Genomic DNA, 68,884 nt, shown 5'->3' on the forward strand with positions numbered 1-68,884 from the left:
CCGCCTCTCTGCACGGGAAGCACTAGACCGAACTAGTGTGCTTCGTGCATGCTCTCTCCTCGCTTTTATGGTCACTGCTCTGCTTTTTGCTTGGCAGCGTTCAAAGGGTCCACGGCATACCTCTTGCACAGCGAGAGGTGGCCGGCGAGGAATACTTGCTGGCTTAAGTCGTTCCATGCTCAAGGCATTCATCAGAGCAGCACAATGCGGGAAAAGAGGGGGGAACATTGCAGGACAAATTTCTATGCTGGATCATGATTGTCTGCGAGACAGCTCTTCGCAGCGCGAGTATTTGGCCAGGCTGAAATCAGCGCCACGGGAAGCCAATCTGACAAGCGGAGTGCAACGAGCGCGGCGATATGGGGCCACTTGGCAGGTGGCCGAAGAAAGACGGCTGCCCCGCGAATGTGGTGCCAGAAGGCAAGTTTCAGCAGGGCGTTCCGGGCGAGCTTAATGTGTAGCCGCAGTTGTTCTAGGCGAGATTGTAGCCGAGAAGCTTTCCGTCTCCATTCACGAGACAAGAAAAGCAGAAAGCAATGGTCTAGAGGGTTGAGAAGAAAAGTGCTCGTAGCGAGCTCGTTGCGGCAGAAGCGAAAGCCAGGAGCAGCGTGCTCACTGCGAGAAGTAGACGGCGCTTCGCCTCCTTGGGAAGGAAATCGCGTCTGGGCACGAACGCCAGCCAGCGAAGCTTCAGAACAGCAGGCTGTTCTGCTCAGCGTACGAGCCTGAAGTGAGTGGCAAGGGCTAAGGGGACAGTTCCAAGGCATCTAGCTTTCCTGCTAGCAATGCCATTTCTACCCTGCTGTGGAAAACATTGTCCTTTGCCCTTCTGCTCCGAGAGGCACAGAGCACCTCGGCAGACGCAGTGCAGAGGGAAAGGACACAGTATCCGAGGGAGCGTGGCGCCGCTTAGGCGGGCAAAGCAGAAAGGTGCCGCCCGGCACTGGCTTTGACTCCCTGAGCTTCCTTGCTAGGACAGCAGCTGCCGAAAGCTGGCAACTAGGCTGCCAGAGTGCAGAATGTCGGCGGTCTGGCACGCCTGCTTGCCGAAAGCCAGTATCAGCGAGACAGCGTGCTAGGCTCTGTTTCACAGCACCCTGGAGAACACGCACTTGAAGAATGCCGTCTCTGCTCCGCAAAAGCTCTGCCACAGTGAAGGTGGAAGAAGCAGCCTGTGGCCACGGGCAGAGCTGGTCAACAGCTGCGCCTAACTTTCCCAAGGTGCGAGAGCATTCTCAGCCGAGTTCTGCTTTGACAGAGCTATTGCTGAACTTTTGCAGTCCCGGAGGCTGCTGAAACCAAGGCTGTGTTCTGCCTCTTCATTCTTGCCTTCCTGTGCTCCAGCGAGAAGTGAAGCTCTGGCACGGCATTCAGCTTTGCCGCCTCTCTGCACGGGAAGCACTAGACAGAACTAGTGTGCTTCGTGCATGCTCTCTCCTCGCTTTTATGGTCACTGCTCTGCTTTTTGCTTGGCAGCGTTCAAAGGGTCCACGGCATACCTCTTGCACAGCGAGAGGTGGCCGGCGAGGAATACTTGCTGGCTTAAGTCGTTCCATGCTCAAGGCATTCATCAGAGCAGCACAATGCGGGAAAAGAGGGGGGAACATTGCAGGACAAATTTCTATGCTGGATCATGATTGTCTGCGAGACAGCTCTTCGCAGCGCGAGTATTTGGCCAGGCTGAAATCAGCGCCACGGGAAGCCAATCTGACAAGCGGAGTGCAACGAGCGCGGCGATATGGGGCCACTTGGCAGGTGGCCGAAGAAAGACGGCTGCCCCGCGAATGTGGTGCCAGAAGGCAAGTTTCAGCAGGGCGTTCCGGGCGAGCTTAATGTGTAGCCGCAGTTGTTCTAGGCGAGATTGTAGCCGAGAAGCTTTCCGTCTCCATTCACGAGACAAGAAAAGCAGAAAGCAATGGTCTAGAGGGTTGAGAAGAAAAGTGCTCGTAGCGAGCTCGTTGCGGCAGAAGCGACAGCCAGGAGCAGCGTGCTCGGTGCGAGAAGTAGACGGCGCTTCGCCTCCTTGGGAAGGAAATCGCGTCTGGGCACGAACGCCAGCCAGCGAAGCTTCAGAACAGCAGGCTGTTCTGCTCAGCGTACGAGCCTGAAGTGAGTGGCAAGGGCTAAGGGGACAGTTCCAAGGCATCTAGCTTTCCTGCTAGCAATGCCATTTCTACCCTGCTGTGGAAAACAATGTCCTTTGCCCTTCTGCTCCGAGAGGCAGAGAGCACCTCGGCAGACGCAGTGCAGAGGGAAAGGACACAGTATCCGAGGGAGCGTGGCGCCGCTTAGGCGGGCAAAGCAGAAAGGTGCCGCCCGGCACTGGCTTTGACTCCCTGAGCTGCCTTGCTAGGACAGCAGCTGCCGAAAGCTGGCAACTAGGCTGCCAGAGTGCAGAATGTAGGCGGTCTGGCACGCCTGCTTGCCGAAAGCCAGGATCAGCGAGACAGCGTGCTAGGCTCTGTTTCACAGCACCCTGGAGAACACGCACTTGAAGAATGCCGTCTCTGCTCCGCAAAAGCTCTGCCACAGTGAAGGTGGAAGAAGCAGCCTGTGGCCACGGGCAGAGCTGGTCAACAGCTGCGCCTAACTTTCCCAAGGTGCGAGAGCATTCTCAGCCGAGTTCTGCTTTGACAGAGCTATTGCTGAACTTTTGCAGTCCCGGAGGCTGCTGAAACCAAGGCTGTGTTCTGCCTCTTCATTCTTGCCTTCCTGTGCTCCAGCGAGAAGTGAAGCTCTGGCACGGCATTCAGCTTTGCCGCCTCTCTGCACGGGAAGCACTAGACCGAACTAGTGTGCTTCGTGCATGCTCTCTCCTCGCTTTTATGGTCACTGCTCTGCTTTTTGCTTGGCAGCGTTCAAAGGGTCCACGGCATACCTCTTGCACAGCGAGAGGTGGCCGGCGAGGAATACTTGCTGGCTTAAGTCGTTCCATGCTCAAGGCATTCATCAGAGCAGCACAATGCGGGAAAAGAGGGGGGAACATTGCAGGACAAATTTCTATGCTGGATCATGATTGTCTGCGAGACAGCTCTTCGCAGCGCGAGTATTTGGCCAGGCTGAAATCAGCGCCACGGGAAGCCAATCTGACAAGCGGAGTGCAACGAGCGCGGCGATATGGGGCCACTTGGCAGGTGGCCGAAGAAAGACGGCTGCCCCGCGAATGTGGTGCCAGAAGGCAAGTTTCAGCAGGGCGTTCCGGGCGAGCTTAATGTGTAGCCGCAGTTGTTCTAGGCGAGATTGTAGCCGAGAAGCTTTCCGTCTCCATTCACGAGACAAGAAAAGCAGAAAGCAATGGTCTAGAGGGTTGAGAAGAAAAGTGCTCGTAGCGAGCTCGTTGCGGCAGAAGCGAAAGCCAGGAGCAGCGTGCTCACTGCGAGAAGTAGACGGCGCTTCGCCTCCTTGGGAAGGAAATCGCGTCTGGGCACGAACGCCAGCCAGCGAAGCTTCAGAACAGCAGGCTGTTCTGCTCAGCGTACGAGCCTGAAGTGAGTGGCAAGGGCTAAGGGGACAGTTCCAAGGCATCTAGCTTTCCTGCTAGCAATGCCATTTCTACCCTGCTGTGGAAAACATTGTCCTTTGCCCTTCTGCTCCGAGAGGCACAGAGCACCTCGGCAGACGCAGTGCAGAGGGAAAGGACACAGTATCCGAGGGAGCGTGGCGCCGCTTAGGCGGGCAAAGCAGAAAGGTGCCGCCCGGCACTGGCTTTGACTCCCTGAGCTGCCTTGCTAGGACAGCAGCTGCCGAAAGCTGGCAACTAGGCTGCCAGAGTGCAGAATGTAGGCGGTCTGGCACGCCTGCTTGCCGAAAGCCAGTATCAGCGAGACAGCGTGCTAGGCTCTGTTTCACAGCACCCTGGAGAACACGCACTTGAAGAATGCCGTCTCTGCTCCGCAAAAGCTCTGCCACAGTGAAGGTGGAAGAAGCAGCCTGTGGCCACGGGCAGAGCTGGTCAACAGCTGCGCCTAACTTTCCCAAGGTGCGAGAGCATTCTCAGCCGAGTTCTGCTTTGACAGAGCTATTGCTGAACTTTTGCAGTCCCGGAGGCTGCTGAAACCAAGGCTGTGTTCTGCCTCTTCATTCTTGCCTTCCTGTGCTCCAGCGAGAAGTGAAGCTCTGGCACGGCATTCAGCTTTGCCGCCTCTCTGCACGGGAAGCACTAGACCGAACTAGTGTGCTTCGTGCATGCTCTCTCCTCGCTTTTATGGTCACTGCTCTGCTTTTTGCTTGGCAGCGTTCAAAGGGTCCACGGCATACCTCTTGCACAGCGAGAGGTGGCCGGCGAGGAATACTTGCTGGCTTAAGTCGTTCCATGCTCAAGGCATTCATCAGAGCAGCACAATGCGGGAAAAGAGGGGGGAACATTGCAGGACAAATTTCTATGCTGGATCATGATTGTCTGCGAGACAGCTCTTCGCAGCGCGAGTATTTGGCCAGGCTGAAATCAGCGCCACGGGAAGCCAATCTGACAAGCGGAGTGCAACGAGCGCGGCGATATGGGGCCACTTGGCAGGTGGCCGAAGAAAGACGGCTGCCCCGCGAATGTGGTGCCAGAAGGCAAGTTTCAGCAGGGCGTTCCGGGCGAGCTTAATGTGTAGCCGCAGTTGTTCTAGGCGAGATTGTAGCCGAGAAGCTTTCCGTCTCCATTCACGAGACAAGAAAAGCAGAAAGCAATGGTCTAGAGGGTTGAGAAGAAAAGTGCTCGTAGCGAGCTCGTTGCGGCAGAAGCGAAAGCCAGGAGCAGCGTGCTCACTGCGAGAAGTAGACGGCGCTTCGCCTCCTTGGGAAGGAAATCGCGTCTGGGCACGAACGGCAGCCAGCGAAGCTTCAGAACAGCAGGCTGTTCTGCTCAGCGTACGAGCCTGAAGTGAGTGGCAAGGGCTAAGGGGACAGTTCCAAGGCATCTAGCTTTCCTGCTAGCAATGCCATTTCTACCCTGCTGTGGAAAACATTGTCCTTTGCCCTTCTGCTCCGAGAGGCACAGAGCACCTCGGCAGACGCAGTGCAGAGGGAAAGGACACAGTATCCGAGGGAGCGTGGCGCCGCTTAGGTGGGCAAAGCAGAAAGGTGCCGCCCGGCACTGGCTTTGACTCCCTGAGCTTCCTTGCTAGGACAGCAGCTGCCGAAAGCTGGCAACTAGGCTGCCAGAGTGCAGAATGTAGGCGGTCTGGCACGCCTGCTTGCCGAAAGCCAGTATCAGCGAGACAGCGTGCTAGGCTCTGTTTCACAGCACCCTGGAGAACACGCACTTGAAGAATGCCGTCTCTGCTCCGCAAAAGCTCTGCCACAGTGAAGGTGGAAGAAGCAGCCTGTGGCCACGGGCAGAGCTGGTCAACAGCTGCGCCTAACTTTCCCAAGCTGCGAGAGCATTCTCAGCCGAGTTCTGCTTTGACAGAGCTATTGCTGAACTTTTGCAGTCCCGGAGGCTGCTGAAACCAAGGCTGTGTTCTGCCTCTTCATTCTTGCCTTCCTGTGCTCCAGCGAGAAGTGAAGCTCTGGCACGGCATTCAGCTTTGCCGCCTCTCTGCACGGGAAGCACTAGACAGAACTAGTGTGCTTCGTGCATGCTCTCTCCTCGCTTTTATGGTCACTGCTCTGCTTTTTGCTTGGCAGCGTTCAAAGGGTCCACGGCATACCTCTTGCACAGCGAGAGGTGGCCGGCGAGGAATACTTGCTGGCTTAAGTCGTTCCATGCTCAAGGCATTCATCAGAGCAGCACAATGCGGGAAAAGAGGGGGGAACATTGCAGGACAAATTTCTATGCTGGATCATGATTGTCTGCGAGACAGCTCTTCGCAGCGCGAGTATTTGGCCAGGCTGAAATCAGCGCCACGGGAAGCCAATCTGACAAGCGGAGTGCAACGAGCGCGGCGATATGGGGCCACTTGGCAGGTGGCCGAAGAAAGACGGCTGCCCCGCGAATGTGGTGCCAGAAGGCAAGTTTCAGCAGGGCGTTCCGGGCGAGCTTAATGTGTAGCCGCAGTTGTTCTAGGCGAGATTGTAGCCGAGAAGCTTTCCGTCTCCATTCACGAGACAAGAAAAGCAGAAAGCAATGGTCTAGAGGGTTGAGAAGAAAAGTGCTCGTAGCGAGCTCGTTGCGGCAGAAGCGACAGCCAGGAGCAGCGTGCTCGGTGCGAGAAGTAGACGGCGCTTCGCCTCCTTGGGAAGGAAATCGCGTCTGGGCACGAACGCCAGCCAGCGAAGCTTCAGAACAGCAGGCTGTTCTGCTCAGCGTACGAGCCTGAAGTGAGTGGCAAGGGCTAAGGGGACAGTTCCAAGGCATCTAGCTTTCCTGCTAGCAATGCCATTTCTACCCTGCTGTGGAAAACAATGTCCTTTGCCCTTCTGCTCCGAGAGGCAGAGAGCACCTCGGCAGACGCAGTGCAGAGGGAAAGGACACAGTATCCGAGGGAGCGTGGCGCCGCTTAGGCGGGCAAAGCAGAAAGGTGCCGCCCGGCACTGGCTTTGACTCCCTGAGCTGCCTTGCTAGGACAGCAGCTGCCGAAAGCTGGCAACTAGGCTGCCAGAGTGCAGAATGTAGGCGGTCTGGCACGCCTGCTTGCCGAAAGCCAGTATCAGCGAGACAGCGTGCTAGGCTCTGTTTCACAGCACCCTGGAGAACACGCACTTGAAGAATGCCGTCTCTGCTCCGCAAAAGCTCTGCCACAGTGAAGGTGGAAGAAGCAGCCTGTGGCCACGGGCAGAGCTGGTCAACAGCTGCGCCTAACTTTCCCAAGGTGCGAGAGCATTCTCAGCCGAGTTCTGCTTTGACAGAGCTATTGCTGAACTTTTGCAGTCCCGGAGGCTGCTGAAACCAAGGCTGTGTTCTGCCTCTTCATTCTTGCCTTCCTGTGCTCCAGCGAGAAGTGAAGCTCTGGCACGGCATTCAGCTTTGCCGCCTCTCTGCACGGGAAGCACTAGACCGAACTAGTGTGCTTCGTGCATGCTCTCTCCTCGCTTTTATGGTCACTGCTCTGCTTTTTGCTTGGCAGCGTTCAAAGGGTCCACGGCATACCTCTTGCACAGCGAGAGGTGGCCGGCGAGGAATACTTGCTGGCTTAAGTCGTTCCATGCTCAAGGCATTCATCAGAGCAGCACAATGCGGGAAAAGAGGGGGGAACATTGCAGGACAAATTTCTATGCTGGATCATGATTGTCTGCGAGACAGCTCTTCGCAGCGCGAGTATTTGGCCAGGCTGAAATCAGCGCCACGGGAAGCCAATCTGACAAGCGGAGTGCAACGAGCGCGGCGATATGGGGCCACTTGGCAGGTGGCCGAAGAAAGACGGCTGCCCCGCGAATGTGGTGCCAGAAGGCAAGTTTCAGCAGGGCGTTCCGGGCGAGCTTAATGTGTAGCCGCAGTTGTTCTAGGCGAGATTGTAGCCGAGAAGCTTTCCGTCTCCATTCACGAGACAAGAAAAGCAGAAAGCAATGGTCTAGAGGGTTGAGAAGAAAAGTGCTCGTAGCGAGCTCGTTGAGGCAGAAGCGAAAGCCAGGAGCAGCGTGCTCACTGCGAGAAGTAGACGGCGCTTCGCCTCCTTGGGAAGGAAATCGCGTCTGGGCACGAACGCCAGCCAGCGAAGCTTCAGAACAGCAGGCTGTTCTGCTCAGCGTACGAGCCTGAAGTGAGTGGCAAGGGCTAAGGGGACAGTTCCAAGGCATCTAGCTTTCCTGCTAGCAATGCCATTTCTACCCTGCTGTGGAAAACATTGTCCTTTGCCCTTCTGCTCCGAGAGGCACAGAGCACCTCGGCAGACGCAGTGCAGAGGGAAAGGACACAGTATCCGAGGGAGCGTGGCGCCGCTTAGGTGGGCAAAGCAGAAAGGTGCCGCCCGGCACTGGCTTTGACTCCCTGAGCTTCCTTGCTAGGACAGCAGCTGCCGAAAGCTGGCAACTAGGCTGCCAGAGTGCAGAATGTAGGCGGTCTGGCACGCCTGCTTGCCGAAAGCCAGTATCAGCGAGACAGCGTGCTAGGCTCTGTTTCACAGCACCCTGGAGAACACGCACTTGAAGAATGCCGTCTCTGCTCCGCAAAAGCTCTGCCACAGTGAAGGTGGAAGAAGCAGCCTGTGGCCACGGGCAGAGCTGGTCAACAGCTGCGCCTAACTTTCCCAAGCTGCGAGAGCATTCTCAGCCGAGTTCTGCTTTGACAGAGCTATTGCTGAACTTTTGCAGTCCCGGAGGCTGCTGAAACCAAGGCTGTGTTCTGCCTCTTCATTCTTGCCTTCCTGTGCTCCAGCGAGAAGTGAAGCTCTGGCACGGCATTCAGCTTTGCCGCCTCTCTGCACGGGAAGCACTAGACAGAACTAGTGTGCTTCGTGCATGCTCTCTCCTCGCTTTTATGGTCACTGCTCTGCTTTTTGCTTGGCAGCGTTCAAAGGGTCCACGGCATACCTCTTGCACAGCGAGAGGTGGCCGGCGAGGAATACTTGCTGGCTTAAGTCGTTCCATGCTCAAGGCATTCATCAGAGCAGCACAATGCGGGAAAAGAGGGGGGAACATTGCAGGACAAATTTCTATGCTGGATCATGATTGTCTGCGAGACAGCTCTTCGCAGCGCGAGTATTTGGCCAGGCTGAAATCAGCGCCACGGGAAGCCAATCTGACAAGCGGAGTGCAACGAGCGCGGCGATATGGGGCCACTTGGCAGGTGGCCGAAGAAAGACGGCTGCCCCGCGAATGTGGTGCCAGAAGGCAAGTTTCAGCAGGGCGTTCCGGGCGAGCTTAATGTGTAGCCGCAGTTGTTCTAGGCGAGATTGTAGCCGAGAAGCTTTCCGTCTCCATTCACGAGACAAGAAAAGCAGAAAGCAATGGTCTAGAGGGTTGAGAAGAAAAGTGCTCGTAGCGAGCTCGTTGCGGCAGAAGCGAAAGCCAGGAGCAGCGTGCTCGGTGCGAGAAGTAGACGGCGCTTCGCCTCCTTGGGAAGGAAATCGCGTCTGGGCACGAACGCCAGCCAGCGAAGCTTCAGAACAGCAGGCTGTTCTGCTCAGCGTACGAGCCTGAAGTGAGTGGCAAGGGCTAAGGGGACAGTTCCAAGGCATCTAGCTTTCCTGCTAGCAATGCCATTTCTACCCTGCTGTGGAAAACATTGTCCTTTGCCCTTCTGCTCCGAGAGGCAGAGAGCACCTCGGCAGACGCAGTGCAGAGGGAAAGGACACAGTAGCCGAGGGAGCGTGGCGCCGCTTAGGCGGGCAAAGCAGAAAGGTGCCGCCCGGCACTGGCTTTGACTCCCTGAGCTTCCTTGCTAGGACAGCAGCTGCCGAAAGCTGGCAACTAGGCTGCCAGAGTGCAGAATGTCGGCGGTCTGGCACGCCTGCTTGCCGAAAGCCAGGATCAGCGAGACAGCGTGCTAGGCTCTGTTTCACAGCACCCTGGAGAACACGCACTTGAAGAATGCCGTCTCTGCTCCGCAAAAGCTCTGCCACAGTGAAGGTGGAAGAAGCAGCCTGTGGCCACGGGCAGAGCTGGTCAACAGCTGCACCTAACTTTCCCAAGGTGCGAGAGCATTCTCAGCCGAGTTCAGCTTTGACAGAGCTATTGCTGAACTTTTGCAGTCCCGGAGGCTGCTGAAACCAAGGCTGTGTTCTGCCTCTTCATTCTTGCCTTCCTGTGCTCCAGCGAGAAGTGAAGCTCTGGCACGGCATTCAGCTTTGCCGCCTCTCTGCACGGGAAGCACTAGACAGAACTAGTGTGCTTCGTGCATGCTCTCTCCTCGCTTTTATGGTCACTGCTCTGCTTTTTGCTTGGCAGCGTTCAAAGGGTCCACGGCATACCTCTTGCACAGCGAGAGGTGGCCGGCGAGGAATACTTGCTGGCTTAAGTCGTTCCATGCTCAAGGCATTCATCAGAGCAGCACAATGCGGGAAAAGAGGGGGGAACATTGCAGGACAAATTTCTATGCTGGATCATGATTGTCTGCGAGACAGCTCTTCGCAGCGCGAGTATTTGGCCAGGCTGAAATCAGCGCCACGGGAAGCCAATCTGACAAGCGGAGTGCAACGAGCGCGGCGATATGGGGCCACTTGGCAGGTGGCCGAAGAAAGACGGCTGCCCCGCGAATGTGGTGCCAGAAGGCAAGTTTCAGCAGGGCGTTCCGGGCGAGCTTAATGTGTAGCCGCAGTTGTTCTAGGCGAGATTGTAGCCGAGAAGCTTTCCGTCTCCATTCACGAGACAAGAAAAGCAGAAAGCAATGGTCTAGAGGGTTGAGAAGAAAAGTGCTCGTAGCGAGCTCGTTGCGGCAGAAGCGACAGCCAGGAGCAGCGTGCTCGGTGCGAGAAGTAGACGGCGCTTCGCCTCCTTGGGAAGGAAATCGCGTCTGGGCACGAACGCCAGCCAGCGAAGCTTCAGAACAGCAGGCTGTTCTGCTCAGCGTACGAGCCTGAAGTGAGTGGCAAGGGCTAAGGGGATAGTTCCAAGGCATCTAGCTTTCCTGCTAGCAATGCCATTTCTACCCTGCTGTGGAAAACAATGTCCTTTGCCCTTCTGCTCCGAGAGGCAGAGAGCACCTCGGCAGACGCAGTGCAGAGGGAAAGGACACAGTATCCGAGGGAGCGTGGCGCCGCTTAGGCGGGCAAAGCAGAAAGGTGCCGCCCGGCACTGGCTTTGACTCCCTGAGCTGCCTTGCTAGGACAGCAGCTGCCGAAAGCTGGCAACTAGGCTGCCAGAGTGCAGAATGTAGGCGGTCTGGCACGCCTGCTTGCCGAAAGCCAGTATCAGCGAGACAGCGTGCTAGGCTCTGTTTCACAGCACCCTGGAGAACACGCACTTGAAGAATGCCGTCTCTGCTCCGCAAAAGCTCTGCCACAGTGAAGGTGGAAGAAGCAGCCTGTGGCCACGGGCAGAGCTGGTCAACAGCTGCGCCTAACTTTCCCAAGGTGCGAGAGCATTCTCAGCCGAGTTCTGCTTTGACAGAGCTATTGCTGAACTTTTGCAGTCCCGGAGGCTGCTGAAACCAAGGCTGTGTTCTGCCTCTTCATTCTTGCCTTCCTGTGCTCCAGCGAGAAGTGAAGCTCTGGCACGGCATTCAGCTTTGCCGCCTCTCTGCACGGGAAGCACTAGACCGAACTAGTGTGCTTCGTGCATGCTCTCTCCTCGCTTTTATGGTCACTGCTCTGCTTTTTGCTTGGCAGCGTTCAAAGGGTCCACGGCATACCTCTTGCACAGCGAGAGGTGGCCGGCGAGGAATACTTGCTGGCTTAAGTCGTTCCATGCTCAAGGCATTCATCAGAGCAGCACAATGCGGGAAAAGAGGGGGGAACATTGCAGGACAAATTTCTATGCTGGATCATGATTGTCTGCGAGACAGCTCTTCGCAGCGCGAGTATTTGGCCAGGCTGAAATCAGCGCCACGGGAAGCCAATCTGACAAGCGGAGTGCAACGAGCGCGGCGATATGGGGCCACTTGGCAGGTGGCCGAAGAAAGACGGCTGCCCCGCGAATGTGGTGCCAGAAGGCAAGTTTCAGCAGGGCGTTCCGGGCGAGCTTAATGTGTAGCCGCAGTTGTTCTAGGCGAGATTGTAGCCGAGAAGCTTTCCGTCTCCATTCACGAGACAAGAAAAGCAGAAAGCAATGGTCTAGAGGGTTGAGAAGAAAAGTGCTCGTAGCGAGCTCGTTGAGGCAGAAGCGAAAGCCAGGAGCAGCGTGCTCACTGCGAGAAGTAGACGGCGCTTCGCCTCCTTGGGAAGGAAATCGCGTCTGGGCACGAACGGCAGCCAGCGAAGCTTCAGAACAGCAGGCTGTTCTGCTCAGCGTACGAGCCTGAAGTGAGTGGCAAGGGCTAAGGGGACAGTTCCAAGGCATCTAGCTTTCCTGCTAGCAATGCCATTTCTACCCTGCTGTGGAAAACATTGTCCTTTGCCCTTCTGCTCCGAGAGGCACAGAGCACCTCGGCAGACGCAGTGCAGAGGGAAAGGACACAGTATCCGAGGGAGCGTGGCGCCGCTTAGGCGGGCAAAGCAGAAAGGTGCCGCCCGGCACTGGCTTTGACTCCCTGAGCTTCCTTGCTAGGACAGCAGCTGCCGAAAGCTGGCAACTAGGCTGCCAGAGTGCAGAATGTAGGCGGTCTGGCACGCCTGCTTGCCGAAAGCCAGGATCAGCGAGACAGCGTGCTAGGCTCTGTTTCACAGCACCTTGGAGAACACGCCCTTGAAGAATGCCGTCTCTGCTCCGCAAAAGCTCTGCCACAGCGAAGGTGGAAGAAGCAGCCTGTGGCCACGGGCAGAGCTGGTCAACAGCTGCGCCTAACTTGCCCAAGCTGCGAGAGCATTTTCAGCCGAGTTCTGCTTTGACAGAGCTATTGCTGAATTTTTGCAGTCCCGGAGGCTGCTGAAACCAAGGCTGTGTTCTGCCTCTTCATTCTTGCCTTCCTGTGCTCCAGCGAGAAGTGAAGCTCTGGCACGGCATTCAGCTTTGCCGCCTCTCTGCACGGGAAGCACTAGACAGAACTAGTGTGCTTCGTGCATGCTCTCTCCTCGCTTTTATGGTCACTGCTCTGCTTTTTGCTTGGCAGCGTTCAAAGGGTCCACGGCATACCTCTTGCACAGCGAGAGGTGGCCGGCGAGGAATACTTGCTGGCTTAAGTCGTTCCATGCTCAAGGCATTCATCAGAGCAGCACAATGCGGGAAAAGAGGGGGGAACATTGCAGGACAAATTTCTATGCTGGATCATGATTGTCTGCGAGACAGCTCTTCGCAGCGCGAGTATTTGGCCAGGCTGAAATCAGCGCCACGGGAAGCCAATCTGACAAGCGGAGTGCAACGAGCGCGGCGATATGGGGCCACTTGGCAGGTGGCCGAAGAAAGACGGCTGCCCCGCGAATGTGGTGCCAGAAGGCAAGTTTCAGCAGGGCGTTCCGGGCGAGCTTAATGTGTAGCCGCAGTTGTTCTAGGCGAGATTGTAGCCGAGAAGCTTTCCGTCTCCATTCACGAGACAAGAAAAGCAGAAAGCAATGGTCTAGAGGGTTGAGAAGAAAAGTGCTCGTAGCGAGCTCGTTGCGGCAGAAGCGAAAGCCAGGAGCAGCGTGCTCACTGCGAGAAGTAGACGGCGCTTCGCCTCCTTGGGAAGGAAATCGCGTCTGGGCACGAACGCCAGCCAGCGAAGCTTCAGAACAGCAGGCTGTTCTGCTCAGCGTACGAGCCTGAAGTGAGTGGCAAGGGCTAAGGGGACAGTTCCAAGGCATCTAGCTTTCCTGCTAGCAATGCCATTTCTACCCTGCTGTGGAAAACATTGTCCTTTGCCCTTCTGCTCCGAGAGGCACAGAGCACCTCGGCAGACGCAGTGCAGAGGGAAAGGACACAGTATCCGAGGGAGCGTGGCGCCGCTTAGGCGGGCAAAGCAGAAAGGTGCCGCCCGGCACTGGCTTTGACTCCCTGAGCTTCCTTGCTAGGACAGCAGCTGCCGAAAGCTGGCAACTAGGCTGCCAGAGTGCAGAATGTAGGCGGTCTGGCACGCCTGCTTGCCGAAAGCCAGTATCAGCGAGACAGCGTGCTAGGCTCTGTTTCACAGCACCCTGGAGAACACGCCCTTGAAGAATGCCGTCTCTGCTCCGCAAAAGCTCTGCCACAGCGAAGGTGGAAGAAGAAGCCTGTGGCCACGGGCAGAGCTGATCAACAGCTGCGCCTAACTTTCCCAAGCTGCGAGAGCATTCTCAGCCGAGTTCTGCTTTGACAGAGCTATTGCTGAACTTTTGCAGTCCCGGAGGCTGCTGAAACCAAGGCTGTGTTCTGCCTCTTCATTCTTGCCTTCCTGTGCTCCAGCGAGAAGTGAAGCTCTGGCACGGCATTCAGCTTTGCCGCCTCTCTGCACGGGAAGCACTAGACAGAACTAGTGTGCTTCGTGCATGCTCTCTCCTCGCTTTTATGGTCACTGCTCTGCTTTTTGCTTGGCAGCGTTCAAAGGGTCCACGGCATACCTCTTGCACAGCGAGAGGTGGCCGGCGAGGAATACTTGCTGGCTTAAGTCGTTCCATGCTCAAGGCATTCATCAGAGCAGCACAATGCGGGAAAAGAGGGGGGAACATTGCAGGACAAATTTCTATGCTGGATCATGATTGTCTGCGAGACAGCTCTTCGCAGCGCGAGTATTTGGCCAGGCTGAAATCAGCGCCACGGGAAGCCAATCTGACAAGCGGAGTGCAACGAGCGCGGCGATATGGGGCCACTTGGCAGGTGGCCGAAGAAAGACGGCTGCCCCGCGAATGTGGTGCCAGAAGGCAAGTTTCAGCAGGGCGTTCCGGGCGAGCTTAATGTGTAGCCGCAGTTGTTCTAGGCGAGATTGTAGCCGAGAAGCTTTCCGTCTCCATTCACGAGACAAGAAAAGCAGAAAGCAATGGTCTAGAGGGTTGAGAAGAAAAGTGCTCGTAGGGAGCTCGTTGCGGCAGAAGCGACAGCCAGGAGCAGCGTGCTCGGTGCGAGAAGTAGACGGCGCTTCGCCTCCTTGGGAAGGAAATCGCGTCTGGGCACGAACGCCAGCCAGCGAAGCTTCAGAACAGCAGGCTGTTCTGCTCAGCGTACGAGCCTGAAGTGAGTGGCAAGGGCTAAGGGGACAGTTCCAAGGCATCTAGCTTTCCTGCTAGCAATGCCATTTCTACCCTGCTGTGGAAAACATTGTCCTTTGCCCTTCTGCTCCGAGAGGCACAGAGCACCTCGGCAGACGCAGTGCAGAGGGAAAGGACACAGTATCCGAGGGAGCGTGGCGCCGCTTAGGCGGGCAAAGCAGAAAGGTGCCGCCCGGCACTGGCTTTGACTCCCTGAGCTGCCTTGCTAGGACAGCAGCTGCCGAAAGCTGGCAACTAGGCTGCCAGAGTGCAGAATGTAGGCGGTCTGGCACGCCTGCTTGCCGAAAGCCAGGATCAGCGAGACAGCGTGCTAGGCTCTGTTTCACAGCACCCTGGAGAACACGCCCTTGAAGAATGCCCTCTCTGCTCCGCAAAAGCTCTGCCACAGTGAAGGTGGAAGAAGCAGCCTGTGGCCACGGGCAGAGCTGGTCAACAGCTGCGCCTAACTTTCCCAAGCTGCGAGAGCATTTTCAGCCGAGTTCTGCTTTGACAGAGCTATTGCTGAATTTTTGCAGTCCAGGAGGCTGCTGAAACCAAGGCTGTGTTCTGCCTCTTCATTCTTGCCTTCCTGTGCTCCAGCGAGAAGTGAAGCTCTGGCACGGCATTCAGCTTTGCCGCCTCTCTGCACGGGAAGCACTAGACAGAACTAGTGTGCTTCGTGCATGCTCTCTCCTCGCTTTTATGGTCACTGCTCTGCTTTTTGCTTGGCAGCGTTCAAAGGGTCCACGGCATACCTCTTGCACAGCGAGAGGTGGCCGGCGAGGAATACTTGCTGGCTTAAGTCGTTCCATGCTCAAGGCATTCATCAGAGCAGCACAATGCGGGAAAAGAGGGGGGAACATTGCAGGACAAATTTCTATGCTGGATCATGATTGTCTGCGAGACAGCTCTTCGCAGCGCGAGTATTTGGCCAGGCTGAAATCAGCGCCACGGGAAGCCAATCTGACAAGCGGAGTGCAACGAGCGCGGCGATATGGGGCCACTTGGCAGGTGGCCGAAGAAAGACGGCTGCCCCGCGAATGTGGTGCCAGAAGGCAAGTTTCAGCAGGGCGTTCCGGGCGAGCTTAATGTGTAGCCGCAGTTGTTCTAGGCGAGATTGTAGCCGAGAAGCTTTCCGTCTCCATTCACGAGACAAGAAAAGCAGAACGCAATGGTCTAGAGGGTTGAGAAGAAAAGTGCTCGTAGCGAGCTCGTTGCGGCAGAAGCGACAGCCAGGAGCAGCGTGCTCGGTGCGAGAAGTAGACGGCGCTTCGCCTCCTTGGGAAGGAAATCGCGTCTGGGCACGAACGCCAGCCAGCGAAGCTTCAGAACAGCAGGCTGTTCTGCTCAGCGTACGAGCCTGAAGTGAGTGGCAAGGGCTAAGGGGACAGTTCCAAGGCATCTAGCTTTCCTGCTAGCAATGCCATTTCTACCCTGCTGTGGAAAACATTGTCCTTTGCCCTTCTGCTCCGAGAGGCACAGAGCACCTCGGCAGACGCAGTGCAGAGGGAAAGGACACAGTATCCGAGGGAGCGTGGCGCCGCTTAGGCGGGCAAAGCAGAAAGGTGCCGCCCGGCACTGGCTTTGACTCCCTGAGCTTCCTTGCTAGGACAGCAGCTGCCGAAAGCTGGCAACTAGGCTGCCAGAGTGCAGAATGTAGGCGGTCTGGCACGCCTGCTTGCCGAAAGCCAGGATCAGCGAGACAGCGTGCTAGGCTCTGTTTCACAGCACCTTGGAGAACACGCCCTTGAAGAATGCCGTCTCTGCTCCGCAAAAGCTCTGCCACAGTGAAGGTGGAAGAAGCAGCCTGTGGCCACGGGCAGAGCTGGTCAACAGCTGCGCCTAACTTTCCCAAGCTGCGAGAGCATTTTCAGCCGAGTTCTGCTTTGACAGAGCTATTGCTGAATTTTTGCAGTCCAGGAGGCTGCTGAAACCAAGGCTGTGTTCTGCCTCTTCATTCTTGCCTTCCTGTGCTCCAGCGAGAAGTGAAGCTCTGGCACGGCATTCAGCTTTGCCGCCTCTCTGCACGGGAAGCACTAGACAGAACTAGTGTGCTTCGTGCATGCTCTCTCCTCGCTTTTATGGTCACTGCTCTGCTTTTTGCTTGGCAGCGTTCAAAGGGTCCACGGCATACCTCTTGCACAGCGAGAGGTGGCCGGCGAGGAATACTTGCTGGCTTAAGTCGTTCCATGCTCAAGGCATTCATCAGAGCAGCACAATGCGGGAAAAGAGGGGGGAACATTGCAGGACAAATTTCTATGCTGGATCATGATTGTCTGCGAGACAGCTCTTCGCAGCGCGAGTATTTGGCCAGGCTGAAATCAGCGCCACGGGAAGCCAATCTGACAAGCGGAGTGCAACGAGCGCGGCGATATGGGGCCACTTGGCAGGTGGCCGAAGAAAGACGGCTGCCCCGCGAATGTGGTGCCAGAAGGCAAGTTTCAGCAGGGCGTTCCGGGCGAGCTTAATGTGTAGCCGCAGTTGTTCTAGGCGAGATTATAGCCGAGAAGCTTTCCGTCTCCATTCACGAGACAAGAAAAGCAGAAAGCAATGGTCTAGAGGGTTGAGAAGAAAAGTGCTCGTAGCGAGCTCGTTGCGGCAGAAGCGAAAGCCAGGAGCAGCGTGCTCACTGCGAGAAGTAGACGGCGCTTCGCCTCCTTGGGAAGGAAATCGCGTCTGGGCACGAACGGCAGCCAGCGAAGCTTCAGAACAGCAGGCTGTTCTGCTCAGCGTACGAGCCTGAAGTGAGTGGCAAGGGCTAAGGGGACAGTTCCAAGGCATCTAGCTTTCCTGCTAGCAATGCCATTTCTACCCTGCTGTGGAAAACATTGTCCTTTGCCCTTCTGCTCCGAGAGGCAGAGAGCACCTCGGCAGACGCAGTGCAGAGGGAAAGGACACAGTATCCGAGGGAGCGTGGCGCCGCTTAGGCGGGCAAAGCAGAAAGGTGCCGCCCGGCACTGGCTTTGACTCCCTGAGCTTCCTTGCTAGGACAGCAGCTGCCGAAAGCTGGCAACTAGGCTGCCAGAGTGCAGAATGTAGGCGGTCTGGCACGCCTGCTTGCCGAAAGCCAGTATCAGCGAGACAGCGTGCTAGGCTCTGTTTCACAGCACCCTGGAGAACACGCACTTGAAGAATGCCGTCTCTGCTCCGCAAAAGCTCTGCCACAGTGAAGGTGGAAGAAGCAGCCTGTGGCCACGGGCAGAGCTGGTCAACAGCTGCGCCTAACTTTCCCAAGCTGCGAGAGCATTCTCAGCCGAGTTCTGCTTTGACAGAGCTATTGCTGAACTTTTGCAGTCCCGGAGGCTGCTGAAACCAAGGCTGTGTTCTGCCTCTTCATTCTTGCCTTCCTGTGCTCCAGCGAGAAGTGAAGCTCTGGCACGGCATTCAGCTTTGCCGCCTCTCTGCACGGGAAGCACTAGACAGAACTAGTGTGCTTCGTGCATGCTCTCTCCTCGCTTTTATGGTCACTGCTCTGCTTTTTGCTTGGCAGCGTTCAAAGGGTCCACGGCATACCTCTTGCACAGCGAGAGGTGGCCGGCGAGGAATACTTGCTGGCTTAAGTCGTTCCATGCTCAAGGCATTCATCAGAGCAGCACAATGCGGGAAAAGAGGGGGGAACATTGCAGGACAAATTTCTATGCTGGATCATGATTGTCTGCGAGACAGCTCTTCGCAGCGCGAGTATTTGGCCAGGCTGAAATCAGCGCCACGGGAAGCCAATCTGACAAGCGGAGTGCAACGAGCGCGGCGATATGGGGCCACTTGGCAGGTGGCCGAAGAAAGACGGCTGCCCCGCGAATGTGGTGCCAGAAGGCAAGTTTCAGCAGGGCGTTCCGGGCGAGCTTAATGTGTAGCCGCAGTTGTTCTAGGCGAGATTGTAGCCGAGAAGCTTTCCGTCTCCATTCACGAGACAAGAAAAGCAGAAAGCAATGGTCTAGAGGGTTGAGAAGAAAAGTGCTCGTAGCGAGCTCGTTGCGGCAGAAGCGAAAGCCAGGAGCAGCGTGCTCACTGCGAGAAGTAGACGGCGCTTCGCCTCCTTGGGAAGGAAATCGCGTCTGGGCACGAACGCCAGCCAGCGAAGCTTCAGAACAGCAGGCTGTTCTGCTCAGCGTACGAGCCTGAAGTGAGTGGCAAGGGCTAAGGGGACAGTTCCAAGGCATCTAGCTTTCCTGCTAGCAATGCCATTTCTACCCTGCTGTGGAAAACATTGTCCTTTGCCCTTCTGCTCCGAGAGGCACAGAGCACCTCGGCAGACGCAGTGCAGAGGGAAAGGACACAGTATCCGAGGGAGCGTGGCGCCGCTTAGGCGGGCAAAGCAGAAAGGTGCCGCCCGGCACTGGCTTTGACTCCCTGAGCTGCCTTGCTAGGACAGCAGCTGCCGAAAGCTGGCAACTAGGCTGCCAGAGTGCAGAATGTAGGCGGTCTGGCACGCCTGCTTGCCGAAAGCCAGTATCAGCGAGACAGCGTGCTAGGCTCTGTTTCACAGCACCCTGGAGAACACGCCCTTGAAGAATGCCGTCTCTGCTCCGCAAAAGCTCTGCCACAGTGAAGGTGGAAGAAGCAGCCTGTGGCCACGGGCAGAGCTGGTCAACAGCTGCGCCTAACTTTCCCAAGCTGCGAGAGCATTCTCAGCCGAGTTCTGCTTTGACAGAGCTATTGCTGAACTTTTGCAGTCCCGGAGGCTGCTGAAACCAAGGCTGTGTTCTGCCTCTTCATTCTTGCCTTCCTGTGCTCCAGCGAGAAGTGAAGCTCTGGCACGGCATTCAGCTTTGCCGCCTCTCTGCACGGGAAGCACTAGACAGAACTAGTGTGCTTCGTGCATGCTCTCTCCTCGCTTTTATGGTCACTGCTCTGCTTTTTGCTTGGCAGCGTTCCAAGGGTCCACGGCATACCTCTTGCACAGCGAGAGGTGGCCGGCGAGGAATACTTGCTGGCTTAAGTCGTTCCATGCTCAAGGCATTCATCAGAGCAGCACAATGCGGGAAAAGAGGGGGGAACATTGCAGGACAAATTTCTATGCTGGATCATGATTGTCTGCGAGACAGCTCTTCGCAGCGCGAGTATTTGGCCAGGCTGAAATCAGCGCCACGGGAAGCCAATCTGACAAGCGGAGTGCAACGAGCGCGGCGATATGGGGCCACTTGGCAGGTGGCCGAAGAAAGACGGCTGCCCCGCGAATGTGGTGCCAGAAGGCAAGTTTCAGCAGGGCGTTCCGGGCGAGCTTAATGTGTAGCCGCAGTTGTTCTAGGCGAGATTGTAGCCGAGAAGCTTTCCGTCTCCATTCACGAGACAAGAAAAGCAGAAAGCAATGGTCTAGAGGGTTGAGAAGAAAAGTGCTCGTAGCGAGCTCGTTGCGGCAGAAGCGAAAGCCAGGAGCAGCGTGCTCACTGCGAGAAGTAGACGGCGCTTCGCCTCCTTGGGAAGGAAATCGCGTCTGGGCACGAACGCCAGCCAGCGAAGCTTCAGAACAGCAGGCTGTTCTGCTCAGCGTACGAGCCTGAAGTGAGTGGCAAGGGCTAAGGGGACAGTTCCAAGGCATCTAGCTTTCCTGCTAGCAATGCCATTTCTACCCTGCTGTGGAAAACATTGTCCTTTGCCCTTCTGCTCCGAGAGGCACAGAGCACCTCGGCAGACGCAGTGCAGAGGGAAAGGACACAGTATCCGAGGGAGCGTGGCGCCGCTTAGGCGGGCAAAGCAGAAAGGTGCCGCCCGGCACTGGCTTTGACTCCCTGAGCTGCCTTGCTAGGACAGCAGCTGCCGAAAGCTGGCAACTAGGCTGCCAGAGTGCAGAATGTAGGCGGTCTGGCACGCCTGCTTGCCGAAAGCCAGTATCAGCGAGACAGCGTGCTAGGCTCTGTTTCACAGCACCCTGGAGAACACGCCCTTGAAGAATGCCGTCTCTGCTCCGCAAAAGCTCTGCCACAGTGAAGGTGGAAGAAGCAGCCTGTGGCCACGGGCAGAGCTGGTCAACAGCTGCGCCTAACTTTCCCAAGCTGCGAGAGCATTCTCAGCCGAGTTCTGCTTTGACAGAGCTATTGCTGAATTTTTGCAGTCCCGGAGGCTGCTGAAACCAAGGCTGTGTTCTGCCTCTTCATTCTTGCCTTCCTGTGCTCCAGCGAGAAGTGAAGCTCTGGCACGGCATTCAGCTTTGCCGCCTCTCTGCACGGGAAGCACTAGACAGAACTAGTGTGCTTCGTGCATGCTCTCTCCTCGCTTTTATGGTCACTGCTCTGCTTTTTGCTTGGCAGCGTTCAAAGGGTCCACGGCATACCTCTTGCACAGCGAGAGGTGGCCGGCGAGGAATACTTGCTGGCTTAAGTCGTTCCATGCTCAAGGCATTCATCAGAGCAGCACAATGCGGGAAAAGAGGGGGGAACATTGCAGGACAAATTTCTATGCTGGATCATGATTGTCTGCGAGACAGCTCTTCGCAGCGCGAGTATTTGGCCAGGCTGAAATCAGCGCCACGGGAAGCCAATCTGACAAGCGGAGTGCAACGAGCGCGGCGATATGGGGCCACTTGGCAGGTGGCCGAAGAAAGACGGCTGCCCCGCGAATGTGGTGCCAGAAGGCAAGTTTCAGCAGGGCGTTCCGGGCGAGCTTAATGTGTAGCCGCAGTTGTTCTAGGCGAGATTGTAGCCGAGAAGCTTTCCGTCTCCATTCACGAGACAAGAAAAGCAGAAAGCAATGGTCTAGAGGGTTGAGAAGAAAAGTGCTCGTAGCGAGCTCGTTGCGGCAGAAGCGAAAGCCAGGAGCAGCGTGCTCACTGCGAGAAGTAGACGGCGCTTCGCCTCCTTGGGAAGGAAATCGCGTCTGGGCACGAACGGCAGCCAGCGAAGCTTCAGAACAGCAGGCTGTTCTGCTCAGCGTACGAGCCTGAAGTGAGTGGCAAGGGCTAAGGGGACAGTTCCAAGGCATCTAGCTTTCCTGCTAGCAATGCCATTTCTACCCTGCTGTGGAAAACATTGTCCTTTGCCCTTCTGCTCCGAGAGGCACAGAGCACCTCGGCAGACGCAGTGCAGAGGGAAAGGACACAGTATCCGAGGGAGCGTGGCGCCGCTTAGGCGGGCAAAGCAGAAAGGTGCCGCCCGGCACTGGCTTTGACTCCCTGAGCTGCCTTGCTAGGACAGCAGCTGCCGAAAGCTGGCAACTAGGCTGCCAGAGTGCAGAATGTAGGCGGTCTGGCACGCCTGCTTGCCGAAAGCCAGTATCAGCGAGACAGCGTGCTAGGCTCTGTTTCACAGCACCCTGGAGAACACGCCCTTGAAGAATGCCGTCTCTGCTCCGCAAAAGCTCTGCCACAGTGAAGGTGGAAGAAGCAGCCTGTGGCCACGGGCAGAGCTGGTCAACAGCTGCGCCTAACTTTCCCAAGCTGCGAGAGCATTCTCAGCCGAGTTCTGCTTTGACAGAGCTATTGCTGAATTTTTGCAGTCCCGGAGGCTGCTGAAACCAAGGCTGTGTTCTGCCTCTTCATTCTTGCCTTCCTGTGCTCCAGCGAGAAGTGAAGCTCTGGCACGGCATTCAGCTTTGCCGCCTCTCTGCACGGGAAGCACTAGACAGAACTAGTGTGCTTCGTGCATGCTCTCTCCTCGCTTTTATGGTCACTGCTCTGCTTTTTGCTTGGCAGCGTTCAAAGGGTCCACGGCATACCTCTTGCACAGCGAGAGGTGGCCGGCGAGGAATACTTGCTGGCTTAAGTCGTTCCATGCTCAAGGCATTCATCAGAGCAGCACAATGCGGGAAAAGAGGGGGGAACATTGCAGGACAAATTTCTATGCTGGATCATGATTGTCTGCGAGACAGCTCTTCGCAGCGCGAGTATTTGGCCAGGCTGAAATCAGCGCCACGGGAAGCCAATCTGACAAGCGGAGTGCAACGAGCGCGGCGATATGGGGCCACTTGGCAGGTGGCCGAAGAAAGACGGCTGCCCCGCGAATGTGGTGCCAGAAGGCAAGTTTCAGCAGGGCGTTCCGGGCGAGCTTAATGTGTAGCCGCAGTTGTTCTAGGCGAGATTGTAGCCGAGAAGCTTTCCGTCTCCATTCACGAGACAAGAAAAGCAGAAAGCAATGGTCTAGAGGGTTGAGAAGAAAAGTGCTCGTAGCGAGCTCGTTGCGGCAGAAGCGAAAGCCAGGAGCAGCGTGCTCACTGCGAGAAGTAGACGGCGCTTCGCCTCCTTGGGAAGGAAATCGCGTCTGGGCACGAACGCCAGCCAGCGAAGCTTCAGAACAGCAGGCTGTTCTGCTCAGCGTACGAGCCTGAAGTGAGTGGCAAGGGCTAAGGGGACAGTTCCAAGGCATCTAGCTTTCCTGCTAGCAATGCCATTTCTACCCTGCTGTGGAAAACATTGTCCTTTGCCCTTCTGCTCCGAGAGGCACAGAGCACCTCGGCAGACGCAGTGCAGAGGGAAAGGACACAGTATCCGAGGGAGCGTGGCGCCGCTTAGGCGGGCAAAGCAGAAAGGTGCCGCCCGGCACTGGCTTTGACTCCCTGAGCTGCCTTGCTAGGACAGCAGCTGCCGAAAGCTGGCAACTAGGCTGCCAGAGTGCAGAATGTAGGCGGTCTGGCACGCCTGCTTGCCGAAAGCCAGTATCAGCGAGACAGCGTGCTAGGCTCTGTTTCACAGCACCCTGGAGAACACGCCCTTGAAGAATGCCGTCTCTGCTCCGCAAAAGCTCTGCCACAGTGAAGGTGTAAGAAGCAGCCTGTGGCCACGGGCAGAGCTGGTCAACAGCTGCGCCTAACTTTCCCAAGCTGCGAGAGCATTCTCAGCCGAGTTCTGCTTTGACAGAGCTATTGCTGAATTTTTGCAGTCCCGGAGGCTGCTGAAACCAAGGCTGTGTTCTGCCTCTTCATTCTTGCCTTCCTGTGCTCCAGCGAGAAGTGAAGCTCTGGCACGGCATTCAGCTTTGCCGCCTCTCTGCACGGGAAGCACTAGACAGAACTAGTGTGCTTCGTGCATGCTCTCTCCTCGCTTTTATGGTCACTGCTCTGCTTTTTGCTTGGCAGCGTTCAAAGGGTCCACGGCATACCTCTTGCACAGCGAGAGGTGGCCGGCGAGGAATACTTGCTGGCTTAAGTCGTTCCATGCTCAAGGCATTCATCAGAGCAGCACAATGCGGGAAAAGAGGGGGGAACATTGCAGGACAAATTTCTATGCTGGATCATGATTGTCTGCGAGACAGCTCTTCGCAGCGCGAGTATTTGGCCAGGCTGAAATCAGCGCCACGGGAAGCCAATCTGACAAGCGGAGTGCAACGAGCGCGGCGATATGGGGCCACTTGGCAGGTGGCCGAAGAAAGACGGCTGCCCCGCGAATGTGGTGCCAGAAGGCAAGTTTCAGCAGGGCGTTCCGGGCGAGCTTAATGTGTAGCCGCAGTTGTTCTAGGCGAGATTGTAGCCGAGAAGCTTTCCGTCTCCATTCACGAGACAAGAAAAGCAGAAAGCAATGGTCTAGAGGGTTGAGAAGAAAAGTGCTCGTAGCGAGCTCGTTGCGGCAGAAGCGAAAGCCAGGAGCAGCGTGCTCACTGCGAGAAGTAGACGGCGCTTCGCCTCCTTGGGAAGGAAATCGCGTCTGGGCACGAACGGCAGCCAGCGAAGCTTCAGAACAGCAGGCTGTTCTGCTCAGCGTACGAGCCTGAAGTGAGTGGCAAGGGCTAAGGGGACAGTTCCAAGGCATCTAGCTTTCCTGCTAGCAATGCCATTTCTACCCTGCTGTGGAAAACATTGTCCTTTGCCCTTCTGCTCCGAGAGGCACAGAGCACCTCGGCAGACGCAGTGCAGAGGGAAAGGACACAGTATCCGAGGGAGCGTGGCGCCGCTTAGGCGGGCAAAGCAGAAAGGTGCCGCCCGGCACTGGCTTTGACTCCCTGAGCTTCCTTGCTAGGACAGCAGCTGCCGAAAGCTGGCAACTAGGCTGCCAGAGTGCAGAATGTAGGCGGTCTGGCACGCCTGCTTGCCGAAAGCCAGGATCAGCGAGACAGCGTGCTAGGCTCTGTTTCACAGCACCTTGGAGAACACGCCCTTGAAGAATGCCGTCTCTGCTCCGCAAAAGCTCTGCCACAGTGAAGGTGGAAGAAGCAGCCTGTGGCCACGGGCAGAGCTGGTCAACAGCTGCGCCTAACTTTCCCAAGCTGCGAGAGCATTTTCAGCCGAGTTCTGCTTTGACAGAGCTATTGCTGAATTTTTGCAGTCCAGGAGGCTGCTGAAACCAAGGCTGTGTTCTGCCTCTTCATTCTTGCCTTCCTGTGCTCCAGCGAGAAGTGAAGCTCTGGCACGGCATTCAGCTTTGCCGCCTCTCTGCACGGGAAGCACTAGACAGAACTAGTGTGCTTCGTGCATGCTCTCTCCTCGCTTTTATGGTCACTGCTCTGCTTTTTGCTTGGCAGCGTTCAAAGGGTCCACGGCATACCTCTTGCACAGCGAGAGGTGGCCGGCGAGGAATACTTGCTGGCTTAAGTCGTTCCATGCTCAAGGCATTCATCAGAGCAGCACAATGCGGGAAAAGAGGGGGGAACATTGCAGGACAAATTTCTATGCTGGATCATGATTGTCTGCGAGACAGCTCTTCGCAGCGCGAGTATTTGGCCAGGCTGAAATCAGCGCCACGGGAAGCCAATCTGACAAGCGGAGTGCAACGAGCGCGGCGATATGGGGCCACTTGGCAGGTGGCCGAAGAAAGACGGCTGCCCCGCGAATGTGGTGCCAGAAGGCAAGTTTCAGCAGGGCGTTCCGGGCGAGCTTAATGTGTAGCCGCAGTTGTTCTAGGCGAGATTGTAGCCGAGAAGCTTTCCGTCTCCATTCACGAGACAAGAAAAGCAGAAAGCAATGGTCTAGAGGGTTGAGAAGAAAAGTGCTCGTAGCGAGCTCGTTGCGGCAGAAGCGAAAGCCAGGAGCAGCGTGCTCACTGCGAGAAGTAGACGGCGCTTCGCCTCCTTGGGAAGGAAATCGCGTCTGGGCACGAACGGCAGCCAGCGAAGCTTCAGAACAGCAGGCTGTTCTGCTCAGCGTACGAGCCTGAAGTGAGTGGCAAGGGCTAAGGGGACAGTTCCAAGGCATCTAGCTTTCCTGCTAGCAATGCCATTTCTACCCTGCTGTGGAAAACATTGTCCTTTGCCCTTCTGCTCCGAGAGGCACAGAGCACCTCGGCAGACGCAGTGCAGAGGGAAAGGACACAGTATCCGAGGGAGCGTGGCGCCGCTTAGGCGGGCAAAGCAGAAAGGTGCCGCCCGGCACTGGCTTTGACTCCCTGAGCTTCCTTGCTAGGACAGCAGCTGCCGAAAGCTGGCAACTAGGCTGCCAGAGTGCAGAATGTAGGCGGTCTGGCACGCCTGCTTGCCGAAAGCCAGTATCAGCGAGACAGCGTGCTAGGCTCTGTTTCACAGCACCCTGGAGAACACGCACTTGAAGAATGCCGTCTCTGCTCCGCAAAAGCTCTGCCACAGTGAAGGTGGAAGAAGCAGCCTGTGGCCACGGGCAGAGCTGGTCAACAGCTGCGCCTAACTTTCCCAAGCTGCGAGAGCATTCTCAGCCGAGTTCTGCTTTGACAGAGCTATTGCTGAACTTTTGCAGTCCCGGAGGCTGCTGAAACCAAGGCTGTGTTCTGCCTCTTCATTCTTGCCTTCCTGTGCTCCAGCGAGAAGTGAAGCTCTGGCACGGCATTCAGCTTTGCCGCCTCTCTGCACGGGAAGCACTAGACAGAACTAGTGTGCTTCGTGCATGCTCTCTCCTCGCTTTTATGGTCACTGCTCTGCTTTTTGCTTGGCAGCGTTCAAAGGGTCCACGGCATACCTCTTGCACAGCGAGAGGTGGCCGGCGAGGAATACTTGCTGGCTTAAGTCGTTCCATGCTCAAGGCATTCATCAGAGCAGCACAATGCGGGAAAAGAGGGGGGAACATTGCAGGACAAATTTCTATGCTGGATCATGATTGTCTGCGAGACAGCTCTTCGCAGCGCGAGTATTTGGCCAGGCTGAAATCAGCGCCACGGGAAGCCAATCTGACAAGCGGAGTGCAACGAGCGCGGCGATATGGGGCCACTTGGCAGGTGGCCGAAGAAAGACGGCTGCCCCGCGAATGTGGTGCCAGAAGGCAAGTTTCAGCAGGGCGTTCCGGGCGAGCTTAATGTGTAGCCGCAGTTGTTCTAGGCGAGATTGTAGCCGAGAAGCTTTCCGTCTCCATTCACGAGACAAGAAAAGCAGAAAGCAATGGTCTAGAGGGTTGAGAAGAAAAGTGCTCGTAGCGAGCTCGTTGCGGCAGAAGCGAAAGCCAGGAGCAGCGTGCTCACTGCGAGAAGTAGACGGCGCTTCGCCTCCTTGGGAAGGAAATCGCGTCTGGGCACGAACGCCAGCCAGCGAAGCTTCAGAACAGCAGGCTGTTCTGCTCAGCGTACGAGCCTGAAGTGAGTGGCAAGGGCTAAGGGGACAGTTCCAAGGCATCTAGCTTTCCTGCTAGCAATGCCATTTCTACCCTGCTGTGGAAAACATTGTCCTTTGCCCTTCTGCTCCGAGAGGCACAGAGCACCTCGGCAGACGCAGTGCAGAGGGAAAGGACACAGTATCCGAGGGAGCGTGGCGCCGCTTAGGCGGGCAAAGCAGAAAGGTGCCGCCCGGCACTGGCTTTGACTCCCTGAGCTGCCTTGCTAGGACAGCAGCTGCCGAAAGCTGGCAACTAGGCTGCCAGAGTGCAGAATGTAGGCGGTCTGGCACGCCTGCTTGCCGAAAGCCAGTATCAGCGAGACAGCGTGCTAGGCTCTGTTTCACAGCACCCTGGAGAACACGCCCTTGAAGAATGCCGTCTCTGCTCCGCAAAAGCTCTGCCACAGTGAAGGTGGAAGAAGCAGCCTGTGGCCACGGGCAGAGCTGGTCAACAGCTGCGCCTAACTTTCCCAAGCTGCGAGAGCATTCTCAGCCGAGTTCTGCTTTGACAGAGCTATTGCTGAACTTTTGCAGTCCCGGAGGCTGCTGAAACCAAGGCTGTGTTCTGCCTCTTCATTCTTGCCTTCCTGTGCTCCAGCGAGAAGTGAAGCTCTGGCACGGCATTCAGCTTTGCCGCCTCTCTGCACGGGAAGCACTAGACAGAACTAGTGTGCTTCGTGCATGCTCTCTCCTCGCTTTTATGGTCACTGCTCTGCTTTTTGCTTGGCAGCGTTCCAAGGGTCCACGGCATACCTCTTGCACAGCGAGAGGTGGCCGGCGAGGAATACTTGCTGGCTTAAGTCGTTCCATGCTCAAGGCATTCATCAGAGCAGCACAATGCGGGAAAAGAGGGGGGAACATTGCAGGACAAATTTCTATGCTGGATCATGATTGTCTGCGAGACAGCTCTTCGCAGCGCGAGTATTTGGCCAGGCTGAAATCAGCGCCACGGGAAGCCAATCTGACAAGCGGAGTGCAACGAGCGCGGCGATATGGGGCCACTTGGCAGGTGGCCGAAGAAAGACGGCTGCCCCGCGAATGTGGTGCCAGAAGGCAAGTTTCAGCAGGGCGTTCCGGGCGAGCTTAATGTGTAGCCGCAGTTGTTCTAGGCGAGATTGTAGCCGAGAAGCTTTCCGTCTCCATTCACGAGACAAGAAAAGCAGAAAGCAATGGTCTAGAGGGTTGAGAAGAAAAGTGCTCGTAGCGAGCTCGTTGCGGCAGAAGCGAAAGCCAGGAGCAGCGTGCTCACTGCGAGAAGTAGACGGCGCTTCGCCTCCTTGGGAAGGAAATCGCGTCTGGGCACGAACGCCAGCCAGCGAAGCTTCAGAACAGCAGGCTGTTCTGCTCAGCGTACGAGCCTGAAGTGAGTGGCAAGGGCTAAGGGGACAGTTCCAAGGCATCTAGCTTTCCTGCTAGCAATGCCATTTCTACCCTGCTGTGGAAAACATTGTCCTTTGCCCTTCTGCTCCGAGAGGCACAGAGCACCTCGGCAGACGCAGTGCAGAGGGAAAGGACACAGTATCCGAGGGAGCGTGGCGCCGCTTAGGCGGGCAAAGCAGAAAGGTGCCGCCCGGCACTGGCTTTGACTCCCTGAGCTGCCTTGCTAGGACAGCAGCTGCCGAAAGCTGGCAACTAGGCTGCCAGAGTGCAGAATGTAGGCGGTCTGGCACGCCTGCTTGCCGAAAGCCAGTATCAGCGAGACAGCGTGCTAGGCTCTGTTTCACAGCACCCTGGAGAACACGCCCTTGAAGAATGCCGTCTCTGCTCCGCAAAAGCTCTGCCACAGTGAAGGTGTAAGAAGCAGCCTGTGGCCACGGGCAGAGCTGGTCAACAGCTGCGCCTAACTTTCCCAAGCTGCGAGAGCATTCTCAGCCGAGTTCTGCTTTGACAGAGCTATTGCTGAATTTTTGCAGTCCCGGAGGCTGCTGAAACCAAGGCTGTGTTCTGCCTCTTCATTCTTGCCTTCCTGTGCTCCAGCGAGAAGTGAAGCTCTGGCACGGCATTCAGCTTTGCCGCCTCTCTGCACGGGAAGCACTAGACAGAACTAGTGTGCTTCGTGCATGCTCTCTCCTCGCTTTTATGGTCACTGCTCTGCTTTTTGCTTGGCAGCGTTCAAAGGGTCCACGGCATACCTCTTGCACAGCGAGAGGTGGCCGGCGAGGAATACTTGCTGGCTTAAGTCGTTCCATGCTCAAGGCATTCATCAGAGCAGCACAATGCGGGAAAAGAGGGGGGAACATTGCAGGACAAATTTCTATGCTGGATCATGATTGTCTGCGAGACAGCTCTTCGCAGCGCGAGTATTTGGCCAGGCTGAAATCAGCGCCACGGGAAGCCAATCTGACAAGCGGAGTGCAACGAGCGCGGCGATATGGGGCCACTTGGCAGGTGGCCGAAGAAAGACGGCTGCCCCGCGAATGTGGTGCCAGAAGGCAAGTTTCAGCAGGGCGTTCCGGGCGAGCTTAATGTGTAGCCGCAGTTGTTCTAGGCGAGATTGTAGCCGAGAAGCTTTCCGTCTCCATTCACGAGACAAGAAAAGCAGAAAGCAATGGTCTAGAGGGTTGAGAAGAAAAGTGCTCGTAGCGAGCTCGTTGCGGCAGAAGCGAAAGCCAGGAGCAGCGTGCTCACTGCGAGAAGTAGACGGCGCTTCGCCTCCTTGGGAAGGAAATCGCGTCTGGGCACGAACGGCAGCCAGCGAAGCTTCAGAACAGCAGGCTGTTCTGCTCAGCGTACGAGCCTGAAGTGAGTGGCAAGGGCTAAGGGGACAGTTCCAAGGCATCTAGCTTTCCTGCTAGCAATGCCATTTCTACCCTGCTGTGGAAAACATTGTCCTTTGCCCTTCTGCTCCGAGAGGCACAGAGCACCTCGGCAGACGCAGTGCAGAGGGAAAGGACACAGTATCCGAGGGAGCGTGGCGCCGCTTAGGCGGGCAAAGCAGAAAGGTGCCGCCCGGCACTGGCTTTGACTCCCTGAGCTGCCTTGCTAGGACAGCAGCTGCCGAAAGCTGGCAACTAGGCTGCCAGAGTGCAGAATGTAGGCGGTCTGGCACGCCTGCTTGCCGAAAGCCAGTATCAGCGAGACAGCGTGCTAGGCTCTGTTTCACAGCACCCTGGAGAACACGCCCTTGAAGAATGCCGTCTCTGCTCCGCAAAAGCTCTGCCACAGTGAAGGTGGAAGAAGCAGCCTGTGGCCACGGGCAGAGCTGGTCAACAGCTGCGCCTAACTTTCCCAAGCTGCGAGAGCATTCTCAGCCGAGTTCTGCTTTGACAGAGCTATTGCTGAATTTTTGCAGTCCCGGAGGCTGCTGAAACCAAGGCTGTGTTCTGCCTCTTCATTCTTGCCTTCCTGTGCTCCAGCGAGAAGTGAAGCTCTGGCACGGCATTCAGCTTTGCCGCCTCTCTGCACGGGAAGCACTAGACAGAACTAGTGTGCTTCGTGCATGCTCTCTCCTCGCTTTTATGGTCACTGCTCTGCTTTTTGCTTGGCAGCGTTCAAAGGGTCCACGGCATACCTCTTGCACAGCGAGAGGTGGCCGGCGAGGAATACTTGCTGGCTTAAGTCGTTCCATGCTCAAGGCATTCATCAGAGCAGCACAATGCGGGAAAAGAGGGGGGAACATTGCAGGACAAATTTCTATGCTGGATCATGATTGTCTGCGAGACAGCTCTTCGCAGCGCGAGTATTTGGCCAGGCTGAAATCAGCGCCACGGGAAGCCAATCTGACAAGCGGAGTGCAACGAGCGCGGCGATATGGGGCCACTTGGCAGGTGGCCGAAGAAAGACGGCTGCCCCGCGAATGTGGTGCCAGAAGGCAAGTTTCAGCAGGGCGTTCCGGGCGAGCTTAATGTGTAGCCGCAGTTGTTCTAGGCGAGATTGTAGCCGAGAAGCTTTCCGTCTCCATTCACGAGACAAGAAAAGCAGAAAGCAATGGTCTAGAGGGTTGAGAAGAAAAGTGCTCGTAGCGAGCTCGTTGCGGCAGAAGCGAAAGCCAGGAGCAGCGTGCTCACTGCGAGAAGTAGACGGCGCTTCGCCTCCTTGGGAAGGAAATCGCGTCTGGGCACGAACGCCAGCCAGCGAAGCTTCAGAACAGCAGGCTGTTCTGCTCAGCGTACGAGCCTGAAGTGAGTGGCAAGGGCTAAGGGGACAGTTCCAAGGCATCTAGCTTTCCTGCTAGCAATGCCATTTCTACCCTGCTGTGGAAAACATTGTCCTTTGCCCTTCTGCTCCGAGAGGCACAGAGCACCTCGGCAGACGCAGTGCAGAGGGAAAGGACACAGTATCCGAGGGAGCGTGGCGCCGCTTAGGCGGGCAAAGCAGAAAGGTGCCGCCCGGCACTGGCTTTGACTCCCTGAGCTGCCTTGCTAGGACAGCAGCTGCCGAAAGCTGGCAACTAGGCTGCCAGAGTGCAGAATGTAGGCGGTCTGGCACGCCTGCTTGCCGAAAGCCAGTATCAGCGAGACAGCGTGCTAGGCTCTGTTTCACAGCACCCTGGAGAACACGCCCTTGAAGAATGCCGTCTCTGCTCCGCAAAAGCTCTGCCACAGTGAAGGTGTAAGAAGCAGCCTGTGGCCACGGGCAGAGCTGGTCAACAGCTGCGCCTAACTTTCCCAAGCTGCGAGAGCATTCTCAGCCGAGTTCTGCTTTGACAGAGCTATTGCTGAATTTTTGCAGTCCCGGAGGCTGCTGAAACCAAGGCTGTGTTCTGCCTCTTCATTCTTGCCTTCCTGTGCTCCAGCGAGAAGTGAAGCTCTGGCACGGCATTCAGCTTTGCCGCCTCTCTGCACGGGAAGCACTAGACAGAACTAGTGTGCTTCGTGCATGCTCTCTCCTCGCTTTTATGGTCACTGCTCTGCTTTTTGCTTGGCAGCGTTCAAAGGGTCCACGGCATACCTCTTGCACAGCGAGAGGTGGCCGGCGAGGAATACTTGCTGGCTTAAGTCGTTCCATGCTCAAGGCATTCATCAGAGCAGCACAATGCGGGAAAAGAGGGGGGAACATTGCAGGACAAATTTCTATGCTGGATCATGATTGTCTGCGAGACAGCTCTTCGCAGCGCGAGTATTTGGCCAGGCTGAAATCAGCGCCACGGGAAGCCAATCTGACAAGCGGAGTGCAACGAGCGCGGCGATATGGGGCCACTTGGCAGGTGGCCGAAGAAAGACGGCTGCCCCGCGAATGTGGTGCCAGAAGGCAAGTTTCAGCAGGGCGTTCCGGGCGAGCTTAATGTGTAGCCGCAGTTGTTCTAGGCGAGATTGTAGCCGAGAAGCTTTCCGTCTCCATTCACGAGACAAGAAAAGCAGAAAGCAATGGTCTAGAGGGTTGAGAAGAAAAGTGCTCGTAGCGAGCTCGTTGCGGCAGAAGCGAAAGCCAGGAGCAGCGTGCTCACTGCGAGAAGTAGACGGCGCTTCGCCTCCTTGGGAAGGAAATCGCGTCTGGGCACGAACGGCAGCCAGCGAAGCTTCAGAACAGCAGGCTGTTCTGCTCAGCGTACGAGCCTGAAGTGAGTGGCAAGGGCTAAGGGGACAGTTCCAAGGCATCTAGCTTTCCTGCTAGCAATGCCATTTCTACCCTGCTGTGGAAAACATTGTCCTTTGCCCTTCTGCTCCGAGAGGCACAGAGCACCTCGGCAGACGCAGTGCAGAGGGAAAGGACACAGTATCCGAGGGAGCGTGGCGCCGCTTAGGCGGGCAAAGCAGAAAGGTGCCGCCCGGCACTGGCTTTGACTCCCTGAGCTTCCTTGCTAGGACAGCAGCTGCCGAAAGCTGGCAACTAGGCTGCCAGAGTGCAGAATGTAGGCGGTCTGGCACGCCTGCTTGCCGAAAGCCAGGATCAGCGAGACAGCGTGCTAGGCTCTGTTTCACAGCACCTTGGAGAACACGCACTTGAAGAATGCCGTCTCTGCTCCGCAAAAGCTCTGCCACAGTGAAGGTGGAAGAAGCAGCCTGTGGCCACGGGCAGAGCTGGTCAACAGCTGCGCCTAACTTTCCCAAGCTGCGAGAGCATTCTCAGCCGAGTTCTGCTTTGACAGAGCTATTGCTGAACTTTTGCAGTCCCGGAGGCTGCTGAAACCAAGGCTGTGTTCTGCCTCTTCATTCTTGCCTTCCTGTGCTCCAGCGAGAAGTGAAGCTCTGGCACGGCATTCAGCTTTGCCACCTCTCTGCACGGGAAGCACTAGACCGAACTAGTGTGCTTCGTGCATGCTCTCTCCTCGCTTTTATGGTCACTGCTCTGCTTTTTGCTTGGCAGCGTTCAAAGGGTCCACGGCATACCTCTTGCACAGCGAGAGGTGGCCGGCGAGGAATACTTGCTGGCTTAAGTCGTTCCATGCTCAAGGCATTCATCAGAGCAGCACAATGCGGGAAAAGAGGGGGGAACATTGCAGGACAAATTTCTATGCTGGATCATGATTGTCTGCGAGACAGCTCTTCGCAGCGCGAGTATTTGGCCAGGCTGAAATCAGCGCCACGGGAAGCCAATCTGACAAGCGGAGTGCAACGAGCGCGGCGATATGGGGCCACTTGGCAGGTGGCCGAAGAAAGACGGCTGCCCCGCGAATGTGGTGCCAGAAGGCAAGTTTCAGCAGGGCGTTCCGGGCGAGCTTAATGTGTAGCCGCAGTTGTTCTAGGCGAGATTGTAGCCGAGAAGCTTTCCGTCTCCATTCACGAGACAAGAAAAGCAGAAAGCAATGGTCTAGAGGGTTGAGAAGAAAAGTGCTCGTAGCGAGCTCGTTGCGGCAGAAGCGAAAGCCAGGAGCAGCGTGCTCACTGCGAGAAGTAGACGGCGCTTCGCCTCCTTGGGAAGGAAATCGCGTCTGGGCACGAACGCCAGCCAGCGAAGCTTCAGAACAGCAGGCTGTTCTGCTCAGCGTACGAGCCTGAAGTGAGTGGCAAGGGCTAAGGGGACAGTTCCAAGGCATCTAGCTTTCCTGCTAGCAATGCCATTTCTACCCTGCTGTGGAAAACATTGTCCTATGCCCTTCTGCTCCGAGAGGCACAGAGCACCTCGGCAGACGCAGTGCAGAGGGAAAGGACACAGTATCCGAGGGAGCGTGGCGCCGCTTAGGTGGGCAAAGCAGAAAGGTGCCGCCCGGCACTGGCTTTGACTCCCTGAGCTTCCTTGCTAGGACAGCAGCTGCCGAAAGCTGGCAACTAGGCTGCCAGAGTGCAGAATGTAGGCGGTCTGGCACGCCTGCTTGCCGAAAGCCAGTATCAGCGAGACAGCGTGCTAGGCTCTGTTTCACAGCACCCTGGAGAACACGCACTTGAAGAATGCCGTCTCTGCTCCGCAAAAGCTCTGCCACAGCGAAGGTGGAAGAAGAAGCCTGTGGCCACGGGCAGAGCTGGTCAACAGCTGCGCCTAACTTTCCCAAGCTGCGAGAGCATTCTCAGCCGAGTTCTGCTTTGACAGAGCTATTGCTGAACTTTTGCAGTCCCGGAGGCTGCTGAAACCAAGGCTGTGTTCTGCCTCTTCATTCTTGCCTTCCTGTGCTCCAGCGAGAAGTGAAGCTCTGGCACGGCATTCAGCTTTGCCGCCTCTCTGCACGGAAAGCACTAGACAGAACTAGTGTGCTTCGTGCATGCTCTCTCCTCGCTTTTATGGTCACTGCTCTGCTTTTTGCTTGGCAGCGTTCAAAGGGTCCACGGCATACCTCTTGCACAGCGAGAGGTGGCCGGCGAGGAATACTTGCTGGCTTAAGTCGTTCCATGCTCAAGGCATTCATCAGAGCAGCACAATGCGGGAAAAGAGGGGGGAACATTGCAGGACAAATTTCTATGCTGGATCATGATTGTCTGCGAGACAGCTCTTCGCAGCGCGAGTATTTGGCCAGGCTGAAATCAGCGCCACGGGAAGCCAATCTGACAAGCGGAGTGCAACGAGCGCGGCGATATGGGGCCACTTGGCAGGTGGCCGAAGAAAGACGGCTGCCCCGCGAATGGGGTGCCAGAAGGCAAGTTTCAGCAGGGCGTTCCGGGCGAGCTTAATGTGTAGCCGCAGTCGTTGTAGGCGAGATTGTAGCCGAGAAGCTTTCCGTCTCCATTCACGAGACAAGAAAAGCAGAACGCAATGGTCTAGAGGGTTGAGAAGAAAAGTGCTCGTAGCGAGCTCGTTGCGGCAGAAGCGAAAGCCAGGAGCAGCGTGCTCGGTGCGAGAAGTAGACGGCGCTTCGCCTCCTTGGGAAGGAAATCGCGTCTGGGCACGAACGCCAGCCAGCGAAGCTTCAGAACAGCAGGCTGTTCTGCTCAGCGTACGAGCCTGAAGTGAGTGGCAAGGGCTAAGGGGACAGTTCCAAGGCATCTAGCTTTCCTGCTAGCAATGCCATTTCTACCCTGCTGTGGAAAACATTGTCCTATGCCCTTCTGCTCCGAGAGGCACAGAGCACCTCGGCAGACGCAGTGCAGAGGGAAAGGACACAGTATCCGAGGGAGCGTGGCGCCGCTTAGGCGGGCAAAGCAGAAAGGTGCCGCCCGGCACTGGCTTTGACTCCCTGAGCTTCCTTGCTAGGACAGCAGCTGCCGAAAGCTGGCAACTAGGCTGCCAGAGTGCAGAATGTAGGCGGTCTGGCACGCCTGCTTGCCGAAAGCCAGTATCAGCGAGACAGCGTGCTAGGCTCTGTTTCACAGCACCCTGGAGAACACGCACTTGAAGAATGCCGTCTCTGCTCCGCAAAAGCTCTGCCACAGCGAAGGTGGAAGAAGAAGCCTGTGGCCACGGGCAGAGCTGGTCAACAGCTGCGCCTAACTTTCCCAAGCTGCGAGAGCATTCTCAGCCGAGTTCTGCTTTGACAGAGCTATTGCTGAACTTTTGCAGTCCCGGAGGCTGCTGAAACCAAGGCTGTGTTCTGCCTCTTCATTCTTGCCTTCCTGTGCTCCAGCGAGAAGTGAAGCTCTGGCACGGCATTCAGCTTTGCCACCTCTCTGCACGGGAAGCACTAGACCGAACTAGTGTGCTTCGTGCATGCTCTCTCCTCGCTTTTATGGTCACTGCTCTGCTTTTTGCTTGGCAGCGTTCAAAGGGTCCACGGCATACCTCTTGCACAGCGAGAGGTGGCCGGCGAGGAATACTTGCTGGCTTAAGTCGTTCCATGCTCAAGGCATTCATCAGAGCAGCACAATGCGGGAAAAGAGGGGGGAACATTGCAGGACAAATTTCTATGCTGGATCATGATTGTCTGCGAGACAGCTCTTCGCAGCGCGAGTATTTGGCCAGGCTGAAATCAGCGCCACGGGAAGCCAATCTGACAAGCGGAGTGCAACGAGCGCGGCGATATGGGGCCACTTGGCAGGTGGCCGAAGAAAGACGGCTGCCCCGCGAATGTGGTGCCAGAAGGCAAGTTTCAGCAGGGCGTTCCGGGCGAGCTTAATGTGTAGCCGCACTTGTTCTAGGCGAGATTGTAGCCGAGAAGCTTTCCGTCTCCATTCACGAGACAAGAAAAGCAGAAAGCAATGGTCTAGAGGGTTGAGAAGAAAAGTGCTCGTAGCGAGCTCGTTGCGGCAGAAGCGAAAGCCAGGAGCAGCGTGCTCACTGCGAGAAGTAGACGGCGCTTCGCCTCCTTGGGAAGGAAATCGCGTCTGGGCACGAACGCCAGCCAGCGAAGCTTCAGAACAGCAGGCTGTTCTGCTCAGCGTACGAGCCTGAAGTGAGTGGCAAGGGCTAAGGGGACAGTTCCAAGGCATCTAGCTTTCCTGCTAGCAATGCCATTTCTACCCTGCTGTGGAAAACAATGTCCTTTGCCCTTCTGCTCCGAGAGGCAGAGAGCACCTCGGCAGACGCAGTGCAGAGGGAAAGGACACAGTATCCGAGGGAGCGTGGCGCCGCTTAGGCGGGCAAAGCAGAAAGGTGCCGCCCGGCACTGGCTTTGACTCCCTGAGCTGCCTTGCTAGGACAGCAGCTGCCGAAAGCTGGCAACTAGGCTGCCAGAGTGCAGAATGTAGGCGGTCTGGCACGCCTGCTTGCCGAAAGCCAGTATCAGCGAGACAGCGTGCTAGGCTCTGTTTCACAGCACCCTGGAGAACACGCACTTGAAGAATGCCGTCTCTGCTCCGCAAAAGCTCTGCCACAGTGAAGGTGGAAGAAGCAGCCTGTGGCCACGGGCAGAGCTGGTCAACAGCTGCGCCTAACTTTCCCAAGCTGCGAGAGCATTCTCAGCCGAGTTCTGCTTTGACAGAGCTATTGCTGAACTTTTGCAGTCCCGGAGGCTGCTGAAACCAAGGCTGTGTTCTGCCTCTTCATTCTTGCCTTCCTGTGCTCCAGCGAGAAGTGAAGCTCTGGCACGGCATTCAGCTTTGCCACCTCTCTGCACGGGAAGCACTAGACCGAACTAGTGTGCTTCGTGCATGCTCTCTCCTCGCTTTTATGGTCACTGCTCTGCTTTTTGCTTGGCAGCGTTCAAAGGGTCCACGGCATACCTCTTGCACAGCGAGAGGTGGCCGGCGAGGAATACTTGCTGGCTTAAGTCGTTCCATGCTCAAGGCATTCATCAGAGCAGCACAATGCGGGAAAAGAGGGGGGAACATTGCAGGACAAATTTCTATGCTGGATCATGATTGTCTGCGAGACAGCTCTTCGCAGCGCGAGTATTTGGCCAGGCTGAAATCAGCGCCACGGGAAGCCAATCTGACAAGCGGAGTGCAACGAGCGCGGCGATATGGGGCCACTTGGCAGGTGGCCGAAGAAAGACGGCTGCCCCGCGAATGTGGTGCCAGAAGGCAAGTTTCAGCAGGGCGTTCCGGGCGAGCTTAATGTGTAGCCGCAGTTGTTCTAGGCGAGATTGTAGCCGAGAAGCTTTCCGTCTCCATTCACGAGACAAGAAAAGCAGAAAGCAATGGTCTAGAGGGTTGAGAAGAAAAGTGCTCGTAGCGAGCTCGTTGCGGCAGAAGCGAAAGCCAGGAGCAGCGTGCTCACTGCGAGAAGTAGACGGCGCTTCGCCTCCTTGGGAAGGAAATCGCGTCTGGGCACGAACGCCAGCCAGCGAAGCTTCAGAACAGCAGGCTGTTCTGCTCAGCGTACGAGCCTGAAGTGAGTGGCAAGGGCTAAGGGGACAGTTCCAAGGCATCTAGCTTTCCTGCTAGCAATGCCATTTCTACCCTGCTGTGGAAAACATTGTCCTTTGCCCTTCTGCTCCGAGAGGCACAGAGCACCTCGGCAGACGCAGTGCAGAGGGAAAGGACACAGTATCCGAGGGAGCGTGGCGCCGCTTAGGTGGGCAAAGCAGAAAGGTGCCGCCCGGCACTGGCTTTGACTCCCTGAGCTTCCTTGCTAGGACAGCAGCTGCCGAAAGCTGGCAACTAGGCTGCCAGAGTGCAGAATGTAGGCGGTCTGGCACGCCTGCTTGCCGAAAGCCAGTATCAGCGAGACAGCGTGCTAGGCTCTGTTTCACAGCACCCTGGAGAACACGCACTTGAAGAATGCCGTCTCTGCTCCGCAAAAGCTCTGCCACAGCGAAGGTGGAAGAAGAAGCCTGTGGCCACGGGCAGAGCTGGTCAACAGCTGCGCCTAACTTTCCCAAGCTGCGAGAGCATTCTCAGCCGAGTTCTGCTTTGACAGAGCTATTGCTGAACTTTTGCAGTCCCGGAGGCTGCTGAAACCAAGGCTGTGTTCTGCCTCTTCATTCTTGCCTTCCTGTGCTCCAGCGAGAAGTGAAGCTCTGGCACGGCATTCAGCTTTGCCACCTCTCTGCACGGGAAGCACTAGACCGAACTAGTGTGCTTCGTGCATGCTCTCTCCTCGCTTTTATGGTCACTGCTCTGCTTTTTGCTTGGCAGCGTTCAAAGGGTCCACGGCATACCTCTTGCACAGCGAGAGGTGGCCGGCGAGGAATACTTGCTGGCTTAAGTCGTTCCATGCTCAAGGCATTCATCAGAGCAGCACAATGCGGGAAAAGAGGGGGGAACATTGCAGGACAAATTTCTATGCTGGATCATGATTGTCTGCGAGACAGCTCTTCGCAGCGCGAGTATTTGGCCAGGCTGAAATCAGCGCCACGGGAAGCCAATCTGACAAGCGGAGTGCAACGAGCGCGGCGATATGGGGCCACTTGGCAGGTGGCCGAAGAAAGACGGCTGCCCCGCGAATGTGGTGCCAGAAGGCAAGTTTCAGCAGGGCGTTCCGGGCGAGCTTAATGTGTAGCCGCACTTGTTCTAGGCGAGATTGTAGCCGAGAAGCTTTCCGTCTCCATTCACGAGACAAGAAAAGCAGAAAGCAATGGTCTAGAGGGTTGAGAAGAAAAGTGCTCGTAGCGAGCTCGTTGCGGCAGAAGCGAAAGCCAGGAGCAGCGTGCTCACTGCGAGAAGTAGACGGCGCTTCGCCTCCTTGGGAAGGAAATCGCGTCTGGGCACGAACGCCAGCCAGCGAAGCTTCAGAACAGCAGGCTGTTCTGCTCAGCGTACGAGCCTGAAGTGAGTGGCAAGGGCTAAGGGGACAGTTCCAAGGCATCTAGCTTTCCTGCTAGCAATGCCATTTCTACCCTGCTGTGGAAAACAATGTCCTTTGCCCTTCTGCTCCGAGAGGCAGAGAGCACCTCGGCAGACGCAGTGCAGAGGGAAAGGACACAGTATCCGAGGGAGCGTGGCGCCGCTTAGGCGGGCAAAGCAGAAAGGTGCCGCCCGGCACTGGCTTTGACTCCCTGAGCTGCCTTGCTAGGACAGCAGCTGCCGAAAGCTGGCAACTAGGCTGCCAGAGTGCAGAATGTAGGCGGTCTGGCACGCCTGCTTGCCGAAAGCCAGTATCAGCGAGACAGCGTGCTAGGCTCTGTTTCACAGCACCCTGGAGAACACGCACTTGAAGAATGCCGTCTCTGCTCCGCAAAAGCTCTGCCACAGTGAAGGTGGAAGAAGCAGCCTGTGGCCACGGGCAGAGCTGGTCAACAGCTGCGCCTAACTTTCCCAAGCTGCGAGAGCATTCTCAGCCGAGTTCTGCTTTGACAGAGCTATTGCTGAACTTTTGCAGTCCCGGAGGCTGCTGAAACCAAGGCTGTGTTCTGCCTCTTCATTCTTGCCTTCCTGTGCTCCAGCGAGAAGTGAAGCTCTGGCACGGCATTCAGCTTTGCCACCTCTCTGCACGGGAAGCACTAGACCGAACTAGTGTGCTTCGTGCATGCTCTCTCCTCGCTTTTATGGTCACTGCTCTGCTTTTTGCTTGGCAGCGTTCAAAGGGTCCACGGCATACCTCTTGCACAGCGAGAGGTGGCCGGCGAGGAATACTTGCTGGCTTAAGTCGTTCCATGCTCAAGGCATTCATCAGAGCAGCACAATGCGGGAAAAGAGGGGGGAACATTGCAGGACAAATTTCTATGCTGGATCATGATTGTCTGCGAGACAGCTCTTCGCAGCGCGAGTATTTGGCCAGGCTGAAATCAGCGCCACGGGAAGCCAATCTGACAAGCGGAGTGCAACGAGCGCGGCGATATGGGGCCACTTGGCAGGTGGCCGAAGAAAGACGGCTGCCCCGCGAATGTGGTGCCAGAAGGCAAGTTTCAGCAGGGCGTTCCGGGCGAGCTTAATGTGTAGCCGCAGTTGTTCTAGGCGAGATTGTAGCCGAGAAGCTTTCCGTCTCCATTCACGAGACAAGAAAAGCAGAAAGCAATGGTCTAGAGGGTTGAGAAGAAAAGTGCTCGTAGCGAGCTCGTTGCGGCAGAAGCGAAAGCCAGGAGCAGCGTGCTCACTGCGAGAAGTAGACGGCGCTTCGCCTCCTTGGGAAGGAAATCGCGTCTGGGCACGAACGCCAGCCAGCGAAGCTTCAGAACAGCAGGCTGTTCTGCTCAGCGTACGAGCCTGAAGTGAGTGGCAAGGGCTAAGGGGACAGTTCCAAGGCATCTAGCTTTCCTGCTAGCAATGCCATTTCTACCCTGCTGTGGAAAACATTGTCCTTTGCCCTTCTGCTCCGAGAGGCACAGAGCACCTCGGCAGACGCAGTGCAGAGGGAAAGGACACAGTATCCGAGGGAGCGTGGCGCCGCTTAGGTGGGCAAAGCAGAAAGGTGCCGCCCGGCACTGGCTTTGACTCCCTGAGCTTCCTTGCTAGGACAGCAGCTGCCGAAAGCTGGCAACTAGGCTGCCAGAGTGCAGAATGTAGGCGGTCTGGCACGCCTGCTTGCCGAAAGCCAGTATCAGCGAGACAGCGTGCTAGGCTCTGTTTCACAGCACCCTGGAGAACACGCACTTGAAGAATGCCGTCTCTGCTCCGCAAAAGCTCTGCCACAGCGAAGGTGGAAGAAGAAGCCTGTGGCCACGGGCAGAGCTGGTCAACAGCTGCGCCTAACTTTCCCAAGCTGCGAGAGCATTCTCAGCCGAGTTCTGCTTTGACAGAGCTATTGCTGAACTTTTGCAGTCCCGGAGGCTGCTGAAACCAAGGCTGTGTTCTGCCTCTTCATTCTTGCCTTCCTGTGCTCCAGCGAGAAGTGAAGCTCTGGCACGGCATTCAGCTTTGCCGCCTCTCTGCACGGGAAGCACTAGACAGAACTAGTGTGCTTCGTGCATGCTCTCTCCTCGCTTTTATGGTCACTGCTCTGCTTTTTGCTTGGCAGCGTTCAAAGGGTCCACGGCATACCTCTTGCACAGCGAGAGGTGGCCGGCGAGGAATACTTGCTGGCTTAAGTCGTTCCATGCTCAAGGCATTCATCAGAGCAGCACAATGCGGGAAAAGAGGGGGGAACATTGCAGGACAAATTTCTATGCTGGATCATGATTGTCTGCGAGACAGCTCTTCGCAGCGCGAGTATTTGGCCAGGCTGAAATCAGCGCCACGGGAAGCCAATCTGACAAGCGGAGTGCAACGAGCGCGGCGATATGGGGCCACTTGGCAGGTGGCCGAAGAAAGACGGCTGCCCCGCGAATGGGGTGCCAGAAGGCAAGTTTCAGCAGGGCGTTCCGGGCGAGCTTAATGTGTAGCCGCACTTGTTCTAGGCGAGATTGTAGCCGAGAAGCTTTCCGTCTCCATTCACGAGACAAGAAAAGCAGAAAGCAATGGTCTAGAGGGTTGAGAAGAAAAGTGCTCGTAGCGAGCTCGTTGCGGCAGAAGCGACAGCCAGGAGCAGCGTGCTCGGTGCGAGAAGTAGACGGCGCTTCGCCTCCTTGGGAAGGAAATCGCGTCTGGGCACGAACGCCAGCCAGCGAAGCTTCAGAACAGCAGGCTGTTCTGCTCAGCGTACGAGCCTGAAGTGAGTGGCAAGGGCTAAGGGGACAGTTCCAAGGCATCTAGCTTTCCTGCTAGCAATGCCATTTCTACCCTGCTGTGGAAAACAATGTCCTTTGCCCTTCTGCTCCGAGAGGCAGAGAGCACCTCGGCAGACGCAGTGCAGAGGGAAAGGACACAGTATCCGAGGGAGCGTGGCGCCGCTTAGGCGGGCAAAGCAGAAAGGTGCCGCCCGGCACTGGCTTTGACTCCCTGAGCTGCCTTGCTAGGACAGCAGCTGCCGAAAGCTGGCAACTAGGCTGCCAGAGTGCAGAATGTAGGCGGTCTGGCACGCCTGCTTGCCGAAAGCCAGTATCAGCGAGACAGCGTGCTAGGCTCTGTTTCACAGCACCCTGGAGAACACGCACTTGAAGAATGCCGTCTCTGCTCCGCAAAAGCTCTGCCACAGTGAAGGTGGAAGAAGCAGCCTGTGGCCACGGGCAGAGCTGGTCAACAGCTGCGCCTAACTTTCCCAAGCTGCGAGAGCATTCTCAGCCGAGTTCTGCTTTGACAGAGCTATTGCTGAACTTTTGCAGTCCCGGAGGCTGCTGAAACCAAGGCTGTGTTCTGCCTCTTCATTCTTGCCTTCCTGTGCTCCAGCGAGAAGTGAAGCTCTGGCACGGCATTCAGCTTTGCCGCCTCTCTGCACGGAAAGCACTAGACAGAACTAGTGTGCTTCGTGCATGCTCTCTCCTCGCTTTTATGGTCACTGCTCTGCTTTTTGCTTGGCAGCGTTCAAAGGGTCCACGGCATACCTCTTGCACAGCGAGAGGTGGCCGGCGAGGAATACTTGCTGGCTTAAGTCGTTCCATGCTCAAGGCATTCATCAGAGCAGCACAATGCGGGAAAAGAGGGGGGAACATTGCAGGACAAATTTCTATGCTGGATCATGATTGTCTGCGAGACAGCTCTTCGCAGCGCGAGTATTTGGCCAGGCTGAAATCAGCGCCACGGGAAGCCAATCTGACAAGCGGAGTGCAACGAGCGCGGCGATATGGGGCCACTTGGCAGGTGGCCGAAGAAAGACGGCTGCCCCGCGAATGTGGTGCCAGAAGGCAAGTTTCAGCAGGGCGTTCCGGGCGAGCTTAATGTGTAGCCGCAGTCGTTGTAGGCGAGATTGTAGCCGAGAAGCTTTCCGTCTCCATTCACGAGACAAGAAAAGCAGAACGCAATGGTCTAGAGGGTTGAGAAGAAAAGTGCTCGTAGCGAGCTCGTTGCGGCAGAAGCGAAAGCCAGGAGCAGCGTGCTCGGTGCGAGAAGTAGACGGCGCTTCGCCTCCTTGGGAAGGAAATCGCGTCTGGGCACGAACGCCAGCCAGCGAAGCTTCAGAACAGCAGGCTGTTCTGCTCAGCGTACGAGCCTGAAGTGAGTGGCAAGGGCTAAGGGGACAGTTCCAAGGCATCTAGCTTTCCTGCTAGCAATGCCATTTCTACCCTGCTGTGGAAAACATTGTCCTATGCCCTTCTGCTCCGAGAGGCACAGAGCACCTCGGCAGACGCAGTGCAGAGGGAAAGGACACAGTATCCGAGGGAGCGTGGCGCCGCTTAGGCGGGCAAAGCAGAAAGGTGCCGCCCGGCACTGGCTTTGACTCCCTGAGCTTCCTTGCTAGGACAGCAGCTGCCGAAAGCTGGCAACTAGGCTGCCAGAGTGCAGAATGTAGGCGGTCTGGCACGCCTGCTTGCCGAAAGCCAGTATCAGCGAGACAGCGTGCTAGGCTCTGTTTCACAGCACCCTGGAGAACACGCACTTGAAGAATGCCGTCTCTGCTCCGCAAAAGCTCTGCCACAGCGAAGGTGGAAGAAGAAGCCTGTGGCCACGGGCAGAGCTGGTCAACAGCTGCGCCTAACTTTCCCAAGCTGCGAGAGCATTCTCAGCCGAGTTCTGCTTTGACAGAGCTATTGCTGAACTTTTGCAGTCCCGGAGGCTGCTGAAACCAAGGCTGTGTTCTGCCTCTTCATTCTTGCCTTCCTGTGCTCCAGCGAGAAGTGAAGCTCTGGCACGGCATTCAGCTTTGCCACCTCTCTGCACGGGAAGCACTAGACCGAACTAGTGTGCTTCGTGCATGCTCTCTCCTCGCTTTTATGGTCACTGCTCTGCTTTTTGCTTGGCAGCGTTCAAAGGGTCCACGGCATACCTCTTGCACAGCGAGAGGTGGCCGGCGAGGAATACTTGCTGGCTTAAGTCGTTCCATGCTCAAGGCATTCATCAGAGCAGCACAATGCGGGAAAAGAGGGGGGAACATTGCAGGACAAATTTCTATGCTGGATCATGATTGTCTGCGAGACAGCTCTTCGCAGCGCGAGTATTTGGCCAGGCTGAAATCAGCGCCACGGGAAGCCAATCTGACAAGCGGAGTGCAACGAGCGCGGCGATATGGGGCCACTTGGCAGGTGGCCGAAGAAAGACGGCTGCCCCGCGAATGTGGTGCCAGAAGGCAAGTTTCAGCAGGGCGTTCCGGGCGAGCTTAATGTGTAGCCGCACTTGTTCTAGGCGAGATTGTAGCCGAGAAGCTTTCCGTCTCCATTCACGAGACAAGAAAAGCAGAAAGCAATGGTCTAGAGGGTTGAGAAGAAAAGTGCTCGTAGCGAGCTCGTTGCGGCAGAAGCGAAAGCCAGGAGCAGCGTGCTCACTGCGAGAAGTAGACGGCGCTTCGCCTCCTTGGGAAGGAAATCGCGTCTGGGCACGAACGCCAGCCAGCGAAGCTTCAGAACAGCAGGCTGTTCTGCTCAGCGTACGAGCCTGAAGTGAGTGGCAAGGGCTAAGGGGACAGTTCCAAGGCATCTAGCTTTCCTGCTAGCAATGCCATTTCTACCCTGCTGTGGAAAACAATGTCCTTTGCCCTTCTGCTCCGAGAGGCAGAGAGCACCTCGGCAGACGCAGTGCAGAGGGAAAGGACACAGTATCCGAGGGAGCGTGGCGCCGCTTAGGCGGGCAAAGCAGAAAGGTGCCGCCCGGCACTGGCTTTGACTCCCTGAGCTGCCTTGCTAGGACAGCAGCTGCCGAAAGCTGGCAACTAGGCTGCCAGAGTGCAGAATGTAGGCGGTCTGGCACGCCTGCTTGCCGAAAGCCAGTATCAGCGAGACAGCGTGCTAGGCTCTGTTTCACAGCACCCTGGAGAACACGCACTTGAAGAATGCCGTCTCTGCTCCGCAAAAGCTCTGCCACAGTGAAGGTGGAAGAAGCAGCCTGTGGCCACGGGCAGAGCTGGTCAACAGCTGCGCCTAACTTTCCCAAGCTGCGAGAGCATTCTCAGCCGAGTTCTGCTTTGACAGAGCTATTGCTGAACTTTTGCAGTCCCGGAGGCTGCTGAAACCAAGGCTGTGTTCTGCCTCTTCATTCTTGCCTTCCTGTGCTCCAGCGAGAAGTGAAGCTCTGGCACGGCATTCAGCTTTGCCACCTCTCTGCACGGGAAGCACTAGACCGAACTAGTGTGCTTCGTGCATGCTCTCTCCTCGCTTTTATGGTCACTGCTCTGCTTTTTGCTTGGCAGCGTTCAAAGGGTCCACGGCATACCTCTTGCACAGCGAGAGGTGGCCGGCGAGGAATACTTGCTGGCTTAAGTCGTTCCATGCTCAAGGCATTCATCAGAGCAGCACAATGCGGGAAAAGAGGGGGGAACATTGCAGGACAAATTTCTATGCTGGATCATGATTGTCTGCGAGACAGCTCTTCGCAGCGCGAGTATTTGGCCAGGCTGAAATCAGCGCCACGGGAAGCCAATCTGACAAGCGGAGTGCAACGAGCGCGGCGATATGGGGCCACTTGGCAGGTGGCCGAAGAAAGACGGCTGCCCCGCGAATGTGGTGCCAGAAGGCAAGTTTCAGCAGGGCGTTCCGGGCGAGCTTAATGTGTAGCCGCAGTTGTTCTAGGCGAGATTGTAGCCGAGAAGCTTTCCGTCTCCATTCACGAGACAAGAAAAGCAGAAAGCAATGGTCTAGAGGGTTGAGAAGAAAAGTGCTCGTAGCGAGCTCGTTGCGGCAGAAGCGAAAGCCAGGAGCAGCGTGCTCACTGCGAGAAGTAGACGGCGCTTCGCCTCCTTGGGAAGGAAATCGCGTCTGGGCACGAACGCCAGCCAGCGAAGCTTCAGAACAGCAGGCTGTTCTGCTCAGCGTACGAGCCTGAAGTGAGTGGCAAGGGCTAAGGGGACAGTTCCAAGGCATCTAGCTTTCCTGCTAGCAATGCCATTTCTACCCTGCTGTGGAAAACATTGTCCTTTGCCCTTCTGCTCCGAGAGGCACAGAGCACCTCGGCAGACGCAGTGCAGAGGGAAAGGACACAGTATCCGAGGGAGCGTGGCGCCGCTTAGGTGGGCAAAGCAGAAAGGTGCCGCCCGGCACTGGCTTTGACTCCCTGAGCTTCCTTGCTAGGACAGCAGCTGCCGAAAGCTGGCAACTAGGCTGCCAGAGTGCAGAATGTAGGCGGTCTGGCACGCCTGCTTGCCGAAAGCCAGTATCAGCGAGACAGCGTGCTAGGCTCTGTTTCACAGCACCCTGGAGAACACGCACTTGAAGAATGCCGTCTCTGCTCCGCAAAAGCTCTGCCACAGCGAAGGTGGAAGAAGAAGCCTGTGGCCACGGGCAGAGCTGGTCAACAGCTGCGCCTAACTTTCCCAAGCTGCGAGAGCATTCTCAGCCGAGTTCTGCTTTGACAGAGCTATTGCTGAACTTTTGCAGTCCCGGAGGCTGCTGAAACCAAGGCTGTGTTCTGCCTCTTCATTCTTGCCTTCCTGTGCTCCAGCGAGAAGTGAAGCTCTGGCACGGCATTCAGCTTTGCCACCTCTCTGCACGGGAAGCACTAGACCGAACTAGTGTGCTTCGTGCATGCTCTCTCCTCGCTTTTATGGTCACTGCTCTGCTTTTTGCTTGGCAGCGTTCAAAGGGTCCACGGCATACCTCTTGCACAGCGAGAGGTGGCCGGCGAGGAATACTTGCTGGCTTAAGTCGTTCCATGCTCAAGGCATTCATCAGAGCAGCACAATGCGGGAAAAGAGGGGGGAACATTGCAGGACAAATTTCTATGCTGGATCATGATTGTCTGCGAGACAGCTCTTCGCAGCGCGAGTATTTGGCCAGGCTGAAATCAGCGCCACGGGAAGCCAATCTGACAAGCGGAGTGCAACGAGCGCGGCGATATGGGGCCACTTGGCAGGTGGCCGAAGAAAGACGGCTGCCCCGCGAATGTGGTGCCAGAAGGCAAGTTTCAGCAGGGCGTTCCGGGCGAGCTTAATGTGTAGCCGCACTTGTTCTAGGCGAGATTGTAGCCGAGAAGCTTTCCGTCTCCATTCACGAGACAAGAAAAGCAGAAAGCAATGGTCTAGAGGGTTGAGAAGAAAAGTGCTCGTAGCGAGCTCGTTGCGGCAGAAGCGAAAGCCAGGAGCAGCGTGCTCACTGCGAGAAGTAGACGGCGCTTCGCCTCCTTGGGAAGGAAATCGCGTCTGGGCACGAACGCCAGCCAGCGAAGCTTCAGAACAGCAGGCTGTTCTGCTCAGCGTACGAGCCTGAAGTGAGTGGCAAGGGCTAAGGGGACAGTTCCAAGGCATCTAGCTTTCCTGCTAGCAATGCCATTTCTACCCTGCTGTGGAAAACAATGTCCTTTGCCCTTCTGCTCCGAGAGGCAGAGAGCACCTCGGCAGACGCAGTGCAGAGGGAAAGGACACAGTATCCGAGGGAGCGTGGCGCCGCTTAGGCGGGCAAAGCAGAAAGGTGCCGCCCGGCACTGGCTTTGACTCCCTGAGCTGCCTTGCTAGGACAGCAGCTGCCGAAAGCTGGCAACTAGGCTGCCAGAGTGCAGAATGTAGGCGGTCTGGCACGCCTGCTTGCCGAAAGCCAGTATCAGCGAGACAGCGTGCTAGGCTCTGTTTCACAGCACCCTGGAGAACACGCACTTGAAGAATGCCGTCTCTGCTCCGCAAAAGCTCTGCCACAGTGAAGGTGGAAGAAGCAGCCTGTGGCCACGGGCAGAGCTGGTCAACAGCTGCGCCTAACTTTCCCAAGCTGCGAGAGCATTCTCAGCCGAGTTCTGCTTTGACAGAGCTATTGCTGAACTTTTGCAGTCCCGGAGGCTGCTGAAACCAAGGCTGTGTTCTGCCTCTTCATTCTTGCCTTCCTGTGCTCCAGCGAGAAGTGAAGCTCTGGCACGGCATTCAGCTTTGCCACCTCTCTGCACGGGAAGCACTAGACCGAACTAGTGTGCTTCGTGCATGCTCTCTCCTCGCTTTTATGGTCACTGCTCTGCTTTTTGCTTGGCAGCGTTCAAAGGGTCCACGGCATACCTCTTGCACAGCGAGAGGTGGCCGGCGAGGAATACTTGCTGGCTTAAGTCGTTCCATGCTCAAGGCATTCATCAGAGCAGCACAATGCGGGAAAAGAGGGGGGAACATTGCAGGACAAATTTCTATGCTGGATCATGATTGTCTGCGAGACAGCTCTTCGCAGCGCGAGTATTTGGCCAGGCTGAAATCAGCGCCACGGGAAGCCAATCTGACAAGCGGAGTGCAACGAGCGCGGCGATATGGGGCCACTTGGCAGGTGGCCGAAGAAAGACGGCTGCCCCGCGAATGTGGTGCCAGAAGGCAAGTTTCAGCAGGGCGTTCCGGGCGAGCTTAATGTGTAGCCGCAGTTGTTCTAGGCGAGATTGTAGCCGAGAAGCTTTCCGTCTCCATTCACGAGACAAGAAAAGCAGAAAGCAATGGTCTAGAGGGTTGAGAAGAAAAGTGCTCGTAGCGAGCTCGTTGCGGCAGAAGCGAAAGCCAGGAGCAGCGTGCTCACTGCGAGAAGTAGACGGCGCTTCGCCTCCTTGGGAAGGAAATCGCGTCTGGGCACGAACGCCAGCCAGCGAAGCTTCAGAACAGCAGGCTGTTCTGCTCAGCGTACGAGCCTGAAGTGAGTGGCAAGGGCTAAGGGGACAGTTCCAAGGCATCTAGCTTTCCTGCTAGCAATGCCATTTCTACCCTGCTGTGGAAAACATTGTCCTTTGCCCTTCTGCTCCGAGAGGCACAGAGCACCTCGGCAGACGCAGTGCAGAGGGAAAGGACACAGTATCCGAGGGAGCGTGGCGCCGCTTAGGTGGGCAAAGCAGAAAGGTGCCGCCCGGCACTGGCTTTGACTCCCTGAGCTTCCTTGCTAGGACAGCAGCTGCCGAAAGCTGGCAACTAGGCTGCCAGAGTGCAGAATGTAGGCGGTCTGGCACGCCTGCTTGCCGAAAGCCAGTATCAGCGAGACAGCGTGCTAGGCTCTGTTTCACAGCACCCTGGAGAACACGCACTTGAAGAATGCCGTCTCTGCTCCGCAAAAGCTCTGCCACAGCGAAGGTGGAAGAAGAAGCCTGTGGCCACGGGCAGAGCTGGTCAACAGCTGCGCCTAACTTTCCCAAGCTGCGAGAGCATTCTCAGCCGAGTTCTGCTTTGACAGAGCTATTGCTGAACTTTTGCAGTCCCGGAGGCTGCTGAAACCAAGGCTGTGTTCTGCCTCTTCATTCTTGCCTTCCTGTGCTCCAGCGAGAAGTGAAGCTCTGGCACGGCATTCAGCTTTGCCACCTCTCTGCACGGGAAGCACTAGACCGAACTAGTGTGCTTCGTGCATGCTCTCTCCTCGCTTTTATGGTCACTGCTCTGCTTTTTGCTTGGCAGCGTTCAAAGGGTCCACGGCATACCTCTTGCACAGCGAGAGGTGGCCGGCGAGGAATACTTGCTGGCTTAAGTCGTTCCATGCTCAAGGCATTCATCAGAGCAGCACAATGCGGGAAAAGAGGGGGGAACATTGCAGGACAAATTTCTATGCTGGATCATGATTGTCTGCGAGACAGCTCTTCGCAGCGCGAGTATTTGGCCAGGCTGAAATCAGCGCCACGGGAAGCCAATCTGACAAGCGGAGTGCAACGAGCGCGGCGATATGGGGCCACTTGGCAGGTGGCCGAAGAAAGACGGCTGCCCCGCGAATGTGGTGCCAGAAGGCAAGTTTCAGCAGGGCGTTCCGGGCGAGCTTAATGTGTAGCCGCAGTTGTTCTAGGCGAGATTGTAGCCGAGAAGCTTTCCGTCTCCATTCACGAGACAAGAAAAGCAGAAAGCAATGGTCTAGAGGGTTGAGAAGAAAAGTGCTCGTAGCGAGCTCGTTGCGGCAGAAGCGAAAGCCAGGAGCAGCGTGCTCGGTGCGAGAAGTAGACGGCGCTTCGCCTCCTTGGGAAGGAAATCGCGTCTGGGCACGAACGGCAGCCAGCGAAGCTTCAGAACAGCAGGCTGTTCTGCTCAGCGTACGAGCCTGAAGTGAGTGGCAAGGGCTAAGGGGACAGTTCCAAGGCATCTAGCTTTCCTGCTAGCAATGCCATTTCTACCCTGCTGTGGAAAACATTGTCCTTTGCCCTTCTGCTCCGAGAGGCACAGAGCACCTCGGCAGACGCAGTGCAGAGGGAAAGGACACAGTATCCGAGGGAGCGTGGCGCCGCTTAGGTGGGCAAAGCAGAAAGGTGCCGCCCGGCACTGGCTTTGACTCCCTGAGCTTCCTTGCTAGGACAGCAGCTGCCGAAAGCTGGCAACTAGGCTGCCAGAGTGCAGAATGTAGGCGGTCTGGCACGCCTGCTTGCCGAAAGCCAGTATCAGCGAGACAGCGTGCTAGGCTCTGTTTCACAGCACCCTGGAGAACACGCACTTGAAGAATGCCGTCTCTGCTCCGCAAAAGCTCTGCCACAGCGAAGGTGGAAGAAGCAGCCTGTGGCCACGGGCAGAGCTGGTCAACAGCTGCGCCTAACTTTCCCAAGCTGCGAGAGCATTCTCAGCCGAGTTCTGCTTTGACAGAGCTAGTGCTGAACTTTTGCAGCCCCGGAGGCTGCTGAAACCAAGGCTGTGTTCTGCCTCTTCATTCTTGCCTTCCTGTGCTCCAGCGAGAAGTGAAGCTCTGGCACGGCATTCAGCTTTGCCGCCTCTCTGCACGGAAAGCACTAGACAGAACTAGTGTGCTTCGTGCATGCTCTCTCCTCGCTTTTATGGTCACTGCTCTGCTTTTTGCTTGGCAGCGTTCCAAGGGTCCACGGCATACCTCTCGCACAGCGAGAGGTGGCCGGCGAGGAATACTTGCTGGCTTAAGTCGTTCCATGCTCAAGGCATTCATCAGAGCAACACAATGGGGGAAAAGAGGGGGGAACATTGCAGGACAAATTTCTATTTTGGATCATGATTGTCTGCGAGACAGCTCTCCGCAGCGCGAGTATTTGGCCAGGCTGCAATCAGCGCCACGGGAAGCCAATCTGACAAGCGGAGTGCAACGAGCGCGGCGATATGGGGCCACTTGGCAGGTGGCCGAAGAAAGACGGCTGCCCCGCGAATGTGGTGCCAGAAGGCAAGTTTCAGCAGGGCGTTCCTGGCGAGCTTAATGTGTAGCCGCAGTTGTTCTAGGCGAGATTGTAGCCGAGAAGCTTTCCGTCTCCATTCACGAGACAAGAAAAGCAGAAAGCAATGGTCTAGAGGGTTGAGAAGAAAAGTGCTCGTAGCGAGCTCGTTGCGGCAGAAGCGAAAGCCAGGAGCAGCGTGCTCGCTGCGAGAAGTAGACGGCGCTTCGCCTCCTTGGGAAGGAACTCGCGTCTGGGCACGAACGCCAGCCAGCGAAGCTTCAGAACAGCAGGCTGTTCTGCTCAGCGTACGAGCCTGAAGTGAGTGGCAAGGGCTAAGGGGACAGTTCCAAGGCATCTAGCTTTCCTGCTAGCAATGCCATTTCTACCCTGCTGTGGAAAACAATGTCCTTTGCCCTTCTGCTCCGAGAGGCAGAGAGCACCTCGGCAGACGCAGTGCAGAGGGAAAGGACACAGTATCCGAGGGAGCGTGGCGCCGCTTAGGCGGGCAAAGCAGAAAGGTGCCGCCCGGCACTGGCTTTGACTCCCTGAGCTGCCTTGCTAGGACAGCAGCTGCCGAAAGCTGGCAACTAGGCTGCCAGAGTGCAGAATGTAGGCGGTCTGGCACGCCTGCTTGCCGAAAGCCAGTATCAGCGAGACAGCGTGCTAGGCTCTGTTTCACAGCACCCTGGAGAACACGCACTTGAAGAATGCCGTCTCTGCTCCGCAAAAGCTCTGCCACAGTGAAGGTGGAAGAAGCAGCCTGTGGCCACGGGCAGAGCTGGTCAACAGCTGCGCCTAACTTTCCCAAGCTGCGAGAGCATTCTCAGCCGAGTTCTGCTTTGACAGAGCTATTGCTGAACTTTTGCAGTCCCGGAGGCTGCTGAAACCAAGGCTGTGTTCTGCCTCTTCATTCTTGCCTTCCTGTGCTCCAGCGAGAAGTGAAGCTCTGGCACGGCATTCAGCTTTGCCGCCTCTCTGCACGGAAAGCACTAGACAGAACTAGTGTGCTTCGTGCATGCTCTCTCCTCGCTTTTATGGTCACTGCTCTGCTTTTTGCTTGGCAGCGTTCAAAGGCTCCACGGCATACCTCTTGCACAGCGAGAGGTGGCCGGCGAGGAATACTTGCTGGCTTAAGTCGTTCCATGCTCAAGGCATTCATCAGAGCAGCACAATGCGGGAAAAGAGGGGGGAACATTGCAGGACAAATTTCTATGCTGGATCATGATTGTCTGCGAGACAGCTCTTCGCAGCGCGAGTATTTGGCCAGGCTGAAATCAGCGCCACGGGAAGCCAATCTGACAAGCGGAGTGCAACGAGCGCGGCGATATGGGGCCACTTGGCAGGTGGCCGAAGAAAGACGGCTGCCCCGCGAATGTGGTGCCAGAAGGCAAGTTTCAGCAGGGCGTTCCGGGCGAGCTTAATGTGTAGCCGCAGTTGTTCTAGGCGAGATTGTAGCCGAGAAGCTTTCCGTCTCCATTCACGAGACAAGAAAAGCAGAAAGCAATGGTCTAGAGGGTTGAGAAGAAAAGTGCTCGTAGCGAGCTCGTTGCGGCAGAAGCGAAAGCCAGGAGCAGCGTGCTCACTGCGAGAAGTAGACGGCGCTTCGCCTCCTTGGGAAGGAAATCGCGTCTGGGCACGAACGCCAGCCAGCGAAGCTTCAGAACAGCAGGCTGTTCTGCTCAGCGTACGAGCCTGAAGTGAGTGGCAAGGGCTAAGGGGACAGTTCCAAGGCATCTAGCTTTCCTGCTAGCAATGCCATTTCTACCCTGCTGTGGAAAACATTGTCCTTTGCCCTTCTGCTCCGAGAGGCACAGAGCACCTCGGCAGACGCAGTGCAGAGGGAAAGGACACAGTATCCGAGGGAGCGTGGCGCCGCTTAGGTGGGCAAAGCAGAAAGGTGCCGCCCGGCACTGGCTTTGACTCCCTGAGCTTCCTTGCTAGGACAGCAGCTGCCGAAAGCTGGCAACTAGGCTGCCAGAGTGCAGAATGTAGGCGGTCTGGCACGCCTGCTTGCCGAAAGCCAGTATCAGCGAGACAGCGTGCTAGGCTCTGTTTCACAGCACCCTGGAGAACACGCACTTGAAGAATGCCGTCTCTGCTCCGCAAAAGCTCTGCCACAGCGAAGGTGGAAGAAGCAGCCTGTGGCCACGGGCAGAGCTGGTCAACAGCTGCGCCTAACTTTCCCAAGCTGCGAGAGCATTCTCAGCCGAGTTCTGCTTTGACAGAGCTAGTGCTGAACTTTTGCAGCCCCGGAGGCTGCTGAAACCAAGGCTGTGTTCTGCCTCTTCATTCTTGCCTTCCTGTGCTCCAGCGAGAAGTGAAGCTCTGGCACGGCATTCAGCTTTGCCGCCTCTCTGCACGGAAAGCACTAGACAGAACTAGTGTGCTTCGTGCATGCTCTCTCCTCGCTTTTATGGTCACTGCTCTGCTTTTTGCTTGGCAGCGTTCCAAGGGTCCACGGCATACCTCTCGCACAGCGAGAGGTGGCCGGCGAGGAATACTTGCTGGCTTAAGTCGTTCCATGCTCAAGGCATTCATCAGAGCAACACAATGGGGGAAAAGAGGGGGGAACATTGCAGGACAAATTTCTATTTTGGATCATGATTGTCTGCGAGACAGCTCTCCGCAGCGCGAGTATTTGGCCAGGCTGCAATCAGCGCCACGGGAAGCCAATCTGACAAGCGGAGTGCAACGAGCGCGGCGATATGGGGCCACTTGGCAGGTGGCCGAAGAAAGACGGCTGCCCCGCGAATGTGGTGCCAGAAGGCAAGTTTCAGCAGGGCGTTCCTGGCGAGCTTAATGTGTAGCCGCAGTTGTTCTAGGCGAGATTGTAGCCGAGAAGCTTTCCGTCTCCATTCACGAGACAAGAAAAGCAGAAAGCAATGGTCTAGAGGGTTGAGAAGAAAAGTGCTCGTAGCGAGCTCGTTGCGGCAGAAGCGAAAGCCAGGAGCAGCGTGCTCACTGCGAGAAGTAGACGGCGCTTCGCCTCCTTGGGAAGGAAATCGCGTCTGGGCACGAACGCCAGCCAGCGAAGCTTCAGAACAGCAGGCTGTTCTGCTCAGCGTACGAGCCTGAAGTGAGTGGCAAGGGCTAAGGGGACAGTTCCAAGGCATCTAGCTTTCCTGCTAGCAATGCCATTTCTACCCTGCTGTGGAAAACATTGTCCTTTGCCCTTCTGCTCCGAGAGGCACAGAGCACCTCGGCAGACGCAGTGCAGAGGGAAAGGACACAGTATCCGAGGGAGCGTGGCGCCGCTTAGGTGGGCAAAGCAGAAAGGTGCCGCCCGGCACTGGCTTTGACTCCCTGAGCTTCCTTGCTAGGACAGCAGCTGCCGAAAGCTGGCAACTAGGCTGCCAGAGTGCAGAATGTAGGCGGTCTGGCACGCCTGCTTGCCGAAAGCCAGTATCAGCGAGACAGCGTGCTAGGCTCTGTTTCACAGCACCCTGGAGAACACGCACTTGAAGAATGCCGTCTCTGCTCCGCAAAAGCTCTGCCACAGCGAAGGTGGAAGAAGAAGCCTGTGGCCACGGGCAGAGCTGGTCAACAGCTGCGCCTAACTTTCCCAAGCTGCGAGAGCATTCTCAGCCGAGTTCTGCTTTGACAGAGCTATTGCTGAACTTTTGCAGTCCCGGAGGCTGCTGAAACCAAGGCTGTGTTCTGCCTCTTCATTCTTGCCTTCCTGTGCTCCAGCGAGAAGTGAAGCTCTGGCACGGCATTCAGCTTTGCCACCTCTCTGCACGGGAAGCACTAGACCGAACTAGTGTGCTTCGTGCATGCTCTCTCCTCGCTTTTATGGTCACTGCTCTGCTTTTTGCTTGGCAGCGTTCAAAGGGTCCACGGCATACCTCTTGCACAGCGAGAGGTGGCCGGCGAGGAATACTTGCTGGCTTAAGTCGTTCCATGCTCAAGGCATTCATCAGAGCAGCACAATGCGGGAAAAGAGGGGGGAACATTGCAGGACAAATTTCTATGCTGGATCATGATTGTCTGCGAGACAGCTCTTCGCAGCGCGAGTATTTGGCCAGGCTGAAATCAGCGCCACGGGAAGCCAATCTGACAAGCGGAGTGCAACGAGCGCGGCGATATGGGGCCACTTGGCAGGTGGCCGAAGAAAGACGGCTGCCCCGCGAATGTGGTGCCAGAAGGCAAGTTTCAGCAGGGCGTTCCGGGCGAGCTTAATGTGTAGCCGCAGTTGTTCTAGGCGAGATTGTAGCCGAGAAGCTTTCCGTCTCCATTCACGAGACAAGAAAAGCAGAAAGCAATGGTCTAGAGGGTTGAGAAGAAAAGTGCTCGTAGCGAGCTCGTTGCGGCAGAAGCGAAAGCCAGGAGCAGCGTGCTCACTGCGAGAAGTAGACGGCGCTTCGCCTCCTTGGGAAGGAAATCGCGTCTGGGCACGAACGCCAGCCAGCGAAGCTTCAGAACAGCAGGCTGTTCTGCTCAGCGTACGAGCCTGAAGTGAGTGGCAAGGGCTAAGGGGACAGTTCCAAGGCATCTAGCTTTCCTGCTAGCAATGCCATTTCTACCCTGCTGTGGAAAACATTGTCCTTTGCCCTTCTGCTCCGAGAGGCACAGAGCACCTCGGCAGACGCAGTGCAGAGGGAAAGGACACAGTATCCGAGGGAGCGTGGCGCCGCTTAGGTGGGCAAAGCAGAAAGGTGCCGCCCGGCACTGGCTTTGACTCCCTGAGCTTCCTTGCTAGGACAGCAGCTGCCGAAAGCTGGCAACTAGGCTGCCAGAGTGCAGAATGTAGGCGGTCTGGCACGCCTGCTTGCCGAAAGCCAGTATCAGCGAGACAGCGTGCTAGGCTCTGTTTCACAGCACCCTGGAGAACACGCACTTGAAGAATGCCGTCTCTGCTCCGCAAAAGCTCTGCCACAGCGAAGGTGGAAGAAGCAGCCTGTGGCCACGGGCAGAGCTGGTCAACAGCTGCGCCTAACTTTCCCAAGCTGCGAGAGCATTCTCAGCCGAGTTCTGCTTTGACAGAGCTAGTGCTGAACTTTTGCAGCCCCGGAGGCTGCTGAAACCAAGGCTGTGTTCTGCCTCTTCATTCTTGCCTTCCTGTGCTCCAGCGAGAAGTGAAGCTCTGGCACGGCATTCAGCTTTGACGCCTCTCTGCACGGAAAGCACTAGACAGAACTAGTGTGCTTCGTGCATGCTCTCTCCTCGCTTTTATGGTCACTGCTCTGCTTTTTGCTTGGCAGCGTTCCAAGGGTCCACGGCATACCTCTCGCACAGCGAGAGGTGGCCGGCGAGGAATACTTGCTGGCTTAAGTCGTTCCATGCTCAAGGCATTCATCAGAGCAACACAATGGGGGAAAAGAGGGGGGAACATTGCAGGACAAATTTCTATTTTGGATCATGATTGTCTGCGAGACAGCTCTCCGCAGCGCGAGTATTTGGCCAGGCTGAAATCAGCGCCACGGGAAGCCAATCTGACAAGCGGAGTGCAACGAGCGCGGCGATATGGGGCCACTTGGCAGGTGGCCGAAGAAAGACGGCTGCCCCGCGAATGTGGTGCCAGAAGGCAAGTTTCAGCAGGGCGTTCCTGGCGAGCTTAATGTGTAGCCGCAGTTGTTCTAGGCGAGATTGTAGCCGAGAAGCTTTCCGTCTCCATTCACGAGACAAGAAAAGCAGAAAGCAATGGTCTAGAGGGTTGAGAAGAAAAGTGCTCGTAGCGAGCTCGTTGCGGCAGAAGCGAAAGCCAGGAGCAGCGTGCTCGCTGCGAGAAGTAGACGGCGCTTCGCCTCCTTGGGAAGGAACTCGCGTCTGGGCACGAACGCCAGCCAGCGAAGCTTCAGAACAGCAGGCTGTTCTGCTCAGCGTACGAGCCTGAAGTGAGTGGCAAGGGCTAAGGGGACAGTTCCAAGGCATCTAGCTTTCCTGCTAGCAATGCCATTTCTACCCTGCTGTGGAAAACATTGTCCTTTGCCCTTCTGCTCCGAGAGGCACAGAGCACCTCGGCAGACGCAGTGCAGAGGGAAAGGACACAGTATCCGAGGGAGTGTGACGCCGCTTAGGCGGGCAAAGCAGAAAGGTGCCGCCCGGCACTGGCTTTGACTCCCTGAGCTTCCTTGCTAGGACAGCAGCTGCCGAAAGCTGGCAACTAGGCTGCCAGAGTGCAGAATGTAGGCGGTCTGGCACGCCTGCTTGCCGAAAGCCAGTATCAGCGAGACAGCGTGCTAGGCTCTGTTTCACAGCACCCTGGAGAACACGCACTTGAAGAATGCCGTCTCTGCTCCGCAAAAGCTCTGCCACAGCGAAGGTGGAAGAAGCAGCCTGTGGCCACGGGCAGAGCTGATCAACAGCTGCGCCTAACTTTCCCAAGCTGCGAGAGCATTCTCAGCCGAGTTCTGCTTTGACAGAGCTAGTGCTGAACTTTTGCAGCCCCGGAGGCTGCTGAAACCAAGGCTGTGTTCTGCCTCTTCATTCTTGCCTTCCTGTGCTCCAGCGAGAAGTGAAGCTCTGGCACGGCATTCAGCTTTGCCGCCTCTCTGCACGGAAAGCACTAGACAGAACTAGTGTGCTTCGTGCATGCTCTCTCCTCGCTTTTATGGTCACTGCTCTGCTGCACAGCGAGAGGTGGCCGGCGAGGAATACTTGCTGGCTTAAGTCGTTCCATGCTCAAGGCATTCATCAGAGCAACACCATGGGGGAAAAGAGGGGGGAACATTGCAGGACAAATTTCTATGCTGGAACAGGATTGTCTGCGAGACAGCGCTCCGCAGCGCTAGTATTTGGCCAGGCTGAAATCAGCGCCACGGGAAGCCAATCTGACAAGCGGAGTGCAACGAGCGCGGCGATATGGGGCCACTTGGCAGGTGGCCGAAGAAAGACGGCTGCCCCGCGAATGGGGTGCCAGAAGGCAAGTTTCAGCAGGGCGTTGCGGGCGAGCTTAATGTGTAGCCGCAGTTGTTCTAGGCGAGATTGTAGCCGAGAAGCTTTCCGTCTCCATTCACGAGACAAGAAAAGCAGAACGCAATGGTCTAGAGGGTTGAGAAGAAAAGTGCTCGTAGCGAGCTCGTTGCGGCAGAAGCGAAAGCCAGGAGCAGCGTGCTCGCTGCGAGAAGTAGACGGCGCTTCGCCTCCTTGGGAAGGAAATCGCGTCTGGGCACGAACGGCAGCCAGCGAAGCTTCAGAACAGCAGGCTGTTCTGCTCAGCGTACGAGCCTGAAGTGAGTGGCAAGGGCTAAGGGGACAGTTCCAAGGCATCTAGCTTTCCTGCTAGCAATGCCATTTCTACCCTGCTCCTTTGCCCTTCTGCTCCGAGAGGCAGAGAGCACCTCGGCAGACGCAGTGCAGAGGGAAAGGACACAGTATCCGAGGGAGCGTGGCGCCGCTTAGGCGGGCAAAGCAGAAAGGTGCCGCCCGGCACTGGCTTTGACTCCCTGAGCTTCCTTGCTAGGACAGCAGCTGCCGAAAGCTGGCAACTAGGCTGCCAGAGTGCAGAATGTCGGCGGTCTGGCACGCCTGCTTGCCGAAAGCCAGGATCAGCGAGACAGCGTGCTAGGCTCTGTTTCACAGCACCCTGGAGAACACGCCCTTGAAGAATGCCCTCTCTGCTCCGCAAAAGCTCTGCCACAGTGAAGGTGGAAGAAGCAGCCTGTGGCCACGGGCAGAGCTGGTCAACAGCTGCGCCTAACTTGCCCAAGCTGCGAGAGCATTCTCAGCCGAGTTCTGCTTTGACAGAGCTATTGCTGAACTTTTGCAGCCCCGGAGGCTGCTGAAACCAAGGCTGTGTTCTGCCTCTTCATTCTTGCCTTCCTGTGCTCCAGCGAGAAGTGAAGCTCTGGCACGGCATTCAGCTTTGCCGCCTCTCTGCACGGAAAGCACTAGACAGAACTAGTGTGCTTCGTGCATGCTCTCTCCTCGCTTTTATGGTCACTGCTCTGCTTTTTGCTTGGCAGCGTTCCAAGGGTCCACGGCATACCTCTTGCACAGCGAGAGGTGGCCGGCGAGGAATACTTGCTGGCTTAAGTCGTTCCATGCTCAAGGCATTCATCAGAGCAACACCATGGGGGAAAAGAGGGGGGAACACTGCAGGACAAATTTCTATGCTGGAACAGGATTGTCTGCGAGACAGCTCTCCGCAGCGCTAGTATTTGGCCAGGCTGAAATCAGCGCCACGGGAAGCCAATCTGACAAGCGGAGTGCAACGAGCGCGGCGATATGGGGCCACTTGGCAGGTGGCCGAAGAAAGACGGCTGCCCCGCGAATGGGGTGCCAGAAGGCAAGTTTCAGCAGGGCGTTGCGGGCGAGCTTAATGTGTAGCCGCAGTTGTTCTAGGCGAGATTGTAGCCGAGAAGCTTTCCGTCTCCATTCACGAGACAAGAAAAGCAGAACGCAATGGTCTAGAGGGTTGAGAAGAAAAGTGCTCGTAGCGAGCTCGTTGCGGCAGAAGCGAAAGCCAGGAGCAGCGTGCTCGCTGCGAGAAGTAGACGGCGCTTCGCCTCCTTGGGAAGGAAATGGCGTCTGGGCACGAACGGCAGCCAGCGAAGCTTCAGAACAGCAGGCTGTTCTGCTCAGCGTACGAGCCTGAAGTGAGTGGCAAGGGCTAAGGGGACAGTTCCAAGGCATCTAGCTTTCCTGCTAGCAATGCCATTTCTACCCTGCTGTGGAAAACATTGTCCTTTGCCCTTCTGCTCCGAGAGGCAGAGAGCACCTCGGCAGACGCAGTGCAGAGGGAAAGGACACAGTATCCGAGGGAGCGTGGCGCCGCTTAGGCGGGCAAAGCAGAAAGGTGCCGCCCGGCACTGGCTTTGACTCCCTGAGCTTCCTTGCTAGGACAGCAGCTGCCGAAAGCTGGCAACTAGGCTGCCAGAGTGCAGAATGTCGGCGGTCTGGCACGCCTGCTTGCCGAAAGCCAGGATCAGCGAGACAGCGTGCTAGGCTCTGTTTCACAGCACCCTGGAGAACACGCCCTTGAAGAATGCCCTCTCTGCTCCGCAAAAGCTCTGCCACAGTGAAGGTGGAAGAAGCAGCCTGTGGCCACGGGCAGAGCTGGTCAACAGCTGCGCCTAACTTGCCCAAGCTGCGAGAGCATTCTCAGCCGAGTTCTGCTTTGACAGAGCTATTGCTGAACTTTTGCAGCCCCGGAGGCTGCTGAAACCAAGGCTGTGTTCTGCCTCTTCATTCTTGCCTTCCTGTGCTCCAGCGAGAAGTGAAGCTCTGGCACGGCATTCAGCTTTGCCGCCTCTCTGCACGGAAAGCACTAGACAGAACTAGTGTGCTTCGTGCATGCTCTCTCCTCGCTTTTATGGTCACTGCTCTGCTTTTTGCTTGGCAGCGTTCCAAGGGTCCACGGCATACCTCTTGCACAGCGAGCGGTGGCCGGCGAGGAATACTTGCTGGCTTAAGTCGTTCCATGCTCAAGGCATTCATCAGAGCAACACCATGGGGGAAAAGAGGGGGGAACACTGCAGGACAAATTTCTATGCTGGAACAGGATTGTCTGCGAGACAGCGCTCCGCAGCGCTAGTATTTGGCCAGGCTGAAATCAGCGCCACGGGAAGCCAATCTGACAAGCGGAGTGCAACGAGCGCGGCGATATGGGGCCACTTGGCAGGTGGCCGAAGAAAGACGGCTGCCCCGCGAATGGGGTGCCAGAAGGCAAGTTTCAGCAGGGCGTTGCGGGCGAGCTTAATGTGTAGCCGCAGTTGTTCTAGGCGAGATTGTAGCCGAGAAGCTTTCCGTCTCCATTCACGAGACAAGAAAAGCAGAACGCAATGGTCTAGAGGGTTGAGAAGAAAAGTGCTCGTAGCGAGCTCGTTGCGGCAGAAGCGAAAGCCAGGAGCAGCGTGCTCGCTGCGAGAAGTAGACGGCGCTTCGCCTCCTTGGGAAGGAAATCGCGTCTGGGCACGAACGGCAGCCAGCGAAGCTTCAGAACAGCAGGCTGTTCTGCTCAGCGTACGAGCCTGAAGTGAGTGGCAAGGGCTAAGGGGACAGTTCCAAGGCATCTAGCTTTCCTGCTAGCAATGCCATTTCTACCCTGCTCCTTTGCCCTTCTGCTCCGAGAGGCAGAGAGCACCTCGGCAGACGCAGTGCAGAGGGAAAGGACACAGTATCCGAGGGAGCGTGGCGCCGCTTAGGCGGGCAAAGCAGAAAGGTGCCGCCCGGCACTGGCTTTGACTCCCTGAGCTTCCTTGCTAGGACAGCAGCTGCCGAAAGCTGGCAACTAGGCTGCCAGAGTGCAGAATGTCGGCGGTCTGGCACGCCTGCTTGCCGAAAGCCAGGATCAGCGAGACAGCGTGCTAGGCTCTGTTTCACAGCACCCTGGAGAACACGCCCTTGAAGAATGCCCTCTCTGCTCCGCAAAAGCTCTGCCACAGTGAAGGTGGAAGAAGCAGCCTGTGGCCACGGGCAGAGCTGGTCAACAGCTGCGCCTAACTTGCCCAAGCTGCGAGAGCATTCTCAGCCGAGTTCTGCTTTGACAGAGCTATTGCTGAACTTTTGCAGCCCCGGAGGCTGCTGAAACCAAGGCTGTGTTCTGCCTCTTCATTCTTGCCTTCCTGTGCTCCAGCGAGAAGTGAAGCTCTGGCACGGCATTCAGCTTTGCCGCCTCTCTGCACGGAAAGCACTAGACAGAACTAGTGTGCTTCGTGCATGCTCTCTCCTCGCTTTTATGGTCACTGCTCTGCTTTTTGCTTGGCAGCGTTCCAAGGGTCCACGGCATACCTCTTGCACAGCGAGAGGTGGCCGGCGAGGAATACTTGCTGGCTTAAGTCGTTCCATGCTCAAGGCATTCATCAGAGCAACACCATGGGGGAAAAGAGGGGGGAACATTGCAGGACAAATTTCTATGCTGGAACAGGATTGTCTGCGAGACAGCTCTCCGCAGCGCTAGTATTTGGCCAGGCTGAAATCAGCGCCACGGGAAGCCAATCTGACAAGCGGAGTGCAACGAGCGCGGCGATATGGGGCCACTTGGCAGGTGGCCGAAGAAAGACGGCTGCCCCGCGAATGTGGTGCCAGAAGGCAAGTTTCAGCAGGGCGTTGCGGGCGAGCTTAATGTGTAGCCGCAGTTGTTCTAGGCGAGATTGTAGCCGAGAAGCTTTCCGTCTCCATTCACGAGACAAGAAAAGCAGAACGCAATGGTCTAGAGGGTTGAGAAGAAAAGTGCTCGTAGCGAGCTCGTTGCGGCAGAAGCGAAAGCCAGGAGCAGCGTGCTCGCTGCGAGAAGTAGACGGCGCTTCGCCTCCTTGGGAAGGAAATCGCGTCTGGGCACGAACGGCAGCCAGCGAAGCTTCAGAACAGCAGGCTGTTCTGCTCAGCGTACGAGCCTGAAGTGAGTGGCAAGGGCTAAGGGGACAGTTCCAAGGCATCTAGCTTTCCTGCTAGCAATGCCATTTCTACCCTGCTCCTTTGCCCTTCTGCTCCGAGAGGCAGAGAGCACCTCGGCAGACGCAGTGCAGAGGGAAAGGACACAGTATCCGAGGGAGCGTGACGCCGCTTAGGCGGGCAAAGCAGAAAGGTGCCGCCCGGCACTGGCTTTGACTCCCTGAGCTTCCTTGCTAGGACAGCAGCCGCCGAAAGCTGGCAACTAGGCTGCCAGAGTGCAGAATGTCGGCGGTCTGGCACGCCTGCTTGCCGAAAGCCAGGATCAGCGAGACAGCGTGCTAGGCTCTGTTTCACAGCACCCTGGAGAACACGCCCTTGAAGAATGCCCTCTCTGCTCCGCAAAAGCTCTGCCACAGTGAAGGTGGAAGAAGCAGCCTGTGGCCACGGGCAGAGCTGGTCAACAGCTGCGCCTAACTTGCCCAAGCTGCGAGAGCATTCTCAGCCGAGTTCTGCTTTGACAGAGCTATTGCTGAACTTTTGCAGCCCCGGAGGCTGCTGAAACCAAGGCTGTGTTCTGCCTCTTCATTCTTGCCTTCCTGTGCTCCAGCGAGAAGTGAAGCTCTGGCACGGCATTCAGCTTTGCCGCCTCTCTGCACGGAAAGCACTAGACAGAACTAGTGTGCTTCGTGCATGCTCTCTCCTCGCTTTTATGGTCACTGCTCTGCTTTTTGCTTGGCAACGTTCCAAGGGTCCACGGCATACCTCTTGCACAGCGAGAGGTGGCCGGCGAGGAATACTTGCTGGCTTAAGTCGTTCCATGCTCAAGGCATTCATCAGAGCAACACCATGGGGGAAAAGAGGGGGGAACATTGCAGGACAAATTTCTATGCTGGAACAGGATTGTCTGCGAGACAGCTCTCCGCAGCGCTAGTATTTGGCCAGGCTGAAATCAGCGCCACGGGAAGCCAATCTGACAAGCGGAGTGCAACGAGCGCGGCGATATGGGGCCACTTGGCAGGTGGCCGAAGAAAGACGGCTGCCCCGCGAATGGGGTGCCAGAAGGCAAGTTTCAGCAGGGCGTTGCGGGCGAGCTTAATGTGTAGCCGCAGTTGTTCTAGGCGAGATTGTAGCCGAGAAGCTTTCCGTCTCCATTCACGAGACAAGAAAAGCAGAACGCAATGGTCTAGAGGGTTGAGAAGAAAAGTGCTCGTAGCGAGCTCGTTGCGGCAGAAGCGAAAGCCAGGAGCAGCGTGCTCGCTGCGAGAAGTAGACGGCGCTTCGCCTCCTTGGGAAGGAAATCGCGTCTGGGCACGAACGGCAGCCAGCGAAGCTTCAGAACAGCAGGCTGTTCTGCTCAGCGTGCGAGCCTGAAGTGAGTGGCAAGGGCTAAGGGGACAGTTCCAAGGCATCTAGCTTTCCTGCTAGCAATGCCATTTCTACCCTGCTGTGGAAAACATTGTCCTTTGCCCTTCTGCTCCGAGAGGCAGAGAGCACCTCGGCAGACGCAGTGCAGAGGGAAAGGACACAGTATCCGAGGGAGCGTGACGCCGCTTAGGCGGGCAAAGCAGAAAGGTGCCGCCCGGCACTGGCTTTGACTCCCTGAGCTTCCTTGCTAGGACAGCAGCTGCCGAAAGCTGGCAACTAGGCTGCCAGAGTGCAGAATGTCGGCGGTCTGGCACGCCTGCTTGCCGAAAGCCAGGATCAGCGAGACAGCGTGCTAGGCTCTGTTTCACAGCACCCTGGAGAACACGCCCTTGAAGAATGCCCTCTCTGCTCCGCAAAAGCTCTGCCACAGTGAAGGTGGAAGAAGCAGCCTGTGGCCACGGGCAGAGCTGGTCAACAGCTGCGCCTAACTTGCCCAAGCTGCGAGAGCATTCTCAGCCGAGTTCTGCTTTGACAGAGCTATTGCTGAACTTTTGCAGCCCCGGAGGCTGCTGAAACCAAGGCTGTGTTCTGCCTCTTCATTCTTGCCTTCCTGTGCTCCAGCGAGAAGTGAAGCTCTGGCACGGCATTCAGCTTTGCCGCCTCTCTGCACGGAAAGCACTAGACAGAACTAGTGTGCTTCGTGCATGCTCTCTCCTCGCTTTTATGGTCACTGCTCTGCTTTTTGCTTGGCAGCGTTCCAAGGGTCCACGGCATACCTCTTGCACAGCGAGAGGTGGCCGGCGAGGAATACTTGCTGGCTTAAGTCGTTCCATGCTCCAGGCATTCATCAGAGCAACACCATGGGGGAAAAGAGGGGGGAACACTGCAGGACAAATTTCTATGCTGGAACAGGATTGTCTGCGAGACAGCTCTCCGCAGCGCTAGTATTTGGCCAGGCTGAAATCAGCGCCACGGGAAGCCAATCTGACAAGCGGAGTGCAACGAGCGCGGCGATATGGGGCCACTTGGCAGGTGGCCGAAGAAAGACGGCTGCCCCGCGAATGGGGTGCCAGAAGGCAAGTTTCAGCAGGGCGTTGCGGGCGAGCTTAATGTGTAGCCGCAGTTGTTCTAGGCGAGATTGTAGCCGAGAAGCTTTCCGTCTCCATTCACGAGACAAGAAAAGCAGAACGCAATGGTCTAGAGGGTTGAGAAGAAAAGTGCTCGTAGCGAGCTCGTTGCGGCAGAAGCGAAAGCCAGGAGCAGCGTGCTCGCTGCGAGAAGTAGACGGCGCTTCGCCTCCTTGGGAAGGAAATGGCGTCTGGGCACGAACGGCAGCCAGCGAAGCTTCAGAACAGCAGGCTGTTCTGCTCAGCGTACGAGCCTGAAGTGAGTGGCAAGGGCTAAGGGGACAGTTCCAAGGCATCTAGCTTTCCTGCTAGCAATGCCATTTCTACCCTGCTGTGGAAAACATTGTCCTTTGCCCTTCTGCTCCGAGAGGCAGAGAGCACCTCGGCAGACGCAGTGCAGAGGGAAAGGACACAGTATCCGAGGGAGCGTGACGCCGCTTAGGCGGGCAAAGCAGAAAGGTGCCGCCCGGCACTGGCTTTGACTCCCTGAGCTTCCTTGCTAGGACAGCAGCTGCCGAAAGCTGGCAACTAGGCTGCCAGAGTGCAGAATGTCGGCGGTCTGGCACGCCTGCTTGCCGAAAGCCAGGATCAGCGAGACAGCGTGCTAGGCTCTGTTTCACAGCACCCTGGAGAACACGCCCTTGAAGAATGCCCTCTCTGCTCCGCAAAAGCTCTGCCACAGTGAAGGTGGAAGAAGCAGCCTGTGGCCACGGGCAGAGCTGGTCAACAGCTGCGCCTAACTTGCCCAAGCTGCGAGAGCATTCTCAGCCGAGTTCTGCTTTGACAGAGCTATTGCTGAACTTTTGCAGCCCCGGAGGCTGCTGAAACCAAGGCTGTGTTCTGCCTCTTCATTCTTGCCTTCCTGTGCTCCAGCGAGAAGTGAAGCTCTGGCACGGCATTCAGCTTTGCCGCCTCTCTGCACGGAAAGCACTAGACAGAACTAGTGTGCTTCGTGCATGCTCTCTCCTCGCTTTTATGGTCACTGCTCTGCTTTTTGCTTGGCAGCGTTCCAAGGGTCCACGGCATACCTCTTGCACAGCGAGAGGTGGCCGGCGAGGAATACTTGCTGGCTTAAGTCGTTCCATGCTCCAGGCATTCATCAGAGCAACACCATGGGGGAAAAGAGGGGGGAACACTGCAGGACAAATTTCTATGCTGGAACAGGATTGTCTGCGAGACAGCTCTCCGCAGCGCTAGTATTTGGCCAGGCTGAAATCAGCGCCACGGGAAGCCAATCTGACAAGCGGAGTGCAACGAGCGCGGCGATATGGGGCCACTTGGCAGGTGGCCGAAGAAAGACGGCTGCCCCGCGAATGGGGTGCCAGAAGGCAAGTTTCAGCAGGGCGTTCCGGGCGAGCTTAATGTGTAGCCGCAGTTGTTCTAGGCGAGATTGTAGCCGAGAAGCTTTCCGTCTCCATTCACGAGACAAGAAAAGCAGAACGCAATGGTCTAGAGGGTTGAGAAGAAAAGTGCTCGTAGCGAGCTCGTTGCGGCAGAAGCGAAAGCCAGGAGCAGCGTGCTCGCTGCGAGAAGTAGACGGCGCTTCGCCTCCTTGGGAAGGAAATGGCGTCTGGGCACGAACGGCAGCCAGCGAAGCTTCAGAACAGCAGGCTGTTCTGCTCAGCGTACGAGCCTGAAGTGAGTGGCAAGGGCTAAGGGGACAGTTCCAAGGCATCTAGCTTTCCTGCTAGCAATGCCATTTCTACCCTGCTGTGGAAAACATTGTCCTTTGCCCTTCTGCTCCGAGAGGCAGAGAGCACCTCGGCAGACGCAGTGCAGAGGGAAAGGACACAGTATCCGAGGGAGCGTGACGCCGCTTAGGCGGGCAAAGCAGAAAGGTGCCGCCCGGCACTGGCTTTGACTCCCTGAGCTTCCTTGCTAGGACAGCAGCTGCCGAAAGCTGGCAACTAGGCTGCCAGAGTGCAGAATGTCGGCGGTCTGGCACGCCTGCTTGCCGAAAGCCAGGATCAGCGAGACAGCGTGCTAGGCTCTGTTTCACAGCACCCTGGAGAACACGCCCTTGAAGAATGCCCTCTCTGCTCCGCAAAAGCTCTGCCACAGTGAAGGTGGAAGAAGCAGCCTGTGGCCACGGGCAGAGCTGGTCAACAGCTGCGCCTAACTTGCCCAAGCTGCGAGAGCATTCTCAGCCGAGTTCTGCTTTGACAGAGCTATTGCTGAACTTTTGCAGCCCCGGAGGCTGCTGAAACCAAGGCTGTGTTCTGCCTCTTCATTCTTGCCTTCCTGTGCTCCAGCGAGAAGTGAAGCTCTGGCACGGCATTCAGCTTTGCCGCCTCTCTGCACGGAAAGCACTAGACAGAACTAGTGTGCTTCGTGCATGCTCTCTCCTCGCTTTTATGGTCACTGCTCTGCTTTTTGCTTGGCAGCGTTCCAAGGGTCCACGGCATACCTCTTGCACAGCGAGAGGTGGCCGGCGAGGAATACTTGCTGGCTTAAGTCGTTCCATGCTCCAGGCATTCATCAGAGCAACACCATGGGGGAAAAGAGGGGGGAACACTGCAGGACAAATTTCTATGCTGGAACAGGATTGTCTGCGAGACAGCTCTCCGCAGCGCTAGTATTTGGCCAGGCTGAAATCAGCGCCACGGGAAGCCAATCTGACAAGCGGAGTGCAACGAGCGCGGCGATATGGGGCCACTTGGCAGGTGGCCGAAGAAAGACGGCTGCCCCGCGAATGGGGTGCCAGAAGGCAAGTTTCAGCAGGGCGTTCCGGGCGAGCTTAATGTGTAGCCGCAGTTGTTCTAGGCGAGATTGTAGCCGAGAAGCTTTCCGTCTCCATTCACGAGACAAGAAAAGCAGAACGCAATGGTCTAGAGGGTTGAGAAGAAAAGTGCTCGTAGCGAGCTCGTTGCGGCAGAAGCGAAAGCCAGGAGCAGCGTGCTCGCTGCGAGAAGTAGACGGCGCTTCGCCTCCTTGGGAAGGAAATGGCGTCTGGGCACGAACGGCAGCCAGCGAAGCTTCAGAACAGCAGGCTGTTCTGCTCAGCGTACGAGCCTGAAGTGAGTGGCAAGGGCTAAGGGGACAGTTCCAAGGCATCTAGCTTTCCTGCTAGCAATGCCATTTCTACCCTGCTGTGGAAAACATTGTCCTTTGCCCTTCTGCTCCGAGAGGCAGAGAGCACCTCGGCAGACGCAGTGCAGAGGGAAAGGACACAGTATCCGAGGGAGCGTGACGCCGCTTAGGCGGGCAAAGCAGAAAGGTGCCGCCCGGCACTGGCTTTGACTCCCTGAGCTTCCTTGCTAGGACAGCAGCTGCCGAAAGCTGGCAACTAGGCTGCCAGAGTGCAGAATGTCGGCGGTCTGGCACGCCTGCTTGCCGAAAGCCAGGATCAGCGAGACAGCGTGCTAGGCTCTGTTTCACAGCACCCTGGAGAACACGCCCTTGAAGAATGCCCTCTCTGCTCCGCAAAAGCTCTGCCACAGTGAAGGTGGAAGAAGCAGCCTGTGGCCACGGGCAGAGCTGGTCAACAGCTGCGCCTAACTTGCCCAAGCTGCGAGAGCATTCTCAGCCGAGTTCTGCTTTGACAGAGCTATTGCTGAACTTTTGCAGCCCCGGAGGCTGCTGAAACCAAGGCTGTGTTCTGCCTCTTCATTCTTGCCTTCCTGTGCTCCAGCGAGAAGTGAAGCTCTGGCACGGCATTCAGCTTTGCCGCCTCTCTGCACGGA

This window comes from Cinclus cinclus, unplaced genomic scaffold, assembly GCF_963662255.1.
Source record: "Cinclus cinclus unplaced genomic scaffold, bCinCin1.1 SCAFFOLD_81, whole genome shotgun sequence".
NCBI classification, from domain to species: Eukaryota; Metazoa; Chordata; class Aves; order Passeriformes; family Cinclidae; genus Cinclus; species Cinclus cinclus.